General features: G+C 34.7%; 4 protein-coding genes across 7 annotated transcripts; all 4 read right to left on the bottom strand.

Annotated features, from left to right (window-relative positions):
* Positions 1-791: 791 nt before the first annotated feature.
* On the bottom strand, positions 792-2,177 carry LOC127149696 (protein ALP1-like). The gene is made up of 3 exons (XM_051085557.1): positions 2,015-2,177; positions 1,177-1,502; positions 792-818 (listed from the first exon to the last, which is right to left on the bottom strand). Exons 1-3 carry the CDS (start codon positions 2,175-2,177, stop codon positions 792-794), a joined length of 516 nt encoding a protein of 171 aa, XP_050941514.1.
* Positions 2,178-6,847: 4,670 nt separating this feature from the next.
* On the bottom strand, positions 6,848-10,284 carry LOC127149695 (zinc finger BED domain-containing protein RICESLEEPER 2-like). Its single transcript, XM_051085556.1, has 4 exons — positions 9,288-10,284; positions 8,917-9,194; positions 8,267-8,731; positions 6,848-7,207 (listed from the first exon to the last, which is right to left on the bottom strand). The coding sequence occupies exons 1-4, from the start codon at positions 10,282-10,284 to the stop codon at positions 6,848-6,850; spliced, it is 2,100 nt and encodes a 699-aa protein (XP_050941513.1).
* Positions 10,285-15,698: 5,414 nt separating this feature from the next.
* LOC103496865 (homeobox-leucine zipper protein HDG11-like) lies at positions 15,699-20,683 on the bottom strand. 2 transcript variants are annotated; one of them, XM_051085492.1, is made up of 12 exons: positions 20,451-20,683; positions 20,221-20,340; positions 19,607-19,848; positions 19,109-19,226; positions 18,833-19,024; positions 18,239-18,700; positions 18,033-18,134; positions 17,734-17,937; positions 17,081-17,261; positions 16,702-16,970; positions 16,529-16,618; positions 15,699-16,295 (listed from the first exon to the last, which is right to left on the bottom strand). In XM_051085492.1, the coding sequence occupies exons 3-12, from the start codon at positions 19,735-19,737 to the stop codon at positions 15,909-15,911; spliced, it is 2,136 nt and encodes a 711-aa protein (XP_050941449.1). In that variant the 5' UTR covers positions 19,738-19,848; positions 20,221-20,340; positions 20,451-20,683; the 3' UTR covers positions 15,699-15,908. The 2 variants fall into 2 exon arrangements, with proteins under 2 accessions (XP_050941449.1, XP_008457114.1); XM_008458892.3 differs by having other exon boundaries at positions 15,699-16,292; positions 19,607-20,340; positions 20,451-20,666.
* Positions 20,684-23,558: 2,875 nt separating this feature from the next.
* LOC103496866 (nicastrin) lies at positions 23,559-59,838 on the bottom strand. 3 transcript variants are annotated; one of them, XM_008458893.3, is made up of 16 exons: positions 59,527-59,838; positions 58,406-58,516; positions 58,181-58,295; positions 57,009-57,091; positions 56,791-56,867; positions 46,298-46,375; positions 44,648-44,719; positions 44,456-44,529; positions 44,240-44,372; positions 44,080-44,151; positions 37,500-37,619; positions 30,038-30,109; positions 27,325-27,465; positions 27,032-27,116; positions 26,485-26,923; positions 23,559-24,375 (listed from the first exon to the last, which is right to left on the bottom strand). In XM_008458893.3, the coding sequence occupies exons 1-16, from the start codon at positions 59,639-59,641 to the stop codon at positions 24,111-24,113; spliced, it is 2,052 nt and encodes a 683-aa protein (XP_008457115.1). In that variant the 5' UTR covers positions 59,642-59,838; the 3' UTR covers positions 23,559-24,110. The 3 variants fall into 3 exon arrangements, with proteins under 3 accessions (XP_008457115.1, XP_008457117.1, XP_050941448.1); XM_008458895.3 differs by lacking the exon at positions 30,038-30,109 and having other exon boundaries at positions 59,527-59,830; XM_051085491.1 differs by lacking the exon at positions 37,500-37,619 and having other exon boundaries at positions 59,527-59,829.
* Positions 59,839-72,089: the final 12,251 nt, after the last annotated feature.

Below are 72,089 nucleotides of genomic sequence, written 5' to 3'. Positions count from 1 at the left end.
TGGGTAGCATCTTGACGTTGTAGGATAGGCCATTCAGCAATGCGATGAAGTTGTTCATTTCCATACTCAATGGCAGTACGAACTATGTCCCCACTATCTGTGGCATGTCCTGGACGTTTCCGCTTAGACCCGCTTGAAACATTTCTACGTTCACTGACCCTAGCGGTTCTTGTTTCCATCAAATCATCAGGCGACATGTTCAATCCCGGACTGTACATTGGCGGAAAGTCCGTATCTGGCATAGCATCAGCAGCTCCTGCGTCATACCCAGGAGGATCGTTTGACCCAATGTCCGCAAAACTCTCAGCCCGACCTCCTGTTGCACGATCTTTGCCAAACACGTACGACAGTTCGTCATAGTGGACAAACGACTTATTAAGGAGGCCTTTCGCCGCCGGATGACTCTGTATAAGTGCAATAATAAATTATTAGTCCATGTATTCAAATAATCAAACAAGTGTTCAAATATCTAGTAACGCACCTTTACCCAATCGTCAAAGACTTCTTTCTCAGCGACGATGCATTTTTTTTCATCATTCCACCCAAAACCACTACAGTTTGGGCCACGCATCTCCGCAAGTGCGTGAAACATTCTCTTCATCAATTTGATTCGACTATCGATGGTTGAAGCATGGATATTAGAACCTGGGATCTTGAACGCCATCATTCTCGCCAGCTGATTTAAGTACCCGGGACGAAAGGTCCCATTGTCGGACCTCCACCCACCAGCATTGACCAACTCCACGAGGCACTCCACGAGGCCTGCCTCTTCCTCTTTAGTCCAAGTATGTTTAGGTAGTCTCGATGAACTTGTCATGCTAGACGTAAAACGCAAAACATATTAGTTTCATTAAGTTCCGTATGATTAGATAACATACATACGATTAATTTCATAGTACAATGAATTCCTGCTGAAAAACAGTTTGGCAGTAAGTTAATTGGTTAACCAATACATTCAAAATAATCATGTTACAAAAACTATGACAAAATAAGACTTATTGGCACAACTACTTAAGTATGAAAATGAACGGGGAACATTTAATTTTTCTATTGGTTACGCAACTCCCATTCAGTAAACATTTCTTCTGCAAGGTTGTCCCTCCATTGACTCCACTCATTCGACGTCTCTATGTAATGTATGTCATCCGCGGCAGTAGTCGCGTAGGTGGAATCAACCTTATCTATGTTGTCTTCTATATCAAAGTTCGTCATCTCCCTATTGATAAGGTTGTGGAGGAGACAACATGCGAGTATTGTGCGACATTGAACTTCTACAGGATAGTATGACTTTCCCCGCAGTATCGCCCATCGACCCTTCAAGACACCGAATGCTCTTTCGATTACATTACGAGCAGAAGAATGTTTCATATTGAAGAACTCTTTCGACGTTGAAGGTGCATTTTCAGGGCCACGCCATTCTTGTAAGTGATAGCGTTGGCCTCTGTATGGTGCCAGGAAACCCTCCGCATTTGGGTACCCGGCATCAACCAAGTAGTAATAGCCTGTAATCACAATGCACGATTAAAATGTCGCAGTTGTTACTTCTAAAATTCCATTCATAGGTACAATGCCCTTGTTACTTACCCTTGGGCACCTTAAGCCTATTAGGTCTTGAAAGGGCATCACGGAGGATGCGTGAGTCCGCAACTGATCCTTCCCAACCGGCAAGTACGTAAACAAAATCTCCTTTCGTGTCACACACGCCAAGTACATTTGTGGCCACCTCCCCCTTGCGTGTTCTATACCTAGCCCGGTCACTTGCTGGAACGTTGACTTTTATGTACGTGCCATCTAATGCACCTAGGCAATTCTGCACCGCATAACTAAAAATTATTGAGAAGAACTAACGTCGTTGTGTTGGAAGTACGTAGTTCGAGACAAATGTGTACCTCAAACCACCTCCATCTTTGATCTGTGCATTCATTAGGCACTGGTTGTGGTTTTTTCAACAGCTCCTCATGAAGTCGAATGACAGCCAACAAGACCATGTTGAAATGGCGGGAAATTGTCTCACCCGACCGCATGAACTCTCGTTGAATGACACGATTTTTTACATCGTGCGCAAGAATGTGGAGGAACATTGCTACCATCTCCTCAACATCGACGACTTCCGTCGACGTTAGTCCAGGAATGGTCCTCAGTAGGTGACACAGAATGGCGAAACATCTTCGGTCCATTCTCGTACTTTGGGGACAGACAAGGTCTGACCCATGAATCATGCGAAAGTAAGCTAACTGTCTAATCCTATGCCTAGTTTCATACGGGATGTGCGTTATCCTCTTCGTATCGTTCTTCAAGAGCTCCAACATTAGTAACAACTGTCGTTGGGATGCTATGAACGCATTTACAATAGACGCCAACTCGTGTTCGTCCATTCTAAATTATAGATTGACACCCTGTTGGAAAATAATCCTAACAACGCGTTAATTTCAAATGTTGTTAACCTAATCACATAATACCAATGTTGGTTTTGAAATGTTGGAAATATCTTCAAAGGTAAACTAAGTTAATATGTTTACAAATTAAGTAATTGACTTCTACTACTTTTTTGAAACTACGTTTTTGTGCAAACTTCATTTATGTTTATGTTTTGATTTATGTATATATGGAAGTATACGTATTTAAATTTCCGAAATAAAACATATTGCTAATTATCAATTGAAATCTATCGTGATAATTAGTTTGCGAAATAAAACATATTGCTAAATAGTATCATCCATATAATTTTTCTTACGTGACATTTATATAAAAAAAATTTCCACCTAATATAAATTATATTGCTTGTAGGAAACAGACTTCTAAAATTAATATAAATAGTAGCATTAAAGAAATCAATTCTTTTTTCTTTTTATACTTTCCCTTATTCTCGTTATTATGCATCATCCACTCATATGTCTCCAATTTGACCACTCAATTTGTATTTTATAGCGTCTCATTGTTGGAACGTTTCTATATTCTTTAATGTACTCTAAATAATTCAAAATTACAAAAGTAATTAAATAACAATTTTTTTTATAAAAATTCACAAAATTGAAAACTAGTCAAATTAAGCAACTTTTAATCTACCTCAAAATTAGATGTGACTACAACTAGTACAAATAATAGTTTTTTTCTTTGCAAAAGTAAACTAATATTTTATTTCGAAAATAATAAAATTTCAAGTTATGGTTGGAAAAAAATAAACAGATTACAAAGAAATGGAAATTACTTAGGTGGTTGGTTTCTTATTTTTTTTTAGAAGAATTGTTATTGGTCGAAACATACCCTAAATAAAATGAATTTATTACCTATTGCTTCATCATTTATGAAGAAGGGGCACGTTCATTGTGATTTAAAAATTTTTTAAAAAGACTCGAGCAATGCTTTTTAATTAGTTAAAAACAATTTTATTTATAGTATTTAAAATGTATTTTATTTGTAGTACAAATTTCAAAAGTATTGATTTTGAAGACATGAGAAATGATTTTAAACTTCCAAACATGCAGTGGTTGGAATACATACATGATCACTCACAAACACAACAAAAAAGGAAATAGAGGACTATTTGAAAATCTACAAATGACACATTCCGTATGATGGTTTATTGGAGATATATATATAGACAGCGAGAGAGAGATAGAGAGAGAGTTAAACAAATGTAAACGTCTGAGGATTTATAACTGAAACAAAAATGTAATAAAACAACTAAGTACAGGAATATATAGATGGACTTCGTCAAAGAAGGAGTTTTATAACCGTAGTACCTCGTTTACAAATGCTTCAACCTTTACAACCTGAAGATATAGACAAAAAAATAGTTTGTTATTACATATGCGTGCCGGTAAGGATAACGTATTGTAAAAAAATGAATGACAAAACGAAAATGAAACATACCTTAACCGAAACGAAACTTCACAAATCCATGGAACGGGTCAAAAAATCAAACAAGGTGTGAGTACATAATGTATGTAAAAGAACATAGCCTCAGAGTTAATTTGATTACCGCAAAGACGTTCAAGAAGAACGCAGTTACGGTACCATTTTTTGCGGTGGAGTTCATAACATCATATGTAAAACAGAAGCAACCAAATACAGACATAAAATACAGCAACCATTACTTGTGACAGTGCAGAAGGAAACAAAGCATTACTTGTCACAGTGCAGCAGGAAACAAATTTACAAAAACACTCTTTTGTCAAATACAGACAAAGGCAAAGAAGGCGAAACACAAAGTTAATTTGATTACAGCAAAGACGTTCAAGAAGAACGCAGTTACGGTACCATTTTTTGCGCTGGAGTTCATAACATCATATGTAAAACAGAAGCAACCAAATACAGACATAAAATACAGCAACCATTACTTGTGACAGTGCAGAAGGAAACAAAGCATTACTTGTCACAATGCAGCAGGAAACAAATTTACAAAAGCACTCTTTTGTAAAATACAGATAAAGGCAAAGAAGGTGAAACACAGGGGCTGAATTGAAAAAAAAAATTAACATAGTTGAAAAAATATCAATTGTCGTTGGAAACATGATAAACATACCATATAACAAAGAATGGAATGCAAGTATAGCAATGGAATTTGAATAACATACCAAATACAAATGCAAGTATACCAAAAAGGATAGCTAGTTGAATATGGAATGGAAGGAGGAAGGGTCCATTATATAGTAAAGGGAGTATAAAGCAGCAGTAAAGAAACCCAACAAGAATCCCATAAAAAAGGGGATTTCACAAATTCAGTCAAACTTGAAGGAAGTAGGTAATCTTTTTCAACAGAAGCACACAGTATCCATGACATTATGACATTTTTTTTAACAGTAGGCAAAACAAATAAAAACATGTTCAACAGCATGGATATTACCACAAAATTTAGCTCATTAGGAGGCAGAAGAACATATGAATTACAACATATGAAATACATGTGAATAACAGAGAGTGCGGATGATAGAAGAAATTCGGAATACATATGAAAAACAGAGAGCGCGGATGATTAATGAACTTCACAGACGAGGCAGTAAACAAAATTTCAACATAAGGCCTAAATTAAACTCAGCACCGCGAAGAGGAATAAATATTAGACTGATAATAAGAAAAAAAATTGCATAATGTAATCAGATTGACCACCACAATGCTCATCATCGGCTGACCATACCTTTGGTGCACACCGAAGACCCCTGCCGTGCTCCGCCATGCCCGTTCAAAAACTTCCTTTCACCGATTTAGTGTAGCATCTACCATAAATGGTTGTTCGGTATGAAAAAAGTGTAGTAAACTCGTTCTAGGACTGGCAAGAGTGGGGAGCGGCAAGGGTTTGTTCGGCATACGAAGGGTATGGAAATATGGAGAGAGGATGAGAAATGTTTCGGAGGTCACGCACGTTGGTGGCAACCGATCAACGAAACAGAGAGATTAAGAAGGGTTTCGGGAAGAGGAGGGCAAAAAATGGAGGACGAAGAACACGAACATCTCCTTCGAATTCAACGAAGGAGATGTAAATTAATTTCAAGACGGAAAGAGAAGAGATCGGTAAAAGGGAAGTAATCAGAGAAAAAAAGGGAAGATAATGAAGGGAAAACGTTAGGAAAATCGCGAGAAGAAGTACGACAACAGATCGGAAAATGGTAGGGTTAGGAGACGCGTACGACGGCTAAGGAAGTAGAGAAGATAGGTTAAAAGGGGGATTAGGATAACCCTAATCCCCTTTCAACAAAATACTTGGGCCAAACAAGGTTTGGCCCAAAATCTTTTTCCTTTTCCCTCTAAACCCGAGGTCCAAACACACCCTCAATGTACTACAAGCCTTGGGAGAGCAATTTAAAAGTTGGTTCTTCAAATCCTTCAATATTGAACTCTAATTTTTTTCTTTTTTGGCTCCGTCGATCCAAATTTCGTTGTGAAGGGAGATCTCATTATCCTAGAAGGTAAAGTTCTTCCTCTCATGCTCCTCCTCACAGCTTGTTGATAAGCAAAAATATCTCTACCTTGAGCCTATTATTCCAATCAAGAATTAAAATTGTACATTTCCAATATTACGCCATACATATGATCAACATATAAAATATACATACATTCTATAGGACTCTTAACAGTTACAGGTTTCTGAACATGTGCTTTTTCCATTTTTTTTTCTTCTACATAAAGCACATTAAACGTAATTTTTAATGGTTTCAAACTACATATAAATTCAAAAATAATAACTATATTTACCACAATACTTACTTTCATTTTTATTGCTTCCTTTTCAATCTTGTCTACTTCATTCAACAAAGCAGTATTATATACTACATCATCAACACAATCATTTTGTCCTCCCTGATCATCTTGACAGTTAGTATGATATACACAGTTATAATCTAAAATATACAGTTATATATATGTGTAATCTATCTGCTGTCCTTCATTTTCTTTTCCATTTTTTCCATCATGATCATCATTAAAGTTATAATGTAAAATATACAATTATGTATATGTGTAACCTACCTGTTGTCCTCCATTTTCTTTTCCATTTTTTTTCATCTCGATCATCATTAAAGTTATAATGTAAAATATATAGATATGTATATGTGTAATATGCAGAGCAATACATAAACCGTAATATACAGAGCAATACAGAATTTACTTGCTTTCCTTCACTTTCATTTCCAGCTTTTCCATCTTGATCATCAATAAAATGAGTATGTAAAATATACAGAGCAATACATTTCTAGTATTTATACAGAGCAATACAGAAACTACCTGTTTTCCTTCACTTTCATTTACAGTTTTTCCATCTTGATCATCAATAAAATGAGTATGTAAAATATACAGTTATGAATAGAACTACAACGACAAATACATATGTATGTAAAATATCTATTGTCCTTTATCCCCCCTTCCATTTTTCTTCACCATTATTTCTATCACCTTGATCTCCATCATTCTCATCCCTCTGTATGTTTTCATTGGGTTCCACTGTTGCACTTTCCTTCTCTTTCAACAGATTTTTCAGTCCTTCAATCTTTAGAAGCAGTTTGTCCAATTTCACGTTCAAAGCTTGATTGTTGGCCATAATTAATTCTTGAAATTTGAGGAAATATTTAGGAACTTCCACATTCGTATGCTTAGCTTGTCGTGAGCATTCTCCTTTCTTAAATCTTTTATGAGTTTCCTTTGTACTTTGCCTTTCATGGAACATGCTTCGTTCCACGAAATTATCATCAGGAAACATGGCTTTGTATTGAAACTGTTGTAGAAATGATATTGAGAAATCAGTTTATACTATTTGTACTTACATATATAATATTCATAGTAGTTATACAATATACAGTTTGTGTCATCAAACCTGTTCATGGTCGAAGACCCTTCTACAAGGTTTCCATTTTGGGTGGCTGTCAACTACCCAGTTCAGTAGGGGTGAGCACCGGGCGGTCGGGGTCGGTTTTTTGACCAAATTGTCCCTAATTGGCACGAAAGTTGGAAAATTGGCTTCAGCCGCTGTTTCCAACAAAATCGGTCGGTCCAACCGTCGATCGGTTTGGTCAGTTTGGTTGATTTTTTTTCCTCCCTCCCTTCCTTCCTTCCTTCCTCTATGTGTTTCTTGCTTTCTTTGATAGACGATTTTAAAAAATAAGAATGACATTATTATGTTTTATTTCTCTTTTTAATTTCAATAGAAAAATCTATGTCTCTACTCTTTATGATATATATTTTATATTGTCTTAAAACCATATATTTATGTAAAAAATAAAATATAGTTCTATTTATTTCAATTCTTAGTTCATAATTCTTACACAAATCAATAAAATAAACAACATAAATAAGAATGTAAACTAACATACTACCAAAGTGAAATAAAAAATACAATTAAAAGTTACAAATACATCCAAGTTCAATTCACTTCACCACATTACTATTAAGAGTCACAGGCGATTACTAACTAATTCTGTTTCAAGACTTGAAATATTTCTATCAACTAGATGATAGTCTAGTTGATAGAAATATTTCAAGTCTTGAAACAGAATTAGTTAGTAATCGCCTAGTCGGTAATTGACAATTTATCAAAATTTGGAAGGTCTTTAAGTTCCTTTTCATTCTCAATAACCACCTGGAATCCTACATTATCAATATCAAGAATTTATTAAATAATTTAAGATTTCACTAAAGTTACACATTACAACTACAAAAGATATCATGTAAAGATTTGAATAATACATTTTTCAAATTTTGAAGCCTCTTCCAATTCATGCTGAATTTGAAGATCTATTGGATAAGAATTTAGCCAATTTTGAGTACATATGAGAGCCTCCACTGTTTTAGGAGCCAATGAGCAGCATGATGAGTCAACAACACACCCTCCAATACTAAAAGCTGACTCAGACGCTACAGTAGAAACTGGAATAGCCAAAATATCTCTAACCATATGACCAAGAACCTCAAATCGATCACTGTTCATCTTCCGCCATTGTAGTATGTCAAAATCACCTTTGGTCCTAACATTGGCTTCCAACAAATAGATATCAATCTCCGAAGACCCCTGTTCGAAAGGTGTAGTAGCATCATCTTCAAATTCCTCAACAATTGTGTCGTAGGCAAAATCTTCACCCACATGTTCATTTGAATCAAAATCAGCATCCAAGCCCGAAACAGTTTGTGTACTAGTTGTACTAGTACTACTACATCCTTGTCTACTCCCACTTTGAGTAATACTATACTCATGAAAGAGACATCTACAACATTGTTCCACTACATTTCCCATGGATTCAGCAACCTCGGCACCAAAAACAAATTTCAAACAAAAAGATACAAATCTTAATTTCTTTCGAGGATCCAACACAATAGCAACATACAACAACAAATTATTCTTTTCATTGTTCCCTCAATATTTCTCAAATTTTGCCTTCATATTATTAGCCATTTCAACTAACAATGCATTTAAACTACCCACATTCAAACGCAATTCTGAATCACTGTAATCTGATGGAAAACCAAGTTTGAAGTAGTATACAAAGAGCTAAAAATCTTCAATGTCACATCATAAAACACTTTTAAAAACCGTATTAACATCCTAGCATTTGTCCAATCTTCCTTATTTGGTGGCATATCATGTCTATAAGAGGCATCTTCATCTTCTAATCTATCAAAAGCTTTTCCAAACTTAACGGCAGCTTCAATCATCATATATGTGGAGTTCCATCTTGTGGGAACATCAAGACACACATAACTCTTACAAGCTATTTTTTCAAGTTCAATGCACTTCTTAAATTTCAAAAAACAAGCGGGAGAAGACCTTATAAATCGCACGGCATATCAAATCCTATTAATACAATCATTATGTTCCTTAAAAGCATCAGTTACTATAAGATTCAATATATGGGCACAACAACAAACATAAAGAAATTCCCCACCAAACAATAATCCTTTATTGAATCTCTTTAAAAGATAAGCAACAGCAGTGTCATTCGAACTTTCATTATCAACCATCAAAGTCATTACCCTCTCAATGCCCCAATCCTTCAAATTCTTTTCAATGATTTTACCGATAGTATCACCTTTATAATTCTCAATTGGACAAAAAGTTAGTATTCTCTTATGTAATTTCCAATTAGAATCAATGAAATGGGCAGTTAGGACCATGTAATTAATATTTTGTCCCGATGTCCAACAATCAGTGGTGAGAGAAACTCTATACTTATTTTTTACAAACATGTCTCTCAAACGATTCTTCTCATTAACATACAACTTAAACACATCTCTAGCTACAGTAAATCGAGATGGAACAACAAATCTATTATGATTTCCACATGTTAATTTATCCACAAACTTCTTAAACCCCTTATCGTCCACAAACTTAAAGGGCAATTCATCAACTATTATCATCTCAACCAAAGCTTCCCGACAACCCTCTAAACTAAATGACTCACATACAAGTTGTGAAGAATTATCCCCAACTTTGTCTTTAGGTTTAAAAGCTAATGTCATTTGGGTTTGGTCTCTCTTTTTTTGATAAGGGTACTTTTTGCAATTTTCTAAATGATGCTTCGTAGTTCTAGTACCATTACGTTTAAAATGACATGCATAAACAACTCCACAATATTTACATTTAGCACGAGGGTCATTAGGATCACCTTTAAGCCTCTCAAAGTAATCCCAAATCATTGATTGTTTGACATTCTTCCTTATTTTCGGGGGATTTGGAACATCTTCTCTTCCATATGAATCAACATCAATGGTTTTACGCTTGGCATTCGTATCTTCGTCCCTTACGATTTTTAAGGTTGCACAGCTCCCGTCACACTCTAACTCCATATCCATTGAATCCATTTGATTTAACTATAATGAGAGTAAAAAAATATATTCCATTTTAGTGTGTGTGGAAAGAATAAAAGAAACCCAAAGGAAAGATTCCATTAAAAAAAAAGAATAAAATCTATAAGAACTAAATGATGGGACCATTTCACAATTTTTTGTTGAACTCCATATTTAACTAAAAATTAAAATTAAAATTTTGTTCAATTCCACAGTTATGTATTTTGATGTGCAAATTGTTTTACCCTATGAACTATGAAGTATGATGTATTTACTAATTCATTGGACATAGTTGTTATATTCGCAATTGTCTCTAAAATTAAAACAGAAAGTATATCTTTGAAGGCTACCTTTGTTAATTAAAAGTGTAACTTATTACATCCAAACAACTAAGTTTCAATCATGAATCCAATGCCCACTAACAAAGATCGCACAACCATTACCTATTTCATGACTGCTTACAAAACTATATATCTAAAACATTTGATTTCATATTAAGTAAGAAGGTAATTATTCTTGATCACTTTATACCATGAATCTCACACTTTTTCTTTTTAAATTTTATTAACGTTGAATTGAATTGGAGGAGAATAAATATTGAGTTTAAGAAAGAAAATTGAAAAGGAATTTGAAAAAAAAAAAAAAAAGGAATACACTATATAGTGAGGAAATTGAAAGGGGTTTTACAAATGAGATATAAAATTAGGTTTGGTTTTATGGAGGAAGGAAGATTTTTCAGAAAAAAAAAATATACCTTTGGCATAATTTGAAAAGAAAAAAAAATACCTAACAAACTTTGCGACTGTCGATGAACAGACAACAAAGTGCAACGACCAATGAACTTGCAATGGCCAACGGCAACGAACTTGCAAGTCTGCAACGACCGATCAATGGACGAGCTAAGATGAACAAATTGCAACGATCGAAACGAACGGAATGAATGGAGTGCGAGTCACCGGCGAACGGGATGAACGGTAGACGGCCAATGGAGTCAACGGCCAACTGAGGGAAAATGAGAGATCTGTGACGGCCAATGGAGTCGAAGGGAAAACGCGACGTGAGGGGGAGTCGAAAAAATAACCTAAGTTTATAAATATTATATATTTTTTTTAAAAAAAATATGGAGTCGGTTCGGTCAGTTTACCAAACCGACCAAAATCTTAAAGAAACCCGACCGCCAGCATTCAGTTTTTTATTTCTAATACCCGAACCCGACCGCCCATACTATATTTTCGACCACCCGACATCGGTTCGTTCGGTTTCAGTCATTCATTTCGGTTTTTCAGCCCACCATGCTCACCCTTACAATTCAGCATGCATATCTTTTTCTAATCCATTCTTTGTGCACAGAATATTGAAGATCTAGTCAACAATGGAATGCATTCATACACCCATACTAAAAGGGAGAAGGCAAATCCAAAGATGCCAACAACTAGGGTAGAAGGGTTTTTTTTTTTATCGATTTCTCGAATTCTATTAGAACATTATACCCTATCCTTCTCCATGGATACACATCAAATTGTTTTTCATCATCCACCAATTTGATGTGTTCCAAATCTATACCCGTTGTGAATTGTTTACCTAGTAAAAAATTCTCTAGGAAGTATATTTTTATCATTTTTACTTTGTCTTCCTCCTCCAATTTTTCTGAATAATTAAATAAAAATGAGACACTTGACCTCGGGATAGGACATTCATTCTTGAATTACTTTGACAAAAATTTCCCCTTCACCTTAGAAATATCTACTATTGGCAAGGGACCGTAATTTAAACTCGTTATTACCTCAAATTCCCTAATGCCGAATTTGGCTATAATTTCTTTGAAGTTAAACCACAATTCATCCTCCTTCGTCAATGTTTAGTTTATGTACCTTTGACCATTAACTCCTTTTCAAGATCAATGGTGCACCCTGTAAACATAATTTATAGGAGAATATCATTCTATGTATACTTAATATATACTATTTCGTCATATGACACTAAGTATATTTCAATAACATAATCACTACCTCATAAACATCCTCTACGTCAGCTGTTTCTTCTCCTTCTTTTCTCCTTCTTTTCTCCTTAATAGATTTCTAAAAGAATATTAATAATATAGCTTTTAAATTATAAGAACAAATTTCAGTTAAAAATGATTGCAGTTTACTGTTTACAAATATTATATACATATATTTTATAAACATTTTTGTTTGAGTTCCTTCCTCCTTTCTTCACTTGTTTTGTTCCTTGTTTTTCTATCTCTGGTTTCTTATCACTTTTTTTTAAGTTTCTCAGTATAATCCTTCTTCTCTTTCCTTCCTTTAACCACTCTCTTTATCTTTCTCTTCTTTGATACCTGCATTTCATATAAACAATTAAAAGATTATATTAATGTAACGTTAGTTTCTTAAAAACAAATACAACTAAATTTTATATACACGTACATTTTCATTTTCACTCGCCTTCCCTTTCTCCTTCAACACAGATTCGAACAATCTCCATTTGGAAATAGATAAATTGTCCTACAGAAAACATAATACCATTAACCTAAAATTTCAAAACTCATCATTTGTATAATAAACCATTTTCAAACAATACTGAACATAAATAAACCTCATTAGATTTTGATGAATCGTTAAGTGGTACGTCATATGATGTTTATCCTTCATTCATCTACAAAGGAATATAATAAAAGCATCAACACATATCAGATGAAATATATACTTCAATAAATTTCTAATATACTTACTGGTTCTGACTGTTCCCCTTTAGATTATGATGAATCGTTAAGTGGTACGTCATATGATGTTTCTCCTTCATTCATCTACAAAGGAATATAATAAAAGCATCAGCACATATCAGATGAACTTCAATAAATTTCTAATATACTTACTGGTTCTGACTGTTCTCCTTTGTCATGTGTTGGCATTTTTGCCTCCAGTGTTTCAAAGACAACATCCGCTTTCACAAATTTCTAATTCTGGTATTGCACAATTTGTGTACCTGTAGGTCCTCTTAACTCTAGTTCATCATCGTTTGGATATACAGCTTGCAGTGGTTCATACTGAATTGGTTCTTCATATCTATCTTCCTCCAACGATATATATACATATTATATTTTTTTTAACGATTTATACCATTTCAAATACACCTTCAGAAACTTTAAAATATACCTCTGTATCGTCAATCAGAATTGGATCATTCTTGTTCGATTTAATATGTTACAACCTTGATCCTAGGCATCTTTCGCTTCGACGCACTATTTTTTTTCAACTGTATATACAGATTAATATACAATATAAACTACCATTTACGATATTATGATTTTTATAGATTCGAACTTCAATGTTTAAATGGAAACATAGTCGAACTTCAGAAATATCATAGTCAAACACTTCTTGTTTCTTTTCGAAGTTCATTTTAAGATTATAAACATTCGAACCAAATATATACAACATGCATTACTTAATTTGTGGTTTAAGAGTAAACAACACTTTACATCCATCGATTTCACAGTACAAATCATGAATGTTAATAAACCCTAAATTCTTCTTTAGTTTCATTTTCTAAATAAAGTAGTTTGAAGAAGACGGTTCCAGACTAAAAAGAAATACGATATGATGTAAATATAACCCATTTTATTTCATATATGAAGTTTAAAAATAGACTCACCGTAATGGAAGATGGCTTCGCAACATAGTGATGGAAAATGACTTACACCCGGACGTCGGAACTGCTATAGACGACGAATGAAATCACTAATGTGAGCTCGGAATTGAAGACGGTGAACAACCGGTAGCTTTTTGAAAAATCGTTGTAGTTTTCATTGGACAAAATGAAAATTCCTTGTATGTGCAAATAAACCCCCCTTTTCATGCATTCAACATCTCCAAACCTTTCTTTTTCAAATTTCTTTTCGTTTATATTAAAGAAAGTTAGATAATAAGGTAAATTGGCCCATTCTTTTGTGAAAAATATTAGCCTATTTAGGACTTTTATGTCATATATTAGGAAGAAAGGTCTATTGTGTAATATCATATAGCAATTTAGGTTATTTGAGTTAAAAACCCTTATTTTTAGTGTTATAATTTTGTTTATTTTGTTTGTGTCATTTTTCAATTTCACTCCATTTTAAATTGGGTTTATCATAAAGCTATTTTCAAATACAGCGTAATGAACCAAAATATTTATAAAATATAACAAAACATTATAGTTTATCTACAATAGATCACAATTGACCAAGATATACTACTATATATGTCTATCTGTATCATGATAGAGATACATATAGTAGTTTATCTTGGTCTATCGTGATCTATCACAAATAGATTGTGATATTTTGTTATACTTATAAATATTTTCATAAATTTTATTATTTAAAATAATTAGATAATTTATCTCGTTACATCACTCTTAAAAAAAATGATGGTTTATAGTTTTCTTTTTCAAAAATTGTTAGATGACACTACAAGTAATCGTTTAAAGGTATGAATACTTTATTGATAAATTATTAATGAGTCGATAATTCTTTCTGTGAGGATTAATTTGTTAGTTTAGTAAAATCTTTAATACTTAATCTATTTTTTAAAAAGTATAACAACCATAGAATGAGATACCGAACTTTCTATCTTGTTCATATAAGATATTAATGTTGAGCTAAGTTTACAATGAGAGGTCTATATTCATTTGAGTTAATTATATATAAGATTATGAAGCGGGCATGTCTGGACTTTTATAGGGTTCACATGTTAAATTTTCTTTTTTCTTTTCATTGGATCCTCCTAAAGATATATAGAACAAAAAAAGTAGTATATATTCCAGAAAAGGGAGTCAGTTTCTTTGAGTCAAAAGACAGAATGTTTTAAACACATTACCAAACAAAGTCTTAGGTGTCTGTTTTGTTCATTTCATTATTAAGGAAACAATATTATTAAATTTCTCAATATAAAATGATACAATAACCATGAAGCCTTGGCAAATAAGGCTTCCAAATGTTTTCTATATTAAGGGAATGGACAGCCATTTTTCAACTTTACCTTCCCAAACCAATAAAGCATTTCCATTATTTTTTGAAAACGATAATATAAATTTCTCAAAAAATCAATATTTCATATAGAAGAACTTCCCCTTTGTATTGATTTTGTGTTAAAATACCTCTTGTGTTTTGTGTTAAAATTTGTGAAGTAAAAAATAATCACCTCTTAACAGTAATAGAAATATAGAAATCAACATGAAAGTATGGAAACAAAATGAACTACATCAACAAACAGAAAATTTTAAAATATAAGAACTAAAATTAAATTTAAACCTTAAACACTTCATACTTAAAATTAAATTTAACCGTGAACACTAAACATTTTTCAAAAGTGCAAGAGAGAGAAATCTATAAAAAAAAAATCCACTTTTGAAAATCTAGCCTTTTCAGATCGGTGACATAATCTATTAACTTAGCAGAAGAAGAAAAAAAATCAAATTACAATGTTATAAAATGATTGTAGCATTTGTCACATACTCAAATTTCAACAAAAAGGGAAAAAAAAAATCATCCATCTAATGCAACAGAAAAGTTCCAACTTTAAAGGAAACTCATAAAAATGACTCAACAAGTTCCGACCATTGCATTTTGAGGCTACAACACACACATCACAACACAAAAATCAATCCAAACAAGAGCAATTCAATGCAACCTTTATCCTTTGAACTGTGGCACTGATAAGAGTATTCACCGTTGCCACAGACTCCACATTCAGCTGTTTTGAAGATGATACACTGGACACCAATATCTGGAAAGCTATGGTTAACAAAGACCCGCTTGGCCTCCCCAAGGTAGAACTCGTCGAAGCTCCGATTCCGGAATGAGTACGGCCATCCCCTGTGATTACAAATCCTGATGGAAGTATTGGTATCTCTGATGGGTCCTGACCACTTGTTGCAATGTTCATAGCAGGCATGTCGATGGGTGCATATATCACCAAGGATCCTAGTGGATCTATACAGCTTTCTTGAAGAATCAGCATATTGTTCTCAGTCGGGATGAATGGCTGCTTTGTAAACCATTCACATGAGCAACCATCAAAGCTTAATAACTCTAAAATTTAAACTAATGATAATGAATAAAATAGATGCTTAAGAATTAAGATGATCCAAAGATCTCTAGTTAATTTCACCGATTTTTACTCCCGAAAAACTCGCTATTTCAAGTAGTAAGTGAAACTCTAGAGCATTTAATTAGTTTGTCTAAGATTCACAGATGGTAGAAGCTACAGAAGGAAAGTACCCGAATTATCGATATCAAGTTTCCTGGATGAACTCCTGTTAAGATGTGTGCAATTTCATGTACTGGGTTTCCATAAGAGAGAACATCCCACTGGAACAACAATGTTGATAAGTCTTCACAGATCAAGGGAATAACAACCGATCAAGAAAAAGGAAGTGTGTGGTATTACAAACCTGAACTCTGGCCTTTTCATCCCTGAAGAAATTAAAGATGGTTTCAGGTTGTAGGGGAAGCCAAAGAGATGTCGCTGCACTTACGACTGTCCCACTGGGCTGCCCCAGTTCCGAGCTAATCCGAACAGATATTCGAACACCACTATTGTTCACTTCGGATAACTGAGGGAAATCTAATTTACCTGACATGCTCAGTATGCCACAGAAATTTTTTACCATTCTATGTGACAGCTTCATGATGCTCCTCCTACCTTCAGGAGAAGTTAACACTGAAAAACAAACAAAAGTTTTTGTTAAAACTTGAGTTTGCTAAAAAATATGGGAATGCCATTTTTTGTGACTGAAGAAAACAAATCATAAATAAAAGGTAAACCTCTACCTCCTCCAAGTTCATGGTTAGGTGCACAATCCCTGAATGTATAAGCCAATCTCTCACACATCCTTTGAAGAGTGAAAAGCCATCGGTCGGCTCCATATGCCAAAGTATTGAACACAAGATCTCGATAGAGCCGGTGGGTTTGTGTTTTATCATCCACTTCCACATGCTCAACCCAGGTAACCTGTCAATGAAGATGGATGATTACAAAATACAAGTACACTGTTTAAGAAAACATGGCAGCTACTGTTCTCAATGAAATTATATCTTTAAAACGGCCAATGTCGAGCGACCTACATAAGTCACTTCAGAAGGATAAAGTAGCTAATACATCATTCGTAACGGTTTTCAAAACATGTCAAATGCATGAGGATTCTTCTATGGCATACCAATTATGTTGTATTAGAAGGATATTCACATGGCACACATTTATGGCTCATTCAATAGAGGAAGATAATTAGCCAAAACACAAGGGACAAACAGAAATTAATGCCAAGGCAATGATTTCATGGATATTAATGTTGACAATGGCACCTAAGGGCATAATGACTTGTAAAAGTAATTTTAAGCCCACTGAGCTCTAGCGGCATTAGTTAAGAACATAAGATCCATGAGAGTAGGAAAGAGATCAAATATTGATGAAAGGAGTTAAAAACCTTAGAGCAACCATTGGGCATTTCTTGAATCAAGCACCCGGAAGGAAGCCTCCAGCAGCGTGCAGAGGTGACACAATCCTTTAAGATTTCATATGAAACATCCACTATTACCCAGACACCAAACTCAATCTGCTGACAATGTCGAAGGAAGCAAAAGTCTCGAGGAGACACGAGGGGTGAAAAGATGTGCATTTGTTGATACATCTGCATTTGTTAATAATTATTGTCTACATGCTGTGTAGAAATAAATAAGGTCGAACATGAACAAAGAAAAAGAAATGAGAGCATGATTTCCATACCAACTGCAAAGCACCACTGCGGTTTCCAGGCATCCCGGGGTCAATGATATGAAATGTCTCTGCATTTGTAATGATGGTTGAAAAGAGATCTGCCCATTTATCCTGTTTAATTGAACCAATAGCCAAAGTAAATATCTCTCCAAGAAGGGAATCAACAGTTTAGCTTTCAATAGGCATAACAGGAATTAATGAATATCAAAACTGACCGCATCTAAAAAACAATCAACCAATTGAATTGCACTCATTGTCACCACTCCTGAAGCTTTCGATGATTCAGTACGAGCACTAGAAGTTTTGAAGTGATTGGGTCTAGGAAATATCTTTTCGTAGCTGTCACGATGGAGAACATACCTCCCATCATTCAGGGTCTTCATCCACAAAGGCTCATCGATCCTCAAAAGTCTAATTAACTCTTCCAAGCCAGTTGCAGCAGTTTCCAACATAAGAGCATTTTCCAAATCATTAATACCTCTTGATTGGTAAGTTGTTGCTGCTCCATCTAATATTACTGGATCAGAAATAAGATCGACTGCAGGACTTGGAACTATTTGAGTAAGGGAACTTCTTGGTGACAAGTCAAGTGAAGATCCAAGAACAGGCAATAGTGATTCAAGTTGTGATATTGGTTTCCCAATGTACTTGGCAAGAAGGTTAGACACTTTTTCATGCTGTGAAACGATCATAGTTGAAACCATTGAAGTTGGTGCATCCATATTATGAAAAGATAATAAATCATTCAAAATTCAATATTACTAAAAGAAAAAATAAACAAACTTTCAACTTCAAAACATGAAAAGCACCTCTTCTTTCAAGTGAGAATTTTCAAGACGTAGTTTTTGGAGATTGCGTTGTCGCTCTTCTTCTCCAAATGGTGGACCTCCACAGGATGGACAGATCACATTCCTCAACGCTTCTCTAATTGCAAGGTTTTCACATTGAATCTTTTCATTCTCTGTCCGAAGCGAAGAGTTGTCTGCTCGCTCATTCTGAGCCTGTAAGAGAAGAAGAAGAAAGAGTCTCAATTGAAGCGTAAATAAAATTTAACTTCTCTACAGACCTAAGAGAACTCATTCTACCTTTGTTTGAGTCCTCTTGTTTTGAAACCAAAATTTGATCTGTTTGGTCTCAAGACCAAGCTCTCGACTTAGCTGGCGCCGCTGATTTTCATCAGGGTGTGGGCATTGCCTGAAAAATCTAGGAAACAGGCAGAACAATTCAAACTGTTTTAGAACTACACACATGCATAGGCAGAAAAGGAGACATCAGATTGTTGAAACCAAGATCCTTGCAGCCCTTCATTGGTAAGAGTTAAGAGAAGGGTCAAACGTGTAAATTTGCGTATAGCACTGAGGGAATGTCCAAAAGACTTGAACAGATTCAACATGCAACTTCAGAAAACACCAACAAGATACAGGGAAAGGCCCACAATAACATATACACACAAAGAGAGGCAACAAAATCTATACCAATCTGTGAAATGAGCAGACAAACGACAAAGGAATCACAAACACAGAAGAACATACACAGACAAACAACATGCAAAGAAAGGTGAGAAAAACTCTGGAGCTTCTTACGATTCAAGCTGCTGAATCTGGTAAGGATTATGACGATGGTAAGTCTTTTTCCCCTTACGATCATTAGAACCTTCTTGTTCATCAGGTGACCCACCGCCATAACCCCCACGACCATCCATCATAATATCCATCCTGACCAACCACTACACTAAGATACCCACTAAATGAAAGAACCACAACTTCTCTGTTCTTGGCATGAAATTCCCAAAAACGGGAGCCGCTAGAACTTTTATTTCCGCACCCTGTACTCGTTTGTACAAAACATTGAAAATCAGAGATGGGATAAATAGAATGCATAGCATCCAGAGAGGGGTTGAGTCCAATTTCCAAATAAGGATAGCAAATCAACACCAAAACAAACGCAATAAATGGAGAGATATCCCTGAGTTGGGTATTGGATTTGGTATTTTTTGGGAGGGTTAATTGGTACATACAAAACTCTCTTCTCTCTCTCTCTCTCTACCTCTATACCTCTGTCAAAGTTCTTGCTGATTTCAGTAAAGGAAAGTGAAACCGTTGAAGTCCACTTGTTCAATCGACAGAAGAAAACATCCAAAAATCGGCGAAAAAAAGGGTGAAGAAAAGAGAAATTGAATTGTAGAGAGAGAAAGTACCAAATGCAGAAAAATAGCCAATGGGTTTAGAGGAAGAAGGCGAAAGAAACTTGGGTTGATTCGCCATGCGATGTTGTAATTCAGTTTCCTTTGAATCATCATCAACTCCGTCTACCATTGCTAAAAAACAACAAATTGAAAGAGAAAAAGATAATGACAACGAGGAATTAGGTAAAATTCAAATTAATCAAAAAGAAAGAAAAAAATCAGAGATTCCTTCTCGTATTTACCTTTTTTCAAGCTTCGAATTGTGTCAGAAACCTACAGAAATTGTTGTTCTACGTGAACGACAACTGGAATTTTGTGGTTTTGCTTATGAGCTTATTGAATTCAGTGGCAGCCGTTTGATTTAAAATTTGTTGAAAAGGGAAAAACTTTATATATGTATATATATTCAAATCTCTTTTAATTCATTTGTTCTACTTTTGAATATCAATAATAATCAAATAGTATTAGTAATGCAAATTATTCACTTGTGACATTCCTTCGTTTTTCATTCTAAAAGTATTTTGACTTACCCAGTCCGTAGCTTTATATTTTATAATAATATAAAAAGAGGAGAGCAAAGAGAAAAGAAGATGGCAATGATCAGAGTATTTGAGATTGAGGTTCTTCCTTTATGAAATTAATTGAATTCTCTTTTAGACTTGTGTGAAATTATGGCAGATTGGTGATTTAATACGTTTCGTACATTATTTATATACAAAACGACAATTGAACTAAATTACACCTGAAGGCTGAAATGAAAGACCCAACAGGATCTCAATCTAAACTTTTTTTTCTTTTTTAATTTATGTATAACAAATCATTTGATGAATCATTATCACAGAAATTCATATTTTCTTTCTTTCATCAAATCAACGATAAAGGAAGTTATTGGGTAGAAATTGTCTTCAAGTAGCTTATTATATAATATCAGCAAACTATTTATAAATATCTAAAATTGACTACCAGTAGTTCAACATTAAAATTTTATTAAAGCCTGTATTCAAATATATGGATATGAATGAACTTATTTACAAATATAGCAAAATTGTTATAAAATAAGAACAAAGAAACAACACAAATAGAAGAATAGAGATGAGAGAAAGTAAATAAGACAATTAAACTCAATTATAGTGTGTATACAAATGATCTCTACAACCTCTATTTATAGGGTTGTCAAAATAATAGTTACAAAATCAAATTAAAATAGGGGACAAGAAAGTTGTGGAAATTGATACGGAGAGGTTAATGGATGAATTTATAACTTAAGGAGGTTAAGGACATCTAATAATATTCAACTTTAATTTAAAATATTCATAATACTCCCCTTTAGATGTCCATAAAATAAATGTCTCGTTAAAACCTTACTAGAAAAAAACTCGATGAGAAAAAAATCTAGTAAAGGAAACAGAGTATATCATTTTATATATTTCAATAATTGTCTTATTAAAAACTTTGCTAGAAAAACCCGATAGGAAAATCCATAGTCAAGGAAAAAAAAAGTGTAATATTTTTACTCCCCTCATGAGCATGAGTACATCCTTTGAGTTATCCGAGTTGTCGCATTTCAATGTTGTGTTTCAGCTTTCCAAATGTTGGTATGAGTAATGCATTTGTAAATAAATCTGCCTCAGTTGTCTTTTAAAGAATTTTGTTAAATATTGATGTTCTCAATTGATGCTTTGTCTTCATATAAGAACATTATTGGCTAGTTTTGTACATCATTAGTATAGCATGATTTAAGGTAGTTCTAATATGTTTCATAAGCTACCATAATATAAAAACTCTTCTATATGTACTAAGTAACTTGAGTACAATCTAGCTTGCATGGGTTAGATAAATAACATGCATGCATCCTCATAAACAACTAAACCACAATTATATTTATTCGAATAAAATAGATTCACGTGAGCTAGTTCTTAAATTAAACATAACATAGTTTAATTCTACTTTAGAGAAATATAATTTTTATGTAACAAAATTACTAAATGTATTACAACAAGTAGTGTATAAACTAGTAAAGATATGAGTATACTTATTTCTTAAAATTATTATGGTTCTTCAAGTCCTCAAGTTCTTTATTATCTTTTTTTATACCAGATGATATAATCTTTTTTTCACATGGCCAACTGAGTGAACCACCCTAGGAAAGTTCAATGATATAACTAGTCCAATTTCATTTGTTTTATATTTTATTTGCAAGTTAAAGACAAAATGTGATTTCTTTTAAAAGCATGTAGGCAAATAGAGATTATTTATATACCCTCATATCAACAAAAATATAATAAGATGATGATATTCGTTTGAAGTATTTTATAACTATCTTATTATTGAATCATATGATTTTAGAACCTTTAATCCTCTAGGAATAGAATTATTAATATATTCATATAAACGTATAGTGACTACATCTATAACGTGTATGTTTAGCTTTTCATACACAATAAGATATGTTAGATATCTAATGGTATTGTATCCACCATAGGAGAATATGTATCTCTTATATAACTAATACCAATTCTTTGCGATAATTATTATGGAACTTGTCACGCTTTCTATTTGTTTTTCTTACAAATACTTGTATTTACTATGTTCAACATTATCTAAATGTCTAAACTACTAGTTCTCACGATTTGACCACAAGTTTATTTTGATTGGATTGTTTTTTTTTATATAAGTCAATCATTTCTATGTCGTCACGACATTGTTCAAGATGTCTAAATACATATTAATAATATTGTGAGCAACATTATTGTATGCAAAAATGTTGTCAAATTATTTAAATATGATTCCATTTCTTGTCATGACATATAAGTTTATCGAGATATTTTTACTATCCTTATTTATTTTAAGATTCTTATGAGTACTCATGTTTAAGATTTCTTCTAGAATACTCATATTCTTAACTGAGGTGTTAATTGGCTACTTCTTTGAGGATCTCTCTTTGGAACTCACATCTATCTATCACGCTTCAAGCGTATAGTATTGACAACTTGTTACACTAAGATATCATTCTTAAATGGTATCTTTGTAACCACTATAACTCGATCACTTTCTTACGATTATAAATATTCTATAAATGCATCTGCAATTGATTTGATATCGTTTTATTTCAAATAAGATATCTTTTGAACTTCTAGTTCAAAATAATCTATATAAGGATCAAAATGAGACAATACTTATGCATTTCATTCAATTTATTTTTCCAACATTTTCTTAATTTCTCCCCCTAATGTTGAAAATTTTGTTTCAAATTACATAGTAAATATATCATCCATCCGGGATTTACTTGTTCTATCATCTTAAACATGATCTCATATAGGTTTAGGTTTAGAAGCTTTGCTATTCATACATAAGCTATAAGATGTTCGTTCACTTTTCTCAATCAACTATCAAATATAAGCTACAAGATGTTCCTAGGACAGGGGGAAGAAAACTGAACAAGAGAATTTTAAAAAACAAAAACGGTGCCCAGGTCAGTAGAATTTTCTGTCTATTTTCAATTCCAATGAACTGTTGGATTAAATATACAGAAACATGTTTGATTACCCGCCTTCGAGCCCATCGATGTCTTTTCTGTTTTGGTAATGATCAGGCAAGTAAATCATGTGTAGGTGCTGCACCAGAGACAAGATAAGCTACAAGAATCACAAGCTCACAACAGATAAAAGAACCAACTATACAGATTCTCATCCGGAGTTTACATCATTTGCAAACTAACATGTAGAGCTTCAAAGACAACAGATTCGGCCCTTCACCAATGGGAGAAAAGAGGGTTGAAAAATTAAACAATACAACACCTCTGCAACTGTATCCAAAATCCTCGGGCGCGAAAATGATTGAACAGTCCTAGTTTTCTCAGCCTTTTCATTCAGCAGTTCCATTAATTTACTTAAAACGCTGTATCAATCTCTCTTTAATGCTTTTATAATGGAGCTTCGCACGGCTACTATTGCAAAATAAGCTAATATTGTGGTAGTAATGCCTCCAAGTAAAACAAAACGATCATAAGCTGCAGCTTGGATGGTATATATACGGAGTCCTATTGTATTCCAATTGCTCTCTGTCCAAACAGGATCAACAGCACCCAGATGGTCTGATGAATTTGGAGGAAGCACGCTCCAATATCCAGATTCGAACTTCAATCTTGTTGAGTATGCTGGAATGTACCTGTAGCAAATAACTATAGATATTAGAAAGAAAAGGAAAGTCATTTTAAAGAGCATTCTGCAGAGTAACTAGCATGCAAGTTGTATTAACAATAAAGTTAAATTAAAAAAATTGCTCTTGAACTTGGTAGTTTGGATCAAAATTATCCCCAAACTTCTGAAAATGGTTAACAAACACCCTTAGTTCTGGGGGAAACCGTTAAAGATTTGTTTAAAAAATATCCCTAGACAATAAAAAATTTCATAAATACCCTTGAAGTTAAAAAAAAAAAAGTTTAAAAATACTTTCATTGAACCAAATGTTACACCAATTTTCTCACCAACCAAAACAGAACCCTATATTTTAAGTTAAAACCAAAACTTAATTATTTTTTTACTATTAACACACGCTGATATAGATCACAAACACAATCAATCTCTATAGTTTTTGTAATTAACATATATTTAATTGTCAAATAAAAAATTTATTTGACTATTAACATACAGTTATAGCCTAATAGATCTATTAATGTGATTTTTTTGTTTGACTAATTATTGTTTGAGTGTAGAAATTTTTATTTTTGAACATTGTGAAATTTTATGTTTTAACCGTACTTTAAAATGTCGATATAGATGAATATATCAAAGTCTTAATTTTATAGAAATTTTAATTTATTATATTCAAATAAGTAAACATGTCTATTATTTATTATATAGTGTCGTTTTAATGTTTATTTTTTGTGATTAGTAGATTTTTTATGATGTAATGGAAATATCGATTCACCCCTTCTATCGATATCAAATCCACATAAATGTGAAAATATCGATAGAAATATTTACATATTGATGAAAATCTAAAAATATGGTTTTAATTTAAATTTTTTGTTTTTATTTTGGGTACTAAGAAATTGATGAGTTTTTTTTTTTTTTTTTTTTTTGAAGTTTTGAGAGTATTTATGAAATTTTTTAATAGTTTAGTGATATTTTTTACAATTTCTATCCGATACTAACTGTAAAAGTATTTTTGAACCCTTTTCGAAAGTTTAAGGGCACTCTTTAAACTTTCGAAAGTTCAGGGACATTTTTTACACAAACCACAAAGTTTATAGAAACTTTTTATAAATTAGCCTAATAATAATAATAATAATTAAAATTAATAATAAATAAATTAGAATAAAGCATGTTGCTCATTATTGGAATGTGGAAGCAATCAGCCACACGAATTACCAATCACCCAAGAAACAAGCTGAGCTCCTCAGTATGACCATCCGTGGAAAAAAAATACGTACAAGAATAAAATTTAATTGATGAATAAAGAAGATTATGTATGAAATGAAATCATATGTTAAAACAAATAATATTATGTCGTTGTAAAGAGTGGACCATCCGAAGGTAGTGTCTTAGGCTACAAAGCAACAATGAGAAAGTCACAAAAGCTGGGTTCTTAAAAAAAAAAAAGGGAAAATGGTAATTCCCTGTTATGGGTTGGCCAGCCCTTTCCTTTTTAGGTTTCTCTTCAACCTCTGTTTTTTCCTTTGGTCAAATTTGGTTTCCCATTTTAGGAAAAGAAAACAGAAAAAGAAAGGACCAATTTTGCATGTATACTATCTAAGTTAAAGTCGTACAATTGCCACCATTCTCATCAGAAAGAAAAAGGTGAAGTGGGGGCAAGTACATACCTCTCCTTTATTCCCTTCACTAAAAAATAATGAAGGACAAAAAAAAAAAAAGAAAAAAAAAAAACAGGGACAACTGATCAAATAATCTATAAAATCTGTGTTCTTGACTTCCATTTGGAGTGTTAACATCGATTTAGGTGGCAAGACAGACCAGCCCACTTACAACCCTACATTATTGCCGTCAAAACTCTCTCTCTCAGCAATCTTCCTCAAGACACTTTTGCAGTCAACATGTAAGGTGGCAAACATCCTTATCCAACCTCTTAATAGAAAATAAATGTCTTAAACCAATTGAGCTATACTTTAAGTTGCAGCTTTTTAATATCTTTTACTTTAATTTAATTAAAAATGTGTTTATGTTCTTTACTTCATTTTTTATGTAATATCTAAGTATGCCACGTCCACCAATATGCCTTTGTAAAATAGCTGTCTGCCTATAGATATAAAATTACCTGGTAGTTGATATGACACAAGTTCCCTTTCCAGTCTCCGCTCCAATGCACACCTCACTTCTGTCGTCACAATTCTGTGAACAGACTGAGCTAGTATTCTCTTTAGGAATAGATGTTCTGTCAGCCAAAAAGTTCCAAACAAATCTTGAAACGTCATGGACATAATCAGGATAAGGAGCAGAGGAAGGTTCATCAAGGATGACACCAACATAATGGTTCGGACAAACACTGGAGGGAGTAATATATCTCTTCACCAACTCACAAGAGAGACCAGGGTCACAATTCAGGAGACAACCAATAAGTTCTTCAACCAACGAGGTGTTCACTTTGATAGCAGTTAGGACAGAACTACTCAATTCGTTTTTGTTGATTGCAAGAATGTAAAGAGTTCGGGCAACAAGTAAAGCAGCTGCTTCAATAGCCGATGAGTTTATATTATCTGGATTAAGAAAATATGATTAATAAGAAAAAGCAGGACCTGCTATAAATAATTGTGATGAACAACAAATAAAGAACATGAAGAAAAGAAAAAAACATAAAAACTTACGTAAATCATCGAGGTGGCTCTGGTAAAATTGGTTGGTAAAGCCAGTATCGAAGTCGTCTAATACCACCCCAGAGATCTGTGGGTTCTGCATGAACCAGACAAACTAGTCATTATCAAGGTCTCAAACTTTAAATTGAGTGCCTTTCATTTCTAATTTTGTGCACGTTTGTGTTTCTTTCTTTTTCTTTTTTTCTTTCCTTTTTTTCTTTTGGTCGAAAAACGAAATATAATAGATCAGATGGTCTGAACAATAAAGGGTAAATAATAGTATCATCAAATATGTTGTTGAAAACCTTTGCCAGAAATGCCATCAATGAAGATGGAGGTATCCCTGGATTTGTAGTACTAGCTGGAGAGACTTTTATGTTCTCTAGTGGAAGTGACTCTCGAGCAAGCTTCAAGGCGTTCCATGTCTCATTCTTGGAAGATGAAACCTACAGAAGCAATATCTCGCTAAAATAACAGGCTCAAATAAAAACTTCCATCCAACACGACTGTAGTTACTCTGTGCATCATAGGTTATAAAACAAAATATCAACATGTGTCGAACTAGTATAGCAACAAAATAGATCAAATATCCAATATGAAAACAAGTAATGGTCTCGGACTCTCAACAGTTTGGATGAGCATTTTATCACATTCAGTGATTCTTCTGTCTAGATGCATTGCACGTTGAATGTGGAAAAGTAGACCATTATTTCAGAAATAATGAGCCAAGCTAGAATTTACAGTGAATCCACCTATTAAGTAGTCATGCATCACGATAAGAACTCCCAATTCTAGAGCAAATACAGCCCTTTTCATCATTTCTTCACATGTACCCACAATAGCGTTCAAGTAATGTCTTGATTTCAGGAAACAGTCTCTCCAACGCATAAATGGTTGGGAATTCACATTTTCATCATCTTTGGTAAAATCAAGTTCACTACGTAGACATTTATAAACTTCTCTACCATTATTCTTAGCGGATAATCCAAGCAATTACGTTATAACCATTTGTGTTTTTTCCTTAAGATCCAAACATCATTGAAGAGAAAAAGAATCAGACACTATACATATATCAATGAGGGGAAAAAGAATCAGACGCCATATATGTGTGGTTGGAAATAAGGGGCTAGTTGATGGTTTATAATCAACTGAAGAGTACTTTTGTAATTCATTGTACCCTAATTTTATTTCCTTATTTGTTAAGGCTTATAACCTATATACATTCTTTACCCTTGTATTTTTTGGATCATTAGAAAATAATAAGGTGGCTTCTATCGTGGTTTTTTCTTCCTGTACTAGGATTTTCCACGTATACCTTGTGTTGCCTTCTTCTTTTCAATATGGATCAAAGTGTGGTGACGACAAAACCCTAGTCATCATGGGTAGATTTACCTTTCTTTGTGGTGAGTAGAGGACTCACCACTTTCCATTTCGGAATAATTTCCGGTAGCTGAATTAAAGATGTTTTTCGATCCGATTGGAATGAAGGAGGTGTGGCTGCGGCGGCTGCAGAGAGAGGAGTCAACTGGAAGACAGCCCCGCCATGGAGAGGAGTCAATTGATTAGTTATTCTATTTTGATGAGCATTGCTTTAACCAACCTAGAATTGAACCTAATGAATGTCAATTAGATGCATGGAAATTAAGCATTCCACCTAAGGATCCTTTGAACTTAATGTTATGGGAAAATTCAATTATGCATGTTTAATCGTATTAAATTAGACCTTTGGGACAGTTTAGTTATTATAGAAAAATAAAGACGAAGAAAGAATACAAGAACTACGTGGAAACCCTAGTACAAATAGAAAAACCACAATACATATGTTTTTTATTATTTTCTGATGATCATAAAGGTACAAAAGAGGGAAAATTTATATGCAACACGAGCCGAATTGAAAGAATAAAAAATTAGGGCAAAGTAAATCTTAATACTCATGGGCTTTCATTAATGTTCAAAGCCCATTATTTCTAACACTCCTCCTCAAGTTAGGAAAACCCTTGATTTTGGATGTTTTTTAGACTTAGCCTTTGACCCAGATTTGAATGAGAATGAGAGGGAAGAAGAAGAAAGAGTAGCGGAGGAAGGGGTTGATTTGAGGCAAGTCAATACTGACAGAGAAGCCTTTAATAGAGCCAATGCTGGCTGCCTTCTTGATGATATGACTTTAGGAGTCCATCACAATAGTAAATGTGAGGATAGCACTAAAGGAGTCCATCACAATAATAAATAGGAAGAGCCACAAGGGATCTTCTAGCTCAAGGCCTCTAGTAGCTTTAAATTTACCTCTCGTTTTGTATAAAGAAATCAGTTGATCTTAGATGATATAATATTAAATTTACCTTTAACCATTAGCTTAAGCTTTTGGATCAACTGGTGATTTAAATTGGTATCAAAGTGAGTGGTCCAAGAGGTTTTGCATTCAAACTCCTACAATAATACTTCCTCTCCCAATTAATATTGATTTCCACTTGTTCGATCTTCTGCATATTCCAAGCCCACAAGTTTTTTGTTTATTTCTTCATATTGTATGTCTTTTAGTTCTTCTCTTCACACGATAGTAACTTTATGCATTTCTCATGTGACTCCAGATATAAAATTTTCATGTTTCCAAGCAACTTTTTGTATTTTTTTGGAAATCTAATTAAACAAGTATGTTCTAGATTTTAATGAGTTTAGAAAATGCAAGTTTTTAGTTAGATAATTAACTTGAGATAAAAATTGAAATTGAAATTTAATCATAAAAACTAAGTCATCAACATTTTAAGCCACATGCAATGCGCAATGTGTCTTCCAACAAGTATAACTAATTTGGGATCCATCGGAATCAAAGCATGGTCGAGACATCCCCGACCCTGTTCAACAAAGAGAAATCTTTCCCCACTCCCTCCCTCTCTCATTCTCTAGGTACAGGCGGGCCAAGGAATTCCAACAGGTTAAATGGGATCTCTAACCTAATGGGCAAAACATTAATTTCCCCTTCAATAATAATAAAATAGTTTAGAGGAAAAAAGCCATTACCTCTGTCATGTGAGCGAAAAAGTTTCCAGATCCATGATTGGAACTCTTTCCAACAGATCCAATTTCAAAAACCTAAATCGAACAAGTGAAAGCAAGAAAAAATAAATAAACAAGGCAGGTCTAGCTCAAACAAAAGAAAAGAAAGAGGGAGTCTTAGAAAGAAAAAGAATATTATTGTATTACTTCTTACTTGTCTAAGAACAACTACAAGCTCTTCCTATATAAGAGAAATACCAAGTAAAAAAATTACAATTTACAAATCTAAACAATAAATATAGGAAAACTATTGTAAATGGCATATATGGAAATCCAACACACTTTCCACAAGTTGGTTGGTAGAAATCTTCCATATTCAGCTTATTGATAAATTTATCAAATTGTCCTTCTGAAAAGCCTTCAGTTAACTAATCAGTTGTTTTCAGTCAAAAAATAAAATATGCATATTACACCTACATTAATCTTCTCTTTTATAAAATGTTTGTCAAACTCAATATGTTTTATCCTGTCACGTACGGGTGATCATCAGGTCAGTAGATATCAGTTTTGGGCAAAAACCGATGCCGACCACCGACACATCAGTTTACAATGGTTGGTTTTTGTCGGTCTTGGGATGGTGGAGAATACCGATCAGCCAACCACACAGTCAGTCAATCGATCTCGTCAGTTTCTTAAGTTCGATGATTTGGAAAAAACTCGAGAAGAAGGAATAAAGAAAGAAAAACTGGAGAGAAAAGAACAATATCTTTTAAAAAGATGAGAGAGAGGAAAAAGACGATATCCATTTCTGGTCAAAAAAATTTATGGTCGTGACTTTTTCAAGGAAATCCCAATCCACACAATTGAAGGCCTTTCCAAGGTCAAGCTTCAAAATCACCCTTCCTTTCCTCTTAGCTCAGTGTTCTTCCACGATTTCGTTTGCAATTAAGACCGGATCAAGGATTTTCCTACCTTCCATGAAAGAGCATTGAGAGGGGCTAATGATTACCTTGTCTTAGAGTATTCATTTCCCCCGAGATTGCTAGTTTCCAATTAGAACCATCAGGGGCTTCTTGTATATTCCTCAGAACAAATAAGTTGTCTATTCTAAAAGTGAAGGTTTTATAACTATTTGACAATTTTGCATACTAGATATGTTGTTGCAATTCGCCAGGGATGATATGTTGAGAAGCCTTAACGCCTAGACAAATCACGTGCTAGCTCGCCTTGTATTTCGCTCGAAGATTTAGTATCTCGCCTTGTTAATCAAAACGCCTAGATTGATCGCTTGTTATCTCGTCTTAAGTATTGATCAAAATGTCTTAGGACCAGCTCGAAGGGACTTGTCACATACTAATCAGTTCTCCTAATGATCAGCTTGCCTAGTTAAAATGCCTCTTGTTAATACGCCAACTGCAAAATAGAAACTAGTTAAGATAGAAGGTTGAGCTGCAGATCTCGTTTTCTTTAAGACGTTTTGTGGCTTTGCTCCTTTGTGCAAACAGATATCTAATGTCTTATCGTCTCCAGGATAAAACAGTCGTGTTCTTCAATTAGTTTTTCACCGAAACTAATTGGTCGAAACACTCAAATAAACACTTTGTTTTGCTCGAAAATCTCATAGAAGGAAAGTTTGATAAAGAGTTTTTCTTATTTATCTCATATCTCAAAACGGAGAATGAAAGATGTTTATATAGAGTGAGGAGACAAAGAGCGACGTTGGAAATTAATTAGGGAAATGAACTTTTGAAATGTTTGTAATTAAGGGGAAGGTTACAATGGAAATTAAATGTAAAACGGTAATAAAACATTTGATTCTTTAATTATGCAATAAAGATCATGTCATTTACTATATCCTATCTTGTCTAGGACATCAGCATGTGCAATGAGATATTCTAGTATTTCGCATAGCTGATACTATCACGTAGTCATGATCAATATCACATAATTCACATAATTCGACAACTCTATCGCGTAGGACTCTCAAAACTATCAATCGCATAGTTTAGTCCTTATCACTTACCACGTTTCGCATAAAGAATTTTTCATTCAACAAGATATTATTGCATTTCTTCTGACTTGTCTAAGAACAACTGCAAGGTCTTCTTATATAGGAGAAAGGCCACCAACCAATAAGAAACATTCCAAATCTATATAAATAGAAATGTATACATAATACAAAATAAATATTATAAAAGATACAAGGAAATCCAACAGAAAACATATTCCCAAATCTGCATCATTTTATTTGAAGCAAATGCCAGGCTAGGCCACTTCAAATATGACAGACATGAAATCCTTATTTTCCTCGACTTGGAAACTGTGGAACCCCACTCTCTTTATGCCGTATGAGGGAGAAAATATATTGCCAGCATACTTCTCTTACCCACATGAGATTACCAATTTATAGAAACAATCCTGGCAATGAAGGTACCATGCATAGGTGTGGTTTCAGGGATATGGGAATTTAACCTTTTGTTAAACAGAAACGAGTCACTTCATTCAAATAATGAAATGAGACTAATTCTCAAAGTAAAAAAGAAAACAAAGAGCAAAATAAATGAAAGCATAGCAGATGAAGAGGTACATCCAAACATCTCAAAGTTCGAGAATTTATCTTGAAAACTATGCAATATTTGAATTTTTAATTATTTTATTCTCACAAAGTTATTTTCCGAAACCAGCTTTCATTTATATACAAATGAAATATCCAAGCTCTACCCCGCTCCCCTCCCCGAACCTCTTACTCCATCGACTCCCTACCAAGTGAAATACCTCGGATATTATTCTTCCATGAAGTGAGCCTCTTCCAAACCTTATCCACCGTGGAATCCAAAAAGGAAATCACCCTCAGATTACCTCCAAGGGAGAGGCCAAAAGCAGGATATTGCCCAAAGCAAGGCACTGAACCAAATTAAGGATCAAGGCCTCTCAAACCCTATATAAAGATCTTGTCATTTCTCACAAGTCATATGCTCCTATTGATGGCAAAACAAGCAGATGTCCAAAGACAGCTTCCGTGAAGAAACACTTACTCCATCGTACAAGAACAATCTCTTTTAGGAACCAAGCTAACTCACTTGTAGGGTCTCAAACATGCGATCCCTAATATGGCAAGAAAAATGGCACTGCCATAGCAAATGACATAGAACCTTAACACCTCCTTGGAGACAAAATAACATTTTGGCCTCAAGACATAGTAGTATATGAATCCGATCCAAAGTGACCTTCTTTGGAGTATGCACCTTCCATAGTGAGTAGAAGATCAATGGGAACAAGGGTTGCCAAAAGGTTGAAAAAGATATTGCAAGAGAAGCGTTTTGAAGGATTAGGAGATCAACACCTAACTTTCCAAATTCCCACGAGGATAACTGAAGAATCCAAAAGAGACCAGGGCAACAACATACACACAAACTCCTTGCTAGGCCTCCAATCACCCAAGTTTATCAAAGAAAGAGGAAGAGGGTAAGAAAGACATTTCAGCATAAACAAAATGGAAGTTAGAATGGCCAGCGGTCCCAAGGGTACATGGCAGCATTTAAAGGGGTCTATATATATGGGAGCTTTTAGCTAGGGTTAGGCATTGGAATATTTTGGAATGTTTTGAATGGACAACCTTGTTCATTAGGGAGAGAACAACCCTCTCATCTGGCTGGAATCATTTTGTGAGAACCTTTGTAATGATCAACCATTCCTATATAAATATATAAGTTTCAGATTACCTCCTATTATTACAGTGTATAGTGTGATAGGCTTGTTCTTGTTCTGTGTTATCTGTTAGTTTCTGTGTGTGTGCTGGTATTATTGTAACAGGTTATTTGGGACGTAACATTGGTATCAGAGCGAGTCGACAATCTGGGGAGGTGGAAGAAGATGACGCAGAAGATGATAGAGGATCGTTTAACCGCTTTAGAAGCAGAGATCGAGGTGATTAAGCAAGAGGTCCAAAGGCTGCCGTTAGTGCAGAAAAATTTAGAGAAGGTGCACGCCATGTTGTCGGCGATTTACGAGGACCGCCAGAGACAACTGGGAGGTTCGGAAATGACTGGGATAAGCACCGGAAAGAGGAAGTAAGGAATGAAGACACGACCGAAGAGGAGGTGGAAGAAGGGGAAACGTCCTTGAGCGTGGAAACAGGGGCTAGACAGGATAGGATCAAGTTCAAAAAGTGAGAGATGTCGGTTTTTAACGGGGAGGATCCAGATGGATGGTTCTATAGGGCGGAACATTACTTTCAAATGCATCTCTTGAATGTACGAGAGAAACTGAAAATCGTCGTGGTTAGCTTGGAAGGGAAGGGATTGAGCTGGTTTAGATGGGCAAAAAACCGCAAACGGTTCAGATCCTGGAAGGAGCTAAAAGAAAGAATGTATAATCGATTTCGGAGTAGAGAACATGGAACGTCGTGTGCAGGATTTTTGGCGATCAAACAGGAAGGATCGGTGAGAGAATATCTGCAAAAGTTTGAGGAATTATCAGCGCCCCTGCTGGAGATTGCAAAAGATGTTTTGGAGGGAACGTTCACCAACGGTCTGGATCCAATAATTAGAACAAAGGTATTCTCCATGAGGGTCGTGGGCCTGAAGACATGATGGAGGCGGCCCAACTCACGGAAGAAAAGATGATGAGCTGCACGGGGCAATAGTCAATTATGGGAATTGGGAATTTATCGGGTACTGTCGCTCTATTCAGCACCCTATAATCCACGCAAAATCGCCACCCCCCCTTCTTTCTTTTTCACTAGGATCACAGGACTGGAAACCGGGCTGACACTTGGCCGAATAATTCCAGAGTCGAGCATCTCATTCACTAGTTTACAATTTCATTCTTGTGAACATGTGGGTAACGGTATGGCCATACATTAATGGGATCTGTACCTTCCTTCAATTGAATGCGGTGATCAACTTGTCTCATTGGGGGTAATTCCGATGGCATGTTGAATACATCTGCAAATTCCCGCTCAAGTTGTTCGAATTCTGGTCGTAGCTCTTCTACAGCTTCACTAATCGTTAGTTGTCTGTCCGCCTTTGATATACCCATGGACCTGAAATCCACGAGAAATCCCCGATCCTTTGGCTGCCCTTGCTTCATTAACATTTTTAGGGACAAGTATGGGTCCACGAGATCAAGTATGGGTCCCAATTCCCATAATTGATAAATTCCCAGCTCAGTGGTAGAACGTGCAAAAAATACTTGCCACGATCCAGGAAGTTTGACTCGGTGTTGGTAGTGGTGGATTGCTTGAGTAAATATGCACACTTTATCGCATTGAGTCATCCGTTCTCCGCCAAAACGGTAGCTGTGGAATTCATTAAGGAAGTAGTGCGCCTCCACAAATATCCCCGTTCAATAGTGTCCGATCGTGACCAACTGTTTTTTAGCCACTTTTGGAAGGAATTATTCCGCTTACAGGAGACCCAGTTGAAAAGAAGCACGGCGTATCATCCCCAAACCGATGGCCAAACGAAAGTAGTTAACAAGTGCCTCGAATTATACTTAGGGTGTTTGTGTCAAGAGCGACCCAAAACATGGAGTGAAAAGCTAGCGTGGGCCGAATATTGGTACAACACCAACTATCATGCGTTGATCAAAACTACCCCTTACATGGTGGTTTATGGACAGCCCCCGCCCCCCATTATCTCGTACGGTCAAGTGAGCACAACACCAAATGATTCAGTCGAATATCAGTTACAAAACAGGGATGAAACGCTAGCAGTTTTGAAGCAACATTTACAACATGCCCAGGAGCAAATGAAGAAGTTTGCCGATGTACACCGACGGGAAGTAGTATTTGACATTGGAGACTGGGTATATTTGAAGTTACAACCCTATATGCAGCAGTCGGTAGCTAAGAGGCGTTGTGACAAGCTATCCCCTAAATACTTCTTATATGGTGATGGGAAGGGTCGGCGAGGTAGCCTACTTGTTAGACCTGCCGGATAATGCCAAAATACACCCGGTTTTCCATGTTTCGAAATTAAAAAGGGCAGTGGGCGACAAACACAGTATCCAACCGGACATATCAGCGCTTAATGATCCGATGGAGCTAGTTTTGGAGCCCGACCAGGTGACCCAACTCTGTTGGAATGATGCCGAAAGGGACTAGGAGTATTTGGTTCATTGGAAAGATCAACCGAGTCATAAAGCCACATGGGAATCTTATGCAACGCTAGTAAACCAATTCCCCGATTTCCACCTTGAGGACAAGGTGGCTCTTCTCCATGGGGGTATTGCTAGGCCTCCAATCACCCAAGTTTATCAAAGAAAGAGGAAGGGTAAGAAAGGCATTTCAGCATAGACAAAATGGTAGTTTGAATGGCTAGTGGTCCCAAGGGTACGGACATTGGAATATTTTGGAATGTTTTGAATGGACAACCTTGTTCATCTGGGAGAGAACAGCCCTCTCATCTGGCTGGAATCATTTTGTGAGAACCTTTCCTATATAAATATATAAGTTCCAGATTGCCTCCTATTATTACAGTGTATAGTGTGATAGGCTTGTTCTTGTTCTGTGTTATCTGTTAGTTTTTGTGTGTGTGTGCTGGTATTATTGTAACAGGTTATTCGGGACGTAAGACTCCTCGATAAACAAGGCTACAACAGCCCAAGTTGTACCAAGGAGGACCCAAAAAGTGGGGAAACAATGGAATATAGTGCTGCTTAGTTGAAGATTGATAATAGAGAAGGAACTCTAGACAAAGAAGTTTGTGCTCCACCAAGGCACCAACAATCTAACCAAAAATAAATCTTCAGGCCATCCCAACCCAGCGAACAACATATTTAAAAAAGGAGGGAGAGGCTAACCAAGTATTGGCGGTGGTGCCTTTTAAATGACGTAATGGGGCCCATTCAGATGGCAGAGGGTCGATGTTTTGATGAGAAACTGCTGTAACCATTGGAATTGCAAGGCCTCATTCCGAAGTTTCAAATTCCAGATGCCTAAGCTCTCCCTAACTAATCGACCTAGACAGAATGTCTCACCTAAGCTAATGTTCTCTGGGAAGGGTTTCCATAGGAAATCCCTCGTAATCTTCTCAATCTTTCTACTAACAAAAGCTTGAGTCCTGAAAGTTGACACGTAAAGAAAATATTTATCTTTAAAATTAAAAATAACATATTAAGCAAATAAAAATTTAAAAATAAAGAGAGAAGTTTCAAAGATAAACATCACACCAAAAACTTGCCATAATTGTACGTATGTTATACAAACTACACATGATACAGACAAAAACCACAGACGATAAAGGGAGAAATCACCCTTCAACTGTTTCAAATTAGCAGCCAAAGGATTTGGATAATTCTCTTCATCCATTATGCATTTTTCCAGTGATATTGTCCTAGGAAGACACTCGAATAACAAAAGTAGAAAATATACATGTTTCTCTCAGAGACAACTATAATTCTGCGCTGTCAAATACAATGAGTACAAGCAAACTAAAATTCAGAGCATTAATTCAAAAGTTAATTCACAAGTTCAGTAGTATACCATATCAATTAATCTATTGCTGAGGCCACTGACAGCATCAGACTGTAAATCAAGTTCAAGCAAAAATCTCCTACTACCGAGGTAACCCCAGGACTCTCCAGTGAAGACAACAAAAACAAGCTGTATAATCAGGAATAACTATTAGCAAGAAAAGAACAGGGAAAAACAAAAGTTACAGACAAGACTTAGCACCATGCCCTATGAAATCAATCTGAATGAAGCCAAATAGAAAAGGAAATAAATTATAGACCATGTGCATATGAGCTTGGGACGATTATATCCCACACATCTACTGGCCACTGTGTCTCATAAATGCTAAACATGTATGCAAAAAAGAAAACATAAGCATATGAATATGGCATTAGGATAGAATAGAACCACTAACCTAATCCACCCCCCCAAAAGGAAAAAAAGGAAAGAAGGTAAAAAAGAAAAGGAGCGACAAGAATAACAATATACCAGAGGGTTTGATCTCTGTAATTAAAGTATTTTGGTTTATTTCATTAATATATACAGCTATCAGTTCATGTTTATTGGCATGTGGGCTTTGGACGATTATATCCCACACATCAAAACCACTCACTATGTCTCGTTAAACATGCATGTAAAAAAGGACATACAAATATGATTATCCCCCCCCCCCCCCCCCCCCCCCCAAATAAAAAAAAGAAGAAGGAAAAAGAAAAGGACCAACAATAATAACTATTACCACTGGGTTTGACCTCTATAATTTGAAAACCAAAAACATTTTGGCTGGTTTCATTACTATTAATAAGGTTTCACTGATATATTCAGCTAATTTCAACAAGAAAATCAATCCAGTTAGATAGGTGCCTATAAAAACCATTAAGAAAATCATAGCCTTCAAAAAAAGGGGTCACCAAAAAAATAATAAAAATAGAAAAGATCTTTCACGCCTCCAAATCAAGTACTCCTTGAACAGAAAAGGCCATCAACCATCTACATTTTCTTTTCTTTTTTTTCCCTTTCCTTTTCTTCCTTTTTCCTTTTTCTTTTTTTAATCCTTTTGTGAAATGATAGACAATGAACTTCAATTTGAAATACAAAAGAGAAATTTGCAAACACAAATGCAAAAATAATGTACAAGAACCCAGAGCCACACGCAAAATGGCACGGATGCGAACACGCTGCTTCTATTTTTAAAAATATTTGTACATGTTGATTGAAATATTTAACACTTTAAATTACACAAGATATATATATTTCACACAAAAAATGTGATTCGGTAAAAATATAAAAAAGATTTCGATTGTGAGTGTAGTAATGGCAAAATCTTTGAATTGTTTCTGTTTAGGGTTGGGCCATTTCAAGCCATACAAATGGATTTTGGGCTTTTTTTCCTTGAGAATATTAGAAAGGCATCCACAAAACCAAGCCCAGAGAAGGAAACCCATCTAAATACAAGAAAATTAAATGTATTCTTTTTAACTCCTCGTTTCATATAGGCACATGTCATATTTCTAATATCAATCAAATAATAATACTACTAAGACGACTGGAAGTAAAATCTTTGCTTAGCAGTAATTACCTACAAAAGACAAAAATGAGGATTGGAAAATACCCTTTAACCAACCAGGAAAAAACCCTTCAAAATCATGGTTTAGTAAAGATTATTACTAAGGATCCAAATCTTCAGTTAGAGAAGGTAAGTTCTCTCTATTCTCTCTCCTCTCTCCTCCCCCCTCCCTCCTTCCTCTGCTTCCCTTTTTCGGTTCTCTCTCTCCTTACAGTAGTTCTACAAGGACTGCATCCCAGACTACCAACACTAGCCCTTATGTGACGACTACCTTCAGAGCATTCACCAAAGTTCTCTGGTGAGCACAAGACAGTTCACTATCCCAACGATTTTTCAGTTTACAATTTGTCCGAATTCAAAGATGGAAATGGAAGTCCAAAGTTGCAAAATTGAAAATTTGTTTTTCTGCATCTAGTACAAGAAAGATTTCAGGTAGATGACGTCGAAGCCAGAATAGCCCTACCGTTATCGACCCCTCAGCTCACTTGGTTTCATGAAGCTTTATCAGAAATAAACCACAGACCTGAAGATGCTTACTTCTATAAAAAGAGAAAGTTGAAGATGGAAGGACCGAATTATCCACATTCATATGTAATAGTAGATGGGTTTTGTGATGCCTTGTATGGCCTCATACTGTAGGTAGATCATTCCTCATTCCCTCAGGTGGTGAAAAGCAATGATGAAAATCTTTTGGCAAGCTACTGGGCAGATTCAAATCTAAAATTGAGTATAAATCTGTTAGACCTCCTATTATCCATACCTCCAGACGCAGGGGTAAAAAGGTAAATATTCAAGATGACAGCATGGCCAATAAGGATAAATGAAAGGAATATCCTTTGAGGGACCCACCAGGGGAATTGGGGTACTTAAGGAATGTTTTTGAGGATTGCTAGGGGAGTCTTTTATTAGTTTTCCTTGTTAGTATCTTGTTGTTCTTATTTTCCTTTTTTATGGAATTACATTGTGAACATTATTTGGTTTGATTGCAATATATATATAAATATATATATATATCCATAGAGTACTGACTCTGTTTCTCTAGCATTGTTTGGGATTTTCTGAGTGCAGGGGAAGGAGTCCTAACAAAATCCTGGTATCCTTCTCAACTTGGACTCAAATGTTATCACTGAACTCTTATTTGCAGAAAATGCTCAGGTTGAAATGGAGAGAGGACCTTTAAACGAGTTTATAGAGAACTTAGGTAAATGGCAAGAGTTTGCAGCCTTATATTTGAAGCCTTATATTTGAACTCCAAAAAATGGAATAAATGTGTCCACAATAGACCACTTTACTCAAACAGTTACGGTTGATGGATATCAATTAGAAATCTACCGCTTAATTATTGGTGCAGACAAATCTTTGAAGTAATCGGCGCTCACTTTGGAGGATTGCAACCAAAACACTAAACTTCCTTAACGTCTCAAAGGCTAAAATTCAAGTAAAGGAGAATTTATGTGGATTTATTCCTACATCCATTGAAATTGCTGATGAAAAAAGGGGAAAAATCTTTCTAAATTTTGGAGATATTTCATCTTTAGATCCACCAAACAAAGTAAGAGGAGACTTATTATGTATGATTTTACCAATCCAGTAGATATCATCCGATTAAATCAAGTTAAGAAAGACAAAGAAAGAGATTGTGATTCATAAAGCTTCAAGTTTGATTTTTCTTCTTCCATCGAGGTTCATGCCAAACTCACTCAGAAGCCCCTTTGCTCCCTTTAATAGAAAGATTACATCTCAATCACAACTAGCGTTAGAGACCCACCGGTTGTCCCAGGTTGCTCCGGTTACAGAGGACAACTCTTGTTTATCAGCAACGAAGGGTAAATGCAGCAGCTTGGGTTTCCTTAAACAAGGATTTTGGGGCTTACTCTATTCAAGATATTTGTCTCAACTGGGCAGCGTTCCTCTCCCAACCAGCCCCTTAATCCTTGCCCTGTTTTGGAACCAGCCTCAGTCTTGTATCTCTCAGCATCTGTAGCAGTTTTGTTTCTGTCTCTTTTTCAATTTTAGCATTTCCCAGTCCCGGCCTGTGTACTATTGCTGGACTCATTAATGTTTTATCATTTATTTTCTCTGTTTTGTTCAGTCTTATTTTTGGGACAGAATGTTTTGGTGCTAAGGAGGTGTTAACCTAGTTGAGATGCCTGAGTGCACCTTTTGATCCCCTAGCTTTTCACTCGTTATGCTTCGTTATTATTCTTATTGTACATACCTCTTGTACTTTGAGATTTTATCATTAATAAAGAAGTGCATCTCCTTTTAAAAAAAAAGAATGATCACTGAAACAGCCTCAAGACTCACAGATGTAAGATAGAAAAGCTTCCCTTAATGTACCTTGATTTACCACTTGGAGGCTACCCAAAAAGCTCCTTATAGCAGTCCATTATAGATAAAATTCAAGGTAAACTAAGTAAGTGGAGAAGATACAACTTATCTCGTGGTGGACGAATCACACTATGCAAATCAGCCCTTTCCAATCTCCCTACTTACTACATGTCAACTCTCCTCATGCCAATTTTCGTTTCTAATATTTTGGAGAAAATAATGAGAAAAATTTTCTGAGAAGGTAATAACAGAGGAAAGTTGAACCACTTAGCTAAATGGTCTAAAATCACCAAAAGCCAAAGGGATGGGGGCCTCGGCCTAAGTGATTTGAGAATAAGAAATATGGCTCTTTTATCAAAATGGGGATGAGATTCATGTAAGAACAGAAAGCTTTGTGGTGCAAAGTAGTTAAAAGTATTCACGGTATCCATCCCTTTTGTTGGCACACTACCGGGAAGGAGAATTTGAGTTTGAGACGCCCGTGGAATAGTATTTCAAGAGAATGGCGCAAGATTGGAGGATAATATTCCCCTAAACAGCAAATTCCCTAGATTATCTCGTATTTTCCTCTTGCATAAAGGGTCAATTTCCGAGCACTAGGATAGCCAAACTAGTTCCTATACGATTTACTTTAGTAGAGTATTGAAAGAGGAGGAGGTTGGTAACTTTCAATCACTGATGATTTCTTTAAATGGGAAAATGGTAAACTCTATCCCAGATAAGAAAGTTCGGTTACTGATCTATCACTTGCTTCTCCAATTGATGTTTCTTTATACAAGGGGCTTTGGAAAACTAAGAGCCCTAGAAGAGTCGATATATCCGTGAGGATTATGCTTCTTGGGAATTTAAATTGTGCCTCTTCATTGCAAAAAAAAGCTTTCCTCTCATTGTCAATCTCCTCATATGTGCGATCTATGTTGTATGAATCAAGAAGACCTTCAACACCTTTTTTTCGAGTGTCCTTATGCAGTGAATTGTTGGTATAGGCTGCTGCAAATTTTTTATTTCACTTTTTATGGCAGCTTTAGTGGTAATGTGCCGTAAATTATCTCTGGCCCAAATTTAAAGAAAACCTCATCAATTTTATGGTGCAATGCAGTCCGGGCTTACTAGTAGAAATATGGTTTGAAAGAAATCAACGTGTTTTCCACAATACAGCTTCAATATGGTCCGACCGATTTGAGTATGCCTATTTAAATGCTTCATCACGGTGCTCCATGATCAAAGGATTTCAGGATTACTCCACCAAGAACATTCATCTCAACTGGAAAGCTTTTATTGTTTAGTGATTTTGAGTCCAGCTAAGGAGAGTTAGGCAAGGGCCCTGTTTTTGCCCCGTTTAGATTTGTCTTTTAGTCTCTTGTCAATGATAGGCTACTGATGTAAGGGTCTTATGTTTTGGACCACTTTTACTAGCTCTATGTCATTTCACTTGTCTATTTTTCATATATGATGGGGACACTAAGGGGTATCAACCTAGTTGAGATGTCCAGGTGCGTCTATTGATCCCTAGTTCTTTATTTGCTCACTGTATAATCCTCTTGTCCTTTGAGCTCTGCCTCATTTGTATAATAAATGAGATTCGTTTCCTTTTGTGAAAAATTACTCTGCCTCTTAGTTTCTTTTTCCCAAAGTTCCTTTAGAATTGCTCTCTTACCCAACGGATCTTTTGCTGCACCATTCTTTTTCTTCTTGGTCCTTATGTATCTATGGGCTGATGGAATTGTCAAGTAGAGCCAACACACTTGTATGGGTTTTGATTTTTGGGCATCTAATTTGTTATTCGGTTGTACAAAGGAAGGTACCAAATAGTTGGATTTCACCCTCCATTTCCCCGTGTATGAAAGAAAGGGAAGATTTCCAGCATTTAGTTTTCACTTGTTCCTACTCTGCTAGGTGTTGATGGAAATCATTCTCCCTCTTCGATGTTGCTTGGGTTTTTGAAGAATCCTTCAACTTAAATGCCCAGCAGATTCTCTTGGCAGCCCTTGTAAAGAAGGGGCCGAGACTATTTTTGGAAAATGGTTTTTTTCTAAGAGAAACACAGCTTTCATAATCAAAGATGCAACCATTACACACACGTCAAGGTTGACACCAATGATCTAAGGAAACACACGAAGAATGTGACCATTTTTTTATAAGGAGTATAATTTTCACTATCAAAGACCCTAAAGATCTAAGGGAACATACAAAAAAGTGTGGCCCTTTTTTACCATAAGGAAACATAAGTTTCATTATTAAGGATGTGACCATTGTTTTTCCAACGTCCCTAGATCAAACACACAATTGAGATATATGTAGACTAAAACTCGCTCAGGAAAGGTCGCATTACTACAAATGGTTGTCAGTATGGGATCTTTGTTGCAGTTGGTACACACATGGTAATAACCAATTTGCTGTTAGATTAGAATTGGACCATTGTTCCTCCTTTTCTATATGTTCTATATGAATGCTTTTATGAATTTCATTACAAAAAAAACCTAAAAAGAAACATGTTTCAAACAAGAAAGTGATTTTTTGCAATTACCATATTAATTTAGAGAGGTCGTAACCTGGTTTGATCCTCTATCACAGGGGAAGAATTAAGGTTAACTCAGTCTAAAATGCAACTAAGCAGATCAAAGAAACTATAGAATATTTCCATTAAAGTTAGCAAGCTCTTATTATAAAGAAAATGCAATTATATACAAAGAAAACAGCTTCAATTTGAACCTGTTTATGAAGATCGTCCAACCCATCAACATGGGAAAGTGCATCAACTGCAGCCAGCAACGCAATCAGGCCCTAAAATGCACCAAAAACAACTTTAACGGGTAGCAGGACAAACAAGGTAAGAGTTATGACTGATATACTTGCTAGAAATAAATCATACAGAGATGGGGGAGTCTGCACCAATGCTTTTATCACGGAAGAAAGAGGCCGAATCCATGGAAGCTACCGTGAGAATGACAGGCTTAGACTGATCTGAGGAAGAAGTGTTGATTGGGGGAAGTGATGACCAAACACTGTAACGATACTGATCTCTTTTAATAAAAATAAACACAGTGCAAAATTATGTGGAGACAGAAAGATTTAAAAAAAACGTAACCTGTATCCACCTAATGGAAGGCATGTTTCTTCTTTCAAACAAGACATTGAACTATGAGTTCCAGCCTTAGTTGTCTAGGGAAAGGGGAAAAAATCAATCACACAGACCTTGCAAACTGTGAGTAAATAAATAACACATTTAAGATATAAAAGCACTGAAACGTAATCATAATGCAACACCAAAACTAAGTACCTGCATCACCAGATCAAATTCAGCAACATTAGATACGTAATCTTTCTTACTCTTCACATTTTTTGAAGCAGCCTGCATTAAGTGGTAAGTTTACGCAACAGAATAAATTATTTTAGTCATAGTTATTCACATAATTGATATTAAGCATGAAAGCATTTAAATGGATCAAACTTATGGTCAATTACAAAAGAAACAGCAACCAGATGTCAAAAATGATGACATTGTTTATACCGCCGTAAGTCTTGTAGCTTCAAAAAGATATAAACTAAATGTATCCTCTTTTTGTTCAGTATGAAAACAAAATTGCAAAACATCAATGAATTTCCACACTATGGTCACATGCACTTGTTCATAAACATTTCTACTTTTTGCTTTGGGTTGTTATCATACTGTGTTTCAGCTTTGTGATCAATAACCATACTTAAAAAAGACAGCTTTGTGATCAATAACCACACTTCAAATGATAATAATAGTAATAGTAAACAATAAAAAAGAAAAAAAAAAGGAAGAAAAGTCCCAAAAAGAGGACGCTACCTAAAAGAAGGGCCTCCAATCAAGCAAAATAAAGCTACGGGAGCCCATAAATCAACATAGAATCATAATCTGTAAGAGTAGGTTCTTTTTCCTAATAAAAACAACTACTTTCGTCAAAAAAAAATGAAAGAATACAAGGGCCACAAACACCAAGTCCACAATACCGTCTAAAGAGAGGGTTTCCACTAGATAAGATACTACCTAGAGGACAATCGCAATAAGTCTTCAAAACAGAATCCCAAAGAGAAACATGGAACCTCACCAAGGATCAAACATCACCATGGTCCCTCTCCACACCTTTACACTCTGTTGTTTCTTTGCCTCTACATATCCCACAATAAAGATCAAGCTTCTCTTTGAAAGGCATATGGAGAAGGAACTCCTTGATCGTCTCCCAAGAATCTCTCTAGCAAGCAAACTCGAGATCAAATCTTGAAAGAAACAATTGGACACCACTCATGTAAACGGACAACTTCCAGGTCTTCCAGCAAAAAATAGAACAAAAATACCCCATAAGCGTAGACATCTTCCTCAAAAGCTTATCCAGAGAGTTCACACAGCCAAGTACAGAACTTAACTTATTTAGGGACCTTTAACCCTCCAAAGCACATCAAAGACCGACTTGATAGCGGGAGAAGGATCCAGCAACAACCGTAAAAAAGATTTACAAGAAATACCCTCAAGAGGATTAGGATACCAAACATGACTACCCCTTCTCCTCAACCTAAAACTGAACTCTTACTCATCAAGTAAGACACATAAAGACAACCTCCATCGTTTCTCTATTGAACAAAAAACAACAAAAACCAAAGGAAAAAGACACCAAGCTCCCTAACCAAACCAAGAAATCAGAAACAAGATGATTTCATAGTAAGAAAGATGATGCAAAGTCATTTTGGTAACATTTTATAAGAATTATAAAAGCACAACACGACCTTATTCTAATGACAAAGAAGGCATGTGCATCGTTAAAGAACATCTAAGATGTACCATTTAGAAAAATCAAAATTAAAATTCAATTCTAGAGAGAAGCATATAGCAACTGAGCCAAACTGTTGTATAGTAATTGAAACAACTTAGAACTGAAAGTTTTAAGCGATTAAGAATCAGAATTACTTCTTGTATAGACGAAATGCTGCTCTCAGATATTAAGAAAACAGGAAAGTTATATCGATTCCACATAATTCCAGATCCCTGCAAGTGCAAATTGTTAGATGTCAAGATTTTCGAGCCAAATAGAAATGAAAGCCAGTGGCGTAAAAAAATTAAAAAGAAAACATGTTGTCACAGTGAAAAATGAAGAATGTACAAGGGCATAAAAGAAGCAGGAAAAGAAGTCCCAAGTTCCACCACTAACTACACAAACAAGCCTTCATCCAAAAGAATGAAACTGTACTACTAATCAAAATAACCGATTAAGGGCCAGGGGCAGGAAACCCATAAAATGCACTAAACCTAGCCACCTTCCAATGCTTCTTAAAACAAGAAATTTCCATGTGCATTTGCCCTTTGAGTTTAAAGAGTTACTCAACAAAACCCAACCAATTTTTGAGAGATTTTCTTTAACGTCTAATTTCAAGAGGAACCCTTTATTTTCTTTCATTGAGAAAAAAAAAATGAAAGAATATACGGGCAACAAAAACCAAGTCCACAAAATCCCTCTAAAGAAAGGGTTTCCAATTAGGTAAGATACTACCTAGAGGATATTTACAAAAGGTCTTCAACACCGAAAGTCAAAGAGAAACATAAAACCTTATCAAGGACCAAATGGCACAACCCCTCTCCACACTTCCGGACAGGATAAGACTATGCAATTTAGAGGACAAAGAAGCTGGCCACTGGAATCTCATGGGGTTTTTACAGTAAAGTTACAATCAAAACACTTAACTCTTGCCTCTCAGATGGATCTGCAGCTGGAAAAATGCCCTTGAAAATCTAAAAGTCCAAGGAGGGTGAATATAGCCCTATGGATTATGTTATTTGGGAGTTTAAATTGTGCTTCAGTTATGCAAAAGAAACTACCCTCTCAATATATTTTCGCCACATATATGCCCATTCTGTCTCACATTTCATGAGGATGTACAGCACATACTGTTTGAATGTGTTTATGCTGCCAAGTGTTGGAGTGAACCCTTTCACACCTTTAATCTCAGCTGGGCTCTTGACAAAGATTGCAAGACAATTTTAGAAAGTTACTTATTGGCCCGGTTATGGAAAAAAGTGCTTCTTGCTTTGAAACAATGCTGTCAAGGCAATTTTGGTGGAACCGTGGCTTGAGAGAAATCAATGGGTCTTTCACAATAAAGTTTCCTCATGGTTTGATAGATATGAGTTCTCACGGCTGAATGCCTCCTCGTGGTGCTCTCTATGTAAACAATTTAAAGACTTCTCAATGCAAGATATCTTACTAAATTAGCAGGCTTTCATCTTTCCGCCTAAATTAATGATTCAGTTTGGGCCACGACCTCTTATGCTTCTTCCATTTGCAGCTTCTTCTTTGTTTGACTGTATCTTTATTCCCAATCTTCTTAGAATTTGTTCCCATGTTTCTTTTTTAGATCTGTTGATTGTGGTTAGCCCTCACTTAGAATTTAATTGTTGTTTGGTGTTTTATTATGTTTGGATGTGTTAGAATTAGTAGGGCTTTGCCCTAGAGTACTTTTGGAAAGAATAAAATATAAGATTTTATTTCCTAAATATTTCCTAGATCTTTTCCTTTCTTATTCCTATTGTACTCTATTTATTCTCCCTTTGTACCTATTGTGTTTTGTTTATAAGAAAAATAATAAAAACTAAAGTATCGTGGTTTTTCTCCCGATTCTCGGGTTTCTACGTAAGTCTCGGGTTGTTGTTAATTGCTTTCAATATGGTATCAGAGCAAAGCAATAACGAAACCCTAGAAAATAACCTAGGAGAAACCCAGATCGAAACTGAACCCGTCACTGCCGCCGCCATGGAGAAACTGCTCCAGAACCTACAGAAACCGCCGATCTACCCAACGGGAGTGGTTCCGCAACCATACGCGCCGCCATCTGACCAGAAGATGATTCACGCGCCGCTCGTGTCCGACGCGTGGGCCCACGCGCCGCCGCCGTTTCACGTCACCCGCCCATCCCGTTCACTTCTACGCGCCGTCGGATGTCCAACCGTCAAACCCTTCCGATCATCTGCATCCTCATGCGCCGCCTATGAGCTCCGGACAGCAACCCTCAACCGTAAATCTGTCAAATCAGTACAGTAAGTAGCAGCTGTACGTTGACTCTTTACAGCAACCGCTGTTTTCGGGTAATGGAATTGATCAACCCCAGAACAGATCGGACATTGAAGCGGGCGAATCTTCGACGCATTCCAAACCAACCGAGTTGCCGATGTATTCCAAGAACTCGGTAACTTCGTTCCCTAATTTACAGTCAAATTATATAACTGGCTCTTTGGGGAATTTTTCAGGTGAAAAATTAAATGGTCAAAATTATTTTTCTTGGTCCCAATCAATAAAGATGTTCCTCAAAGGTCGACACCAGTTCGACTTCTTAACTGGAGAGACTGTACGTCCTTCACCAGAAGGCGCCTTGGAACGACTCTGGAAAGGAGAGGACTCACTTATTCGGTCCATGCTGATTAATAGTATGGAACCACAGATCGGCAAGCCTCTACTATATGCAGCCACAGCAAAAGATTTGTGGGATACAACTCAGACCCTTTACTCGAAACGACAGAATTCCTCTCGGTTATATACACTGCGAAAACAGGTCCATAATTGCAAACAAGGGACCCTGGACGTAACTACCTATTTTAACAAGCTCTCTCTCCTCTGGCAAGAGATGGATTTGTGCAGAGAGACAGTTTGGGACACACCAAATGACAGTACACAATATGCTAAACTTGAAGAGGCTGACCGTGTTTATGACTTCCTTGTAGGACTTAATACCAAATTTGATAATGTTTGTGGTCGTATACTCGGACAAAGACCTCTTCCCTCCCTAATGGAAGTTTGTTTTGAAGTCCGCCTGGAAGAGGATCGCACTAATGCCATGGGTGTATTGACTACCCCTACCATTGACTCCGCTGCCTTTAGCGCTCGGTCCTCAAATCATGATAGTGACAAAAATAATGGGAAGTCAATTCCTGTGTGTGAGCACTGCAAGAAACAATGGCACACCAAGGATCAGTGTTGGAAACTCCACGGTTGTCCCCCAGGAGGTAAGAAACGGTCCTCCAATGAGAAACAGAACTCAGGACGTGCCTACATTAGTGAGACTACACCTGCTAGCACTTCTCAATCAACTGATCCTACTGCGAGCCAGACCAAGACTCCGACTCTGGGTGTCATTGCTTAGTTAGGTACGGCTCAGTCCCTTGGGCTTATTAGCGTTGATAGGAAGAATCCCTGGATCTTAGACTCAAGGGCTACAGATCACTTGACAGGTTCTTCGGAACACTTTATCTCATATGCCTCGTGTGCCGGTAATGAAAAAATCCGAATAGCCGATGGCTCTCTAGCTCCGATCGCTGGCAAAGGACAAATAGTTCCCTTTGACGGTTTTGCTCTCCAGAATGTTTTACATGTCCCTAAACTGTCTTACAATTTGTTATCTATAAGCAAGATCACTCGTGAGTTGCATTGTAAAGCTATCTTCTTACCTGAATCGGTTTATTTTCAGGACATGAGCTCGGGGAGGACGTTTGGCACTGCCCGACATAGCAGCGGACTTTACATCCTTGATGATGATACCTCATGTAGTAGTTTGTCTAGGGTTTAGTTTACTATCATCCTACTTTAGCACTTCTGAACAAGACTGTATGTTGTGGCATTTTCGACTGGGCCACCCAAACTTTACATATATGCAATATTTATTTCCCCACCTTTTTTCTAAACTTGATGTCTCTTCTCTATCTTGTGATGTGTGTATCCGGGCTAAACAACATCGAGTCTCTTTTCCCTCACAACCATATAAACCTACACAACCATTTAACTTCATCCAAGTGACGTTTGGGGTCCTTCCAAGGTCACCACCTCCTCGGGAAAGCGGTGGTTTGTAACTTTCATTGATGACCATACCCGTCTTACCTGGGTCTACCTTATCACAGATAAATCCGAGGTTCCATCCATTTTCCAAAACTTCTATCATACTATCAAAACACAATTTCATACAAAAATTGCAATTCTTCGAAGTGATAATGGTCGGGAATTCCAAAACCATAACCTTAGTGAATTTCTAGCCTCCAAGGGGATTGTTCACCAAACCTCATGTGCCTACACTCCTCAACAAAATGGAGTGGCCGAACGAAAAAACCGACACCTTGTGGAAGTAGCCCGTTCACTTATGTTTTCCACTTTCCTTCCATCATACCTGTGGGGAGATGCTATTCTTACAGCCGCTCACTTAATCAATAGAATGCCTTCTCGTATCCTCCACCTTCAGACTCCCTTAGATTGTCTTAAGGAGTCTTACCCCTCTACTCGTCTTGTTTCTGAGGTTCCTCTTCGTGTGTTTGGGTGCACCGCCTATGTCCATAATTTCGGCCCTAATCAGACCAAATTGACCCCTCGGGCTCAGGCCTGTGTGTTTGTTGGGTATCCCCTTCACCAACGCGGTTATAAATGTTTTCACCCGCCGTCTAGGAAATACTTTGTCACTATGGACGTTACTTTCTGTGAAAACCGACCCTACTTTCCCGTTAACCATCTTCAGGGGGAGAATGTGAGTGAAGAGTCTAACAGCACCTTTGAATTTGTTGAACCTACTCCTATTACCGTGTCTGACATTGATCCTCATTCCATAATCTTACCCACAAACCAAGTTCCCTGGAAAACATATTATAGGAGGAATCTCAGAAAGGAAGTTGGGTCCCCTACTAGTCAACCGCCGGCTCCAGTCCAAGATTTCGAACCTCCTCGAGACCAAGGTATGGAAAACCCTACAAAACCTTGTACTAATAATACAATGAGTGAGAATGACAAGTCTGATGTTGCTGTTTTTGAAAATATGGAAGAAAAGAACCGTGATGATGAGACTGAGGTTAGAATAGAAACCAGTAACGATGAAGCTGAACAGGGTCATACAAGGAAACTTGATGAGTATGATCTCTCTCTTGACATTCCAATTGCATTGAGAAAAGGTACCAGATCATGCACTAAACATCCCATTTGCAACTATGTTTCCTATGATAATCTCTCTCCACAGTTTAGAGGGTTTACAGCAAGCCTTTACTCTACCATAATACCGAAAAATATCTACACTGCTCTAGAGTGTCCTGAATGGAAGAATGCTGTTATGGAAGAGATGAAGGCTCTCGAAAAGAATAGAATTTGGGAGATCTGTGCTCTACCCAAGAGACATAAAACTGTAGGATGCAAATGGGTATTCTCTCTCAAATACAAAGCAGATGGTACGCTTGATAGACACAAGGAAAGGTTAGTGGCAAAGGGATTCACTCAAACCTATGGTATTGACTATTCAAAAACTTTTTCTCCAGTTGCTAAATTGAATACTGTTAGAGTCCTGCTATCTGTTGCTGTGAACAAAGATTGGTCTCTATACCAGCTGGATGTTAAGAATGCTTTTTTGAATGGAGACCTTGTGGAGGAAGTCTACATGAGCCCCCTACCAAGATTTGAAGCCCAATTTGGTCAGCAGGTGTGTAAACTCCAAAAATCTCTATATGGTCTGAAACAGTCTCCGAGAGCATGGTTTGACAGATTCACTACCTTTGTCAAGTCCCAAGGGTACAGTCAAGGGCACTCTGACCATACTTTATTTACAAAGACTTCCAAGACAAGAAAGATTGCTATTCTAATAGTGTATGTGGATGACATTGTTTTGACTGGAGATGATCAAACAGAAATCAGTCAACTAAAGCAGAGAATGGGTGATGAATTTGAAATCAAAGATTTGGGAAATCTGAAATATTTCCTTGGAATAGAGGTGGCTAGATCAAAAGAAGGTATTTCCGTGTCTCAGAGAAAATACACCCTTGATTTGCTAACCGAGACAGGTATGTTGGGATGTCGTCCTGCTGATACTCCTATTGAATTCAACTGTAAACTAGGAAACTCTGATGATCAAGTTCCAGTTGATAAAGAACAATATCAGCGCCTTGTAGGTAAATTAATTTACTTATCCCATACTCGTCCTGATATTTCCTTTGCTGTGAGTGTTGTCAGCCAGTTTATGCAGGCTGCCTATGAGAAACATATGGAAGTTGTTAACAGAATCCTGAGATACTTGAAAAATACACCTGGTAAAGGGTTGATGTTTAGAAAAACAAATAGAAAGACCATTGAGGCATATACTGACTCAGATTGGGCAGGATCTGTTATTGATAGAAAGTCTACCTCCGGTTATTGTACCTTTGTTTGGGGCAATCTTGTAACTTGGAGGAGTAAGAAGCAAAGTGTTGTGGCCAGGAGCAGTGCTGAGGCTGAATACAGAGCTATGAGTCTGGGAATATGTGAGGAAATTTGGCTCCAGAAAGTCTTGTCAGATCTTCATCAGGAATGTGAGACAACATTGAAGCTTTCTTGTGATAATAAAGCCGCTATTAGTATTGCTAACAACCCAGTTCAACATGATAGAACTAAACATGTTGAGATTGATCGGCATTTCATCAAAGAAAGACTTGACAGTGGAAGCATATGCATTCCTTCAAGCCAACAGATTGCTGATGTTCTTACCAAGGGGCTTCTCAGACCACACTTCGACCTTTGCGTTAGCAAGTTGGGACTCATTGATATTTACCTCCCAACTTAAGGGGGAGTGTTAGAATTAGAAGGGCTTTGCCCTAGAGTACTTTTGGAAAGAATAAAATATAAGATTTTATTTCCTAAATATTTCCTAGATCTTTTCCTTTCTTATTCCTATTGTACTCTATTTATTCTCCCTTTGTACCTATTGTATTTTGTTTATAAGAAAAATAATAAAAACTAAAGTATCGTGGTTTTTCTCCCGGTTCTCGGGTTTCCACGTAAGTCTCGGGTTGTTGTTAATTGCTTTCAATAGGATGTGATGAGGGTGATAAAGGGATGTCAACCTAGTTAAGATGCCCAGTGCACCTCCTGATCCTTGTTTTGGGTTTGTTTTGTTTTCTTTTGTATAATCCTCTTATACTGTGAGCTCTTGTTGCATTGTTTTTCAATAAATCGGCTGTCTCCTTTTCAAAAAGATCTTTCAAATGGTGTAGGGAGATCAAGTTCAAACATATTAGCAAGTACCTTGGCCAATATTACACGGGTTTGAGCACGTATTCTAACTCTTTCAAAATAACCCAACTGTACAACATTCTATACCAAGTAGTTGGTTCTATCTAGAGCCATTTCTGTTTCTTTTTTCTTCTCGCGGTGGGGGGCATATGCTTATTATTGAAATAACGAAATGAGATGACCACTATAAAACTTTCGACCAATGAGCATAAGAACTAATCACAAAACAACATTCCAGAATAAACATAAACTTTGAATAAAGAATCTTGCAAAAGACTTGGAAAGAGAGCACCAAGAATAAGCCCGAACACATGAAAGCTCAAACCAATTAAATCAAGCAACAGACTTTGACTTGTAAAAAAAACTGCATTATGACTTTTGGGTTTCTAAAAGAAGCTAAGGGGAGCTTCTAACAGAAAATTAAAGCAGTCTATGAAGCTAAGGGGAGCATCTGGAACATTGTTCTCCATTTTTAAAAATATAAGAAACAGAGAAATTTATATATATATATATATAAATATATATATCAGCAAGGTAAAGCTTATTCGTGACTTCGTTTGGGGTGGTGGATCTGATAAACTGGCCTGCCATCTTGTCAGCTGGAAGTGGATCTCTCTCCCAACGATTTCCGTGGTGGGTTATGAAGTGGCTTTGGAGGTTTTGTCATGAAGAAAATGTCTTGTGGAGGAAAGTTATTAGAGCTATTTACGGCATGGAGGAGCATGGGTGAAGTCCTATAAAGCTTAAAGACAGAGGCAGCTTCAGGTTATGGAATGGTATTCTAAAACAAAGCATTTTTTCACCTTTGTTGATTTTGTGATGCGTGAAGGAAGACACGAAAAGTTTTGGGAGGATAGATGGTGTGCAGCCCAGCCTCTTGCTTCCTTGTACCTTGACATCTACATTATTTCCTCAAAAAAGAATACTGTGGTGGCAGATTGTTGGGTTGATTTAATCAAGCTTGGGATCTGGGGTTGAGAAGGAGATTGTTTGATAAAGATATTGGCAATTATATTGCTCTTGCTTAGCTGCTCACTAGGTGGTGAATAGAGCAAGAGACAGCTTACGGTGGAAGTGGGAAGCTTCAGGTCAATTTTCTATCAAGTCTACTTTCCTAAAGTTGACCAAGGGGGCTACTAAAGTTAATCTTCCTCTATCTTACTTGGAATCCAAAAAATCCTAGAAAAACGAAGTTTTTCATTTCCCTCGCCTATAAAGTAGGAAAAGCTTCAAAGGAAGTTTCCTAATTGGAGTCTTTCCCTTTCCATGTGCCCATTTTGCCAGAAGGAGACTAAGACTTTAGATCACCTTGTTAAAGGAACAAGCCTCTTCATTAAGATAATGATATGAGGTTCACTGTGTGGTATTGGCTGTGTAGCCCCACTTGGACTATTTATTTTGTTTTGGTTTTATACTTTATTTACCTGGATGTGGTAAGGATGCTATAAGTTTAAGTTGTAGTAAGTTGTAGTTTATGGACATAATGAGGGTGCTAGGAGGTTGTCAACCTAGTTGAGATATCCAGATGCACCTATTGTCCTTAGGTTTATTGCTCTTTGTATATCATCGAGCTTTGTCTCTTTATTATTGTGTATCTATTTAATAAAAAGGCCAGTTTCCTTTTCAAAAATAAAAAGATAATGATTTGAGACTAATGCTCAAAGTACAATGGAAGTCTCAACACCCAGGAAAAGCTCTAAAGGAAGTTTCCTAATTGGAGTCTTTCCCTCTCCATGTGCCCGCTTTGCCAGAAGGACGTTGAGACTTTAGGTCACCTTTTTTTACAATGCGAGTTCACGTCCAAATGGTGGAATACAATTTTTTTTTAACAAGAAACAAGCCTCTTCATTAAGATAATGATAGGAGAATAATGCTCAAAGTACAATGAAACAACAAACATAAAGCTACGGATCAGGAGGTACACGAACATCAAAACTAGGTTTGACACCCCCTTAGCACCATCATCACTTCCCAAAAGAAACATACAATAACTTAATCAAGACTTAAAAATAACAATCATCGCCAAGAATATTAAAAAAAAACAAAACAAGACTATGAAGTGTAATACAGGAAGAGAGCCATCTTATCCACTGTTGCTGTCAACAATTTAATTCATGGAGATGAGAGCACCCCAGTTTAAACTAATATCTTGACTTGAATAATCAGCAAAAGCCTTGGAGAGAGAGGTCCAAAGGAACGCATTCAATCGAGCTGCTTCAAATCTAGTAAACCAAGGAGTTTCCTTACCATGGAAGACCTCTGATTTCTTTCAAACCACAAATTAGTCAGCACAGCTTTCACCCCATTACTCCCAGGATTTGTTGATTCTTTTCCAGCTTTGGCCCTGCCAAAATCTGAAAAACATTGCTTGCGGCTGTTTTTCCAAAAACCCAGCTGAGACCTTTTGGTTGGATGGATGTCTCCCATTGTGAGTCGATGAATGGATGATGGAGGGTTTGTATGGGGGCAGCTTTTGGGGAAAAGGAAAAGTTTTATGGAGTTGTGTAACCCGTTCTCGCTTGTGGCATCTCTGTAATAAAAGAAATAGTGGGGTGTTCGATGATAAGCTTAGTTTTTTTTATTCTTTTTGGGCTCTTGTACAGCACACAACCTCTTGGTGGTGTACAAACTACACAAAGTTATTTTGTAATTACACCCTTCTCATGATTATTGACAACTAGGAGGTGCTTATTGTTTAGTTTTTTGTTTTGGAGGGGGGTTTCTCGACCCCTCACCCTTTGACTGTTATCTGGAATATTGCTAGTTAGACAAACATTACTTCCCCTATGGTTTGGCTCCATCTCCACCACCTCATGTCAATCTATGGTTGTAGCACAAATGAAAGTTTGATTCATCATGAGGAAGAGGTAGGGTGAAGCTCTGGTTGGGGAGGGAAAGGGCAGGAGAGGAAAGATTGTGGAGAGACAAAGAAGAGAATCATTTTAGGATGTTTGATGCAATATCAACATCAGCAATCTGACTGTTAATAGAACTCTTACCTCAATTGAGTACAACGCCAGCTTTATCCACTAGTTAATAAAACTTATCATTCTCCAAGTCTGATCAAGTTTTGTGAAAGAAAGAGGATCTTTCCAAAAAGCCAAAAAGTCTTGCACATTTAGTGGGAAAAGTAACTGATTTTCAGTAGTAGCTCTAATTTTCACCACATGTCTACCTCAACAATTGCTTGGGCGAACAAACTCTTACCAGATTCTATCGAGTTTAATATCATCAAACTATGAACCATTGTTTGATATCATACCAGCCATATGATAACAGTGACTTTGATTCATAGTTCGATGCTATGCTTTACAAATGAGAACAATATAAGAGTTTTGCAGTCAAAAGCTTCTAAAAGTTGACCATTCCTACAAAAATCTGAGAATTTTGTATGAATATTCAAACATACAATTGGGTTCCATTCATAGTCATTTTTCTTATAAGGAGCAAATTTAGCTTGTGGAAACTTTTGGGCCGGAGAAAATCCTGCAAGGAAAGATAAATGACCACATCAGTAGTTGATGTGCATGCATGAATTACCAGTTACCACACAATTAACAGAGAGAGAGAGAACAGAAAAAAAACAAAATGAAGGGGAAAGAATTTGAATAGGCAAATAAACTTTACCTTCGGTTCTATTTTGTATTCCAGTTCCTGGTTCGATTAAAACACCACCAACATTATTTGCAAAATGAGAATCGTCCTGTAGTCTGAAATAGATATATGAATTCTATCTGAGTAGATAGTTTTCGTCCAATTCAAATAAGCAAAGAAGAAGGTGGAGGGAGATCATTTATTCACTTAGTTGGAGCCCCTTCCTTTAGTTGGAGCGTTTTGGTGGACTTGTTTTTTTGTATGACCTTGTATTTTTAAATTTTTTTCAATGAAAGTTGTTGCTTTTATACATTTTTTTAAAAAATATATATTATATATAATCATCCCAGTGAAGAAACAGTTCACAAAATATGCAAGGAAAAGCACAATTGAGGATTTTTTACGTGAATGTCATCACAAGTGGTGATAGATTTTAGTACAAGAAATCCAAAGGAGACTTTGATTTACATAGATATTTTCTTGGAAAGGAAACGTGATATTATTCAACTCCCAACCTTTTCTTCCAATTCCAAAAGAGTATTCCTGGTTTTATTTCCTTCTTTTTGCAGTTTTGGAAGATAAAGTTCATATCTTCTTCTTCCATAAGTGCTCTTGTTTTCTTCTCCATTTTCTTAAGATATGTTTCTGGTAAGATATTTCTGACAATGTATCTCAAATTTTTTCTTCACTTGTTCCAATCGCATCTAAGCTTATTTGGATCAATGTTTTAAAAGCCATTCTTTTAGAAATTTGGCTGGAACGAAATCAACGAATCTTTGAGGAAAAATTTTATTCACAGTCAGATCCTTTTGAGTTTAGCTTCTTGATCCTCCCTTTTAAACACTTTTGAGGATTACTCTTCCCAATATATCTGTTATAATTGGGGTGTTTTCTTGTAGTTCTACCCTTTATTTGCTTTATTTGTCATTACCACCCAGGTGCTTTTTTTAATTTTCTCATTCTACTCTTTTTAGCCTGTTTTTTATTTTCTCTCGACTGTATTCTTCATTTATTAAAAAAAAAAAAAAACTTGTATTCTTTTTTATTTTTTTAATTTTTAAAAAAAATGGTTGTCTTCCCTTATCTTTAATTTTCCATTGGGAGGTTTGGAAAGTGTTTTAGACCCGAGGCTAGGAAAATAATCCTTATAAGGGAACAAGAATATGTATGAACAAGGGAGTACATATAAAAAATGTAAGACCCACCTAGTAAAGAAACTAGAGATTGCATCCATTGAAACTAAAACTGCAGATGGTTCCAATATCTCGTCAGCATCCTTGAAGTTAATCATCGGAAGTACAACCTTTTCTCGTCCAGGATCTGAGGTACAAAGTAAAAAGACACGAATGATGCCACCATATTCCACTGAGGATAATGTTGGCACTAGAAAGATAATTGATTTTTTTACATCTAGCGTTAAAAAAACCTACTTGAACAGCCAATTTCTCCAGAAAGATTGAGTAACCGAATGCACGGATAACCATCAACTGCTAGGTACATCGAATTTTGAAGATCAGGAACCGACTCCATTTTTTGTTCATCTATTGAATGCATTATCGAAAATCATAACATGTCAGGATAGATGCTGAATGCTTTGTAGCCAAAATAAAGATGCCCGCTAAAAAAACAGAAAAATTATAATAGAACAAAAGATAATTTTGCTTAAACCCATAATTATTCACCATTCATGCTTTTCTATTTTCTTTCAATTTAACCCCAGCTCTGCCTAATAACATAACCACAGGAAGGGGGTAAAAATAATTAACTAGTATTCATGTGCTCAGTCCAACTAAGTTTCACACACCTTAACTGATCCCAAAGGACTACTAGTAGATAACATTAGAGCAAAAGGCTAGTGGGATCGGTTATTTCAAGAAAGAAACCACTTCTTAGCACTCATTTAGGTCTATCAAAGCCAAAGCCTTCTCAAACTTGCACATGTATGAGATGTTTAGTAAATAGATTGTGTAATTGGATTAAAAAATAAAATAAAATAAAAACTAATTGCATCTATGACATTACATAAATTTTCTCTTCTTTTCTTTTCTTTTTTTCTTTTTGAGAAATATTACTGAAATTTCAGCCAAACGATGTAGCAACAGTAATCAACCATACAATGGGAACAGCAACATCTAAAAATGTTCTTCCAACCTTCTGCCACATGATAGGATAGTTTGGGGAGTTCGGCAGAGAGGCATCAGAAGAGTATGAACCATAGAATAAGCTTGGTGGGGATGGAATAGTAACTCCACTGGTTAAAAAAATATGATGTATATGCAATGAGAACTTGAAGGGAAGCAGAGAAACCAGCGTTTAAGCAAACAAAACACGTACAACAAAACATTCGGTGGTGAAATGCATATATAAAGTATCAAAACGGCAACTAATTGCTGCAAACAATGCACCCTTTAGCTGCCAATAAACTATACAGAATACGAAATTGGAAGTAATTTATACACAAGACGTCAACACTGATTGGCATTCATATCCAACGAGCAATAAGAAGACATTGAAACAAAAAAAATTGATAGCTATTTCTCTTTGAACATACCTGATGAAGAGAGACGAAGAGAAGTAAGAAACAGAAGGAGGTAGAGAAACTGGGAAGACATGGATGATGATTTGGGTGTTCTTTCTATCAAATCGGAGTCCGTCGGATCGTTCATGGGGACCTCAGCTCCTCTTACAGTGAAGGTGAAACGGACTAGAGAGCCCCGATCGGGTTAGGAAATTAAACTGAAAATTGACCTTCGGACATGGAGAAATTTTGGTTGTTTTGTTTTGTTTTTTTCTTTTTTTTCAAAATATCAGATTTTCTAAAGAACTCGTAAAACTGTTTTCTTCGTAGATTGAGTATCGACCTTCTCTCAAATAATAAAATTTTCCAACTTATCCTTCTTTTTCTAAATTAGACCGACTTCTATCATTTTTATCGTTTCAAACAAATTATCTAAATCTTGAATCAAACCTTAACTAGTTTTTTTATCTTTAAAAAAAATATATGAATCTAAATTCATCCCTTATCGAAAAAATCCACATAATTTTACCGATAAAAATAAAAGTTTTATTCAAATCTTAACTAACATTTTTATAGTAAAATTTGAAAGCATAGATTCATGCTAATATTTCAAAATTGAAAATAACTAATTTTTTTTAATCTTTTATAATAAATCTTAACTAATTTTCTATCTATTTTTTTTATACAATTTCTCAAATCATTTATTCTAATCTACGTGTTCCATAATTTTAGGAATTTTGAATAATATAAAAAACAATTAGTTAAGTTTGGTGTAAAATTCGGAGAGATTTTAATTCTAAAATTTGGGAAGATTTTAATTGTTTTTTAAAAGATAAAAAAAATTAAACAAGATTTGGAAAAAAAATAGAATCTCATCTAATTTATTCCAAGATGTATCGAAAAAGCCAAAACAATTGATAAAGTTGGAAATTTTTATTATTTTTAGGAAAATCTCGATGGTTGATTCACTCGAGATGGACAGAATAAAATCATTGTATTTAGAAAAATATGCTATTTTTGAAAACAAAAACCAAAAGTGTGGACCCCACACTTTATTTTCAATACATTTAATATATATAAATTTAATATTTAATATATTGTGGACTCCCCACTTTAATTTTAAGATAATTAATATATATATATATATATATATATATATATATATTTAACATATAAATATTAAATATTAAAATTTTAATTTTCAAAAATATCTTTTTTATTAAATATTTTTTTAAATTCCAATTTTCAATTTTTAAAAATACATTTTCTTATTTAATATCTTTCCAAATTTCAAATACCCATCTTCAATTTTTTTTTATAAAAATATATATTAGCAAAATATGTTAGGAAATCTTTAAATCTCCAAATTTTAATTTTTAAAAATATCTTTCCTTATTAAATATATTTCAAAATTCTAATTTTCAATTTAAAAAAATATCTCTCCAATTTAAAAATTCCAATCTCTACAAATTCTTATATATTTTTTATCTAAATATATTTTTGAAGATTTAAATATTTAATAACATATTTTGTTAATATATATCTTTTTAAAAAAAATGAGAATTGGTATTTGAAATTTGGAAAGATATAAAATGAAAAAATGTACTTTTAAAAATTGAAAATTGGAATTTGAAAAAATATTTAATAACAAAGATATTTTTGAAATTTTGAAATTTGAATATTTGAATATTTAATATATATATATATATATATATTAATTATTAAATTTTAAAAATATCTTTCCTTATTAAATATATTTCAAAGTTCTAATTTTCAATTTAAAAAAATGTCTTTTCAATTTTCAAATTCCAATCTGTACAAATTCTTATATATTTTCGATCTTTAAATATATTTTTGAAGATTAAAATATTTAATAACAGATTTTGGATATTTAAATAATTAATAACATATTTTGTTAATATATCTTTTTTAAAAAAAGGTGAGGATTGGTATTTGAAAATTTGAAAATATTGAATGAAAAAATGTATTTTTAAAAATTGAAATTGGAATTTGAAAAAATATTTAATAAGAAAGATATTTTTGAAATTTGAAATTTGAATATTTAAATATTTAATATATATATATATATTAATTATCTTACAAATAAAGTGTGGGGTCCACAATATATTAAATATTAAATTTATATATATATATATATTAAATATCTTAAAAAGTGCAATATATTAATATTAAAAAATACATATATATATTAAACCATGTGAAATAAGAAAAATGTGGGGTTCATGCATTGAAGTCGTGGACCACGACTTTCGGGTACACAACTTTGTCCAAATTGCTCTATTTTTTTTTGTCAATAGTTTGCCTTCTACCCTATTTTTGATAATATTTTTAAAAGATACATTATTAAAAATAAATCTCCAGTTTTTTTGAGATAAAAAAACTTCAATATGTTGTTTCCGAGAATTTCCATTATTTTATGTTACGAATTCAATTAATTTTAATTAATTTTGTGATATTAAAATATGTATGATATAACTTATAATATATAATATGATGTTACAAAATAACAATTCATAGAGAAAAATTTAACATGAAACAAGTTTGTAATTTAATTAATAATAATTAATTTTCAACCTTGTATTTAATGGGTAACCATAATTAGTTTATATATTCAAACACATTGTGGAAATGAAAAACAAGCATCCATCTAGATTTGAAGGCAAAATTACCGTTTGCTTATATCAACCCTATCTGAATTTACCAATTTGATCCCAAGAACCACTTGCTCATTGCAATTTATAAGTTATCTTGATACTTGATGATCAAGATGTGGCAAAAATCCCCGCATGGATGAGTCCTTCAAGGTCGTCTGATCGAGGCAAGGAATCCTTAGTCAAATCAAGGATGGAGGTCAAATCGTGGATTATAACAAGGTCTTGGTCGAGGACAAGGAGGGCATCCCCGCCCCCCATCCCATTTATAATTCTTTTTTTATCTTTTTGAATATACTAGTAAAAGATAGGTGCATGGCACATAAAATGTGTAGCGCACGACAAGAAAAATGACATACTATGACACCTCACTACAACCCAAAATTGAAAGGAGAGAAGAAAAAGATATCATAAAATGTCAAAATTTGCGTTTTTGGTGGAAAAATAGTTGTTTTCAGATTCCACCATTCTGTAACAGTTATTTGTTGTCATAAAAATGTATAAACTTATTTTATTAAAATAAAATTTAATTCAATTTTCTCCCAAATTGGATCTCATCGCTACTACAGAAATTGGCTTATTTGACTTTAATACAGTGTCAAGTAAACTTTTACTTGACGTTTTTAAAAGCGTTAAGTAATCGACTGTCAAGTATAGTCAGAATACTCGACACTAAATGTCACAACTCATAAATTGAAGGAACTTATTATGGGTATTACATTAACTGGACTTCGAAGTTAAGGAATGTATTTGGTGTTTTGTGTTCGATTAATTAAATATATATACATGGGTGTGTATATTTAATTAAAGATTATGGAGTTTGCAGAAATTGTTATTAATTAAGACATGAGAGTCAAGTAACCCAAGTTGTTCAAAGATTAGAACTTTCGAGGACAAAAGTTTCATAAAGGAGGGAAGATTGTAACGTCCCAAAAATTAAGATAATTTTTGGAGTTAGTTATCTTAATTTTGTTTAATTAGATTTAATTTATTGGGCGTTATTTTGAATTCATTTAACGAGAATTATTTGACTTATGTGGGAATTGAAATTAATTAAATATTTGTTGGATGAATATTTAATTAATTAGAGGTTTTGGCATGTGGTGTCTGTTGAATTTTTGATTAAATGGTAAGTTAAGAGAATTAAGTACAGTTGTGGTTTTTAGTGTTGTTGAAGTTGAATTTAACTAAATAATTATGAGCGTTATTTAATTAAATTGTGAGGCGAAAAGTTTGTTGGAGATTCAATAATTATATGTATATGTGGAAATATATATATATAATTATTATGTTAAAAGGAAAAGATAATTATATTTGTTGAATCTCCATATAATTATTTAAGGAAAAGATAATTGTATTTTGGAAAAAAGGATATTTAGCAAGGGAGAAAAAGTAAAATAATTATATTTTAGAAAAATATAATTATTTATAAAAAGATAATTATTTTTGGAGAAAAATAAATAATAATTAATTATTGTGGAAGATAATTAATTATTTTTGGAGAAAGATAAATAATAATTAATTATTGTGGAAGATAATTAATTGTTTTAGATAAAGATAAATAATAATTAATTATTGTGAAAAATAAATATTGATCATGGAGGGGAGTTGTTATGGTTGGGTTAAGACAATTCATGTTGGAAGTTAAAAGTGATTTATTGGAAAAGATTTGATTCATTAAATTAATTGAGATTTTGGAGGGAAAAATTGGTTTCGGTGGAATTGGATTTAATTGAGTATATATATATGGATATATATATTTAATTAATAATTTGGAAAAAGTGAAGTTAATTATATGATGAAATATAATTATATTTGCTTGAAAAAGAAGATAATCTATTAGGAGAGAGATTGTTGATTTGATTGGATAAGAAAAAATATATATTTATGATGGTTTAAATAAATATATATGTTTATCGTAGACTTTGGCGAGAGAAAAGTAATAATAATAAAGAAGTATTATTATTATTATTAATGGTTATAAATGTCTAAGATTTTGTGCATTTAAGGCATTTATTTAGGAAAGATAATGGAAATAAATATTATTTTTATTATTTGGGTTTATAAATAGCATTGGAATGTTTAATTAGAAAGTAAGGAAAAAGAAAAGGGTTCATCTTCTTCTCTAAAATAATTCTCTGCGTTTGTCTCTTTGGAAGCTTGAGGATTTAAAGTGATGAATTTTTCTATCAAGGATAAGAGAATATTTTCAACCTACATCCGAGTAATCTTGGTAAGTCAATGGAATTAAATTAATATTTTATATTTAATTTTGGATTTATTTGGAGTTCCTTTAAAGGTTCAATTGCCTAAGTTTTTAAGATTTAAATCTTGGATTTTTTTTCCAATCAAGGTTGAATTGGTTTCAACCCAAATTTTTAGAAAGTTAATGGCCTTTAATGTCGGGTGGAAAAAATGCAAAATGGGATCTTTAATGTCAGTTTAAAATCGACATTAAACGTCCGCATTTTGAAAACCGACATTAAAGCCCCTTTGTAATTTTTTTTTATTTTCTTAATTTGATAAAAAATCAAGTTTTCTCTCTCTTACTTTACCTTTTCTTTTTCCTTAAAAGTTTATATATAAATTCTCCTCCTCTCTTCTTCCTCCTTGTAACTTTGAAATCTTCTAACCCTAAATTCTGCAGCCACCAATCAAATTTTCTTGCAGATTCTTTTTTCCATCGACGATTTGAAGATTTACTATGGCCAGTAAAAGAGTCCGAATCGGAATCGATTTGGAACCACGTACTCTTGCGTCGGTGTGTGGCAGCAGGATCGAGTTGAGATCATTGCCAATGATTAGGGCAACAGGACGACGCCGTCGTATGTTGCTTTCATCGACTCTGAGCGCTTAATCGGTGATGCAGCTAAGAATCAGGTCGTCGTGAACTCGATTAACATCGTTTTTGGTAAGTTTTCCTTTTCTTTTTTTTTTTTTTTTTTTTTTTTTTTGCGCTTTGAGAAGTCCTTCCCAGTTGTTGTATTTCAAGCTCATTCTTTCCTATTTGTTTCTTAGGTTGGCTCTCAGTGCACCATTCTTACAGATAACTATTGTGAAGATGCCTATCATTTACTCCAAACCCCATTGTTGAAGAATCTTTTGGTAACTTCTTAGAAAATTTGTTCTTATTTGCTCCAGTTTAAATTCTACGTTCTCTTGAAAAATATTTTGATAGAAGATTCTTTGAGTTTTCACTTCTGACATGTGAAAAGATATTTAGGTAAAATGAGCCGTATACAATTCATAGTGTTCTTGTTTATATATTTAGGTAAAATGCCAACCTTTAGGTATAACCATGTATACATTATTCATTTGCTAGTGGAATTTAGATTTCACCTTGTGCTATGTGAAAAGATGAGGAAGATGCATTCTTGAGTTATTAGTTTATGCTCATAAGATATTTGATGAAATGTCTCGTAAAAGTCTCTTTTTCTTATACATTGAGTGAGCGTTTTGTTTGGTTTTTTAGTATTATTTTTGTGAATATAGGTTGTTCGAAAGATGCAAACTCCTAAGGAATGTTGGTTTTAACATAGGAAACATATTGTATCATTGTATTATTTATTTCTTTTGTTATTGAACTGAAAGGTTTTGGTTAATATTTATATTCTTCATCTAAGATGGACAAGAAAAAGGAGCAGAGGAGATTTGCTGACGGTGAAAAAGAATCAAAGACGATGGAGCAAGCTTGGGTGGTAGGGCAAGGAGGGACCGGAAGCGGTTTGAGGATCGAGTGAAGGAAGAAGATAATGGTGGAAATGTTGATGAGAAGCATGCGAAAGTGATTGAATACAAGTCCAAAGGAGACGTGGGGGATGGAAAAGTTCAGTTTGGAGGCACCACTGATGAAAAAAGATCACTGGGGAATGTAAGTTTCATTTTGCATATGCTGTGTTTTATTGTAAGGAATTACACCAAAAAGGTGATTTCTTTATCTTTTATTCGATTCATCTTTCTGGGTTTTAACCTCTCTTATAATGGATTTGGATCTGCCTTTCCTCTTCTTTTGCTTCCATAAATTTCTTACCCTTTTTGGATTTTTAAGCTTTTATGCAAAACAATTTATTTTTAGTTCCCAAAAGGGTAGATTGGCTCTTGCTGATTGAACTCACTGTTTGTTTTTATTGGTTTTCTTGTCTCTAGATTTTATTTGGTTCTTAGTTTTTATTTCTGAGTAATTTTGGTTCTTTCAGAGTGGATAAATCTGTTTTAAAGGATAGTTTTTTTTTTTAAATAATAATTAATATAGGATGTTACTGGAATGTCTTAAATCATGGCAGTTGGGAAAAAATTAGCTAAAAATAGAATTTTTATCAAACTAACTTTTCAAATGTTCTTTTGAAATTTAGTTTTCTAATAATTTTCTTAATTTGTATTGTTGTTGAACATTTGTGAGTAACAATCCAAGAAAGCGAAAAGTAATATCAATTGAAGTATTGATATAACTAAATTTACCCTATCTATAAGCTTAGCTGGGAGATCTTGTTTTCAAACTCAGTTATGTAATTAGTATTAGCTTTTAGCGATATGAATGTAGAATAAAAATGAGTTTCTTACTTCTTTCTGTTCTGAAAACATGCTTAGTTTGTTAATTGTGCCAAATAAAATGAAGTTCTAGCTGTTGGCTGGATTTGGAACCCTCAATTGCTTTTGTTTGCTTATGCTTATTATTTCACACCTGAAAAATCAAAGCAAAAAAGAAGTATTTTAACACTATGGTGTTAGTTTGGGATTACATCGTATTAAATGAGGAAAAGAAAAGAATGGTCCCCTTACAGTAAACTTTGGACTCTGATTAAGGTGTTGGTTGAGGATAAAAAGAGGATTTCTCAGCAAATTTGATTTGAATGTAAGTTTCATTTTGCATATGCTGTATATAAATTAATTAAAGTAATTTAATATTGTTGAATAGCCTCTAAGAATGTAATATGTTCATATACTTTGAAAATTTTAGGTAAAGGAAAATGAGAAGGCTTTGGTTGAACGTGGACAGTGCGATGTTCTAAACTTGGTTCATAATAAACAACCCATTTTTGGAATGACACCACCAATTCCTTCTTTATCTTTCGGGTATATTCCTCTTTCTCTCTTTCAACTGAGAAATCTTTTCTCCTCACGTTCATAGATACGTACTATAGCTTGTATTGATTCAGCTATATCATAATTTCATCGTTAGAAGAAAGAAGTTGTCATTAGTTATCTTGAAGGATAATTGAAATACTAAGGAGTACTAAGTTGGTATGATGAATTGTTTCTTTTTTTATATACTGATTTACTTTTATTTCTGTATTTTTTTTCCTTTTTGAAAAATTGAAAATATTAGAAAAGAAGATGAATATTTTGTGGAGGAAGATGGGTGGACTCAGATTTTGTCCCAACTTCAAATTAGTTCAAAGGAACAACCCTGCTCTTCTCTTTTCTTCATTCTCTACCACTCGGACTTCTTACAACACTCTCGCCTTTGAGGTACCATTTTTCTTTCACTTTCCTCCTTTTCATTTGTTTCTTTTTTATGTGGGCTATGACATTACTGCAAGTTTGGTAGGTTGAAGTTGCGAGTTTAATTGAAAGGGATCTCTGGATTCAAATTTGTAATCTCATTGAAAGGGAGCGTTAGTCTTATATTCCACAAAAAACCAACTTCCTTATATAATCTAACTAAATGGTACTCAATACTGGGTTGTGTTTTTTCTTTTGGATTTTTTCTGCTACTATTGTTGGACAAGCTGTTATGGATGATGCTAAAATGGCAATGCAGACTAGGAGTACTAGTGGTAACTTTGTTATTGCTGATGTTGCAATTTCTTTAATTTTTATGTTAACTTTGAACTTTGAAGTTACTAAACTTTGAGTTTAATTCATTTGCAATGTCTTTAATTTCTATAAGTTAATTTTGGACATTGGAGTCAGTAAAATTTGGGTTTAGTTCATCTGCAATGTCTTTAATCTCTATATGTTAATTTTAGACTTTGGAGTTAGTAAATTTTGGGTTTAACTAGTTTGCAATTTCTTTAATTTCTATGTTCATTTTGGACTTTTGGAGTTACATATATAGGATCACGTTATATTTCGAGTTCTTTTTTCTACCTAATCTCCTTATTTTGATGTGATTAATAAGTGAATTTAACTACTTATTAGATGCATATATTCTACCTCAATGTTTAAATACCTCACGTTTAGCTTTGTTTTGGTATTGTTCGTAGAATGATTGAAGTTATATCGGGTTGAAAGCTGAGCAATTGTGTAGATAGCCAGGCGATCATTGAAGGTTGAAGATTGAAGATTGAGAAGACGTTTAGAATTTTTCTTATTTACGTCTTGTATTAGGATCTTTTTTCGTATACTGTTGTAGAATGTATATATAAACACAATATTAAGTTTTCATTTTGTGTATACAAATGTAAAAGATAAATATTATAGTTTCTAAAATAATATTAATTTTATTGATTCGTTGGAGCGAGAAAAAATATTTATCTATATGGATTCAATGTTGGTTTATAAAAAATGGACAATAATACAAGAATTAAATAAATATAAATTTCTAAAAATGGACAACAAGTCTTTAATGTCGGTTTTAAAACGACATCATAGCCCAATCGACATTAAAGGGCTTCAATAACACTATTAAAGATGTCGGTTTAAAACCGACATTAAAGCTCAACCGACATTAAAGGGCTTCAATAACACTATCAAAGATGTCGGTTGAAAACTGACATTAAAGGCCTTTAATGTCGTTTTTAAACCGACATTAAAGCCCAACCGACATTAAAGGCCTTTAATAACGCTCGCAAAGATGTCGGTTGCCAAGTGATATTAAAGATCTTTAATGTTGGTTTTAAACCGACATTAAAGGCCAAATTTCTTCTAGTGTAATTAATTTGGGAGAATTTTTGGATGTTAGCCAATTGCTAAGTTCATTCATTAAGATACTGAGTTTTCCTTTTATGATTAGGATCAAGTTAATTAGAGAATTTTTTTACTGTCAGCTAGGGAGTACTTTGTTTGGCTAAAATCTCCAGCTAAGAGATTCTCCTATTAGACCTTCAAACTGAATTTAAGAGACTGCATGTAATTATGATTATGCATTGATGGTAGCTAAAATGCATAACTCATTATTTTGATTGTTGATGATGATGACTGAGATTATTATGTTGATGATTGTTGATGCATGATATATTAATCACATGATTAAGGACGTTAAGATTAATACTTATGTCATGTTATGATGATTTGTTATACTACATGCTATGGATAGGATTGTTGATGCACGATTGAAGATCACATCATTTGTACTAACTCTAAAGCAAGTTGCGTCCATAGTGTATTCAAAATAAGGCGTCCAACCTTATTCATATACTATAGATCGTTTAGACTATATACTCGAACTTCATTCGTGTTTATGTCTCTACATAAAGTTCAAGTCTACACTAAATAGCCTCAGGACTTTAGTTTATTGGATTTAAGATTATAATATTCCATTGTCACTAAAAGTCTTTAATAACCACTTTATTGAATGAAATATAATTTTAAACTACAAACCACAAGTTTTAGGACATAAATTCTAACATCCTAAACTCATGGCCTTACATGCCCACCACTTCTGCTTAGTTCATCCCCAAACACTGCCAACCAATCCTCCATCTCAATATCTCCTTACATTAAAGTAGATTTTATAGTGTCAAGTAAAGTAGATTTTTAGTTGGTTCTCTAAACTCTTCCCCCTTTCTCTTCCAAATCCATCTCAAGCCTCCATCTCAATATCTCAAACCTCCATCTCAATATCTCAAGCCTCCATCCAATCTTACCGTCGTCGGACGCCGAACCACCGTAACCCACTGCTGCCGTTGGATGCCGACCCACCATAACCCACCGCCGCAATCGCTGGACGCAGACGCTTGTAACCACACCAGATCCACCATTTGAAGCGGCAACCTGTTGGGCTTTTAGTCGCCGCCCACCTACTGTAACGCCACCGCCGCACCCGCTGTAACGCCGCCGCCGCATCCGCTGTAACGTCACTGTCACATCCGCTGTAACATCGCTGTTACACTGACTGTAACGATGCACCCACCGCCGCCGCACCCGACCTGTTGTAACGCCCACACTCTAATCGTCGCTACCGCCACTATTCGTCGATAAGTCTCTTCACCCATGAACTTTGAGTTTGTTACATCGATGGACTGGTTTAGTCTTTGTATTAAATACCTAATATCTTGACTTAGGTCTTGGGTAATTTACTGTTTCTTTGGCTTCTATGGTAAAGATGGTATTGATCTACATTTAAAGGGATTGATTTTTGTATGAATGAAATGTGATGTTTGAATGAAATGTTGATTGATTTTTGTAGCTTAATATTATAAATATTAAAGGGATTAGGCCAAAGAATGTAAAATTTTTAGGTTGAATACAAGGAGAAAAGAACATTCTTAAAAAAAGGGAAAAGAATTATTTGTGGGTTTGAAGACGAGATTCTTTTAAATCTGAAAAATGTTAACTCAATAAATTGTAATTGCTGTTGTGCATTCCCTCTCCTTCAAGCAAGTGACAAATTTTGTTATTACTTTATGTATGCTATTAAAGTTCAAATTTAATATAGGTGAATTACTTTAAAATACATAGATTTTGTTATATGTGCTGTTAAAGTAGAGTGATCACTTTATGTGTGTTGTTAAACTAAAATACATAGATTTTGTTATTACTTTAAAAGAGTTAGAACTTTATACCTTTATTTGATAGTTTAGACATTAAAATCATAATCATATTTTAGTTTAGACATTAGAATCATAATCATAAGAATACATAGATTTTGTTATTACTTTCTTTCTTTTCTTTTATTTTATTGGATCTCTATATTTACTATAGGCAAAAGGATCGCTATATGTTGTCTTTTGGTTTGGGATCGTAAAGTTTGATCTTAAGTTCATTTATGTTTTATGTTCGGATCCTTGATTTGAGACTACTCTAAGGCTTAATGAAGAGTAAATTTGCTTGTTAATTTGAGCTTTGATTTCGATGTAAATGATGTTACTACTAGAATACTTAAGATAGATTGGGATTTCTTTGTTGATAGGATAGTAAGTTGTATGAGTTACCCAGCTAATTTTGAATATTGTAATTGTTTTTTGCAGATCCAAGATTAGCATATTATAAGTATAGATAAATCATAGATGTCAAAGAGTAGATTATCTAAAGAGTTTCAGTTGGGTGTAGAGAACTTTATCAGATTTGGATTTTCTAATACAACTAATACTTATGTATGTTGCCCTTGTTTAAAGTGTGGAAATTGTCAAAAACATAAAGCCGATAATATTAGAAATCATTTATATTTTAATGGCATTGATGAAAGTTATAAGATTTGGTTTTGGCATGGTGAAGAACTTCATAATTCATCCTTCCATGGAAAATCTTCTAAGTGTATGTATGAAGAGAATGACATTGGAAATATAAAAGAAATGGTTGATATTGCTCATGAGCAATATTCAAAAGATCCAAGTGGTTTTGAGAAATTGCTTAATGATGCTGAAAAGCCGTTATAAGAAAGATGCAAAAAATTTATCAAATTGCCTACATTAGTGAAGTTGTATAACTTAAAAGTTAGACATGGATGGAGTAACATTAGTTTCTCAGAACTACTAAAAGTGTTAAAAGACATCTGACCTTCTCCTAATGACATCCCTACATCAATGTATGAAGCAAAGAAAATGTTAGGTGCACTAGGAATGGAATATGAAAAGATTCATGCGTGCCCTAATGATTGTTGCTTGTATCGAAAGGACTATGCCAACGAAATTGTCTGCCCTGAATGTGGTTAGTCTAGGTGGAAATATGGTAAAGATGCAAATAAGAAAAAAAAAATTCCTGCTAAAATAATGTGGTACTTTCCACCTATTCCACGATTTCAACGGATGTTTAGAAGTGTTG

This window comes from Cucumis melo, chromosome 6 (genome assembly GCF_025177605.1).
Source record: "Cucumis melo cultivar AY chromosome 6, USDA_Cmelo_AY_1.0, whole genome shotgun sequence".
Taxonomy (NCBI): domain Eukaryota; kingdom Viridiplantae; phylum Streptophyta; class Magnoliopsida; order Cucurbitales; family Cucurbitaceae; genus Cucumis; species Cucumis melo.
The sequence above is the reverse complement of the archived record's forward strand: the minus strand, read 5'-3'. Positions and strand labels throughout refer to the sequence as shown.

Excerpts from the sequence above, each read along its gene's own strand:
- LOC127149696 (XM_051085557.1), bottom strand. The coding sequence starts at position 2,177 with ATGGACCGAAGATGTTTCGCCATTCTGTGTCACCTACTGAGGACCATT. Across the intron at positions 1,503-2,014 it reads ACGAGAGTTCATGCGGTCGG|GCTATTACTACTTGGTTGAT; the intron begins GTGAGACAATTT and ends TTGTGATTACAG. Across the intron at positions 819-1,176 it reads TAGAAGACAACATAGATAAG|CATGACAAGTTCATCGAGAC; the intron begins GTTGATTCCACC and ends TTTTACGTCTAG.
- LOC127149695 (XM_051085556.1), bottom strand. The coding sequence starts at position 10,284 with ATGGATTCAATGGATATGGAGTTAGAGTGTGACGGGAGCTGTGCAACC. Across the intron at positions 9,195-9,287 it reads TTTTAAGGAACATAATGATT|CTTGTAAGAGTTATGTGTGT; the intron begins GTATTAATAGGA and ends TTGAAAAAATAG. Across the intron at positions 7,208-8,266 it reads TGGCTCCTAAAACAGTGGAG|TTTCAATACAAAGCCATGTT; the intron begins GCTCTCATATGT and ends TTTCTACAACAG.
- LOC103496865 (XM_051085492.1), bottom strand. The coding sequence starts at position 19,737 with ATGGATATTATGATGGATGGTCGTGGGGGTTATGGCGGTGGGTCACCT. Across the intron at positions 18,701-18,832 it reads ATTCTCACTTGAAAGAAGAG|CATGAAAAAGTGTCTAACCT; the intron begins GTGCTTTTCATG and ends ATCGTTTCACAG. Across the intron at positions 18,135-18,238 it reads TTGATTGTTTTTTAGATGCG|GATAAATGGGCAGATCTCTT; the intron begins GTCAGTTTTGAT and ends TCAATTAAACAG.
- LOC103496866 (XM_008458893.3), bottom strand. The coding sequence starts at position 59,641 with ATGAACGATCCGACGGACTCCGATTTGATAGAAAGAACACCCAAATCA. Across the intron at positions 57,092-58,180 it reads ATCTCTAGTTTCTTTACTAG|ACTACAGGACGATTCTCATT; the intron begins GTGGGTCTTACA and ends TATCTATTTCAG. Across the intron at positions 27,466-30,037 it reads TTTTCGCTCACATGACAGAG|GTTTCATCTTCCAAGAATGA; the intron begins GTAATGGCTTTT and ends TTGCTTCTGTAG.